General features: G+C 46.7%; 1 protein-coding gene across 1 annotated transcript; it reads right to left on the minus strand.

The window, feature by feature from the left end:
• Positions 1-6,062: 6,062 nt before the first annotated feature.
• LOC141985813 (antigen WC1.1-like) lies at positions 6,063-52,599 on the minus strand. The gene is made up of 17 exons (XM_074950041.1): positions 52,557-52,599; positions 51,469-51,783; positions 37,783-38,097; positions 31,201-31,515; positions 30,436-30,747; positions 25,682-25,999; positions 22,353-22,481; positions 21,575-21,889; positions 20,151-20,213; positions 19,750-20,064; positions 19,291-19,326; positions 18,817-18,954; positions 11,552-11,644; positions 10,477-10,560; positions 8,393-8,482; positions 7,513-7,665; positions 6,063-6,181 (listed from the first exon to the last, which is right to left on the minus strand). The coding sequence occupies exons 1-17, from the start codon at positions 52,597-52,599 to the stop codon at positions 6,063-6,065; spliced, it is 3,153 nt and encodes a 1,050-aa protein (XP_074806142.1).
• Between the last annotated feature and the right edge of the window lie 19,490 nt (positions 52,600-72,089).

Genomic DNA, 72,089 nt, shown 5'->3' on the forward strand with positions numbered 1-72,089 from the left:
ATCTGCTGGCAATGCCCCTACTTATACATCCCAAAATGCCATTGGCCTTCTTGGCAACAAGGGCACACTGTTGACTCATATCCAGCTTCTCGTCCACTGTAACCCCTAGGTCCTTTTCTGCAGAACTGCTGCCGAGCCATTCGGTCCCTAGTCTGTAGCGGTGCATGGGATTCTTCCGTCCTAAGTGCAGGACTCTGCACTTGTCCTTGTTGAACCTCATCAGATTTCTTTTGGCCCAATCCTCTAATTTGTCTAAGGCCCTTTGTATCCTATCCTTACCCTCCAGCGTATCTACCTCTCCTCCCAGTTTAGTGTCATCTGCAAACTTGCTGAGGGTGCAATCCACACCATCCTCCAGATCATTTATAAAGATATTGAACAAAACCGGCCCCAGGACCGACCCTTGGGGCACTCCACTTGATACCGGCTGCCAACTAGACATGGAGCCATTGATCAATACCCATTGAGCCCGACAATCTAGCCAGCTTTCTATCCACCTTATAGTCCATTCATCCAGCCCATACTTCTTTAACTTGCTGGCAAGAATACTGTGGGAGACAGTGTCAAAAGCTTTGCTAAAGTCAAGGATCAACACGTCCATTGCTTTCCCTTCATCGACAGAACCAGTTATCTCGTCATAGAAGGCAATTAGATTAGTCAGGCATGACTTGCCCTTGGTGAATCCATCTAAATCCATTTACATGTAAGGTAAACAAAGCTAGAAGTAAGGATCAGCATGACTTGAAGTCTGGCCGGTAGGGCTAGCAGGCAACCAACATCCCACGCTCCCACCCAGCAGCAACAGCTGTAATTGGGCTACTTCCTGTGATCCACAATCCGCAGAGGCTGAACACCACAGGAAATTCCACCTTAAGTGATCTGACTGACAGTGGTTTTAGCAATCCCTTATTAGGGCATTGATCCTATATAAACCCTTGGGATAGAGAATAAGACGGAGAATATCTTATTGCCCTATATAAATCCATGGTACGCCCACATCTTGAATACTGCGTATAGATGTGGTCTCCTCATCTAAAAAAAGATATACTGGCATTAGAAAAGGTTCAGAGATGGGCAACTAAAATGATTAGGGGTTTGGAACGGGTCCCATATGAGGAGAGATTAAAGAGGCGAGGACTTTTCAGCTTGGAAAAGAGGAGACTAAGGGGGGATATGATAGAGGTATATAAAATCATGATTGGTGTGGAGAAAGTGAATAAGGAAAAGTTATTTACTTGTTCCCATAATATAAGAACTAGGGGCCACCAAATGAAATTAATGGGCAGCAGGTTTAAAACAAATAAAAGGAAGTTCTTCTTCACACAGCACACAGTCAACCTGTGAAACTCCTTGCCTGAGGAGGTTGTGAAGGCTAGAACTTTAACAGGGTTTAAAAGAGAACTAGATAAATTCATAGAGGTTAAGTCCATTAATGGCTATTAGGGTATGTCTACACTACGGAATAAGGTCGAATTTATAGAAGTCGGTTTTTTAGAAATCGGTTTTATATATTCGAGTGTGTGTGTCCCCACAGAAGTGCATTAAGTGCATTAACTCGGCGGAGTGCTTCCACAGTACCGAGGCTAGAGTCGACTTCCGGAGCGTTGCACTGTGGGTAGCTATCCCACAGTTCCCGCAGTCTCTGCTGCCCATTGGAATTCTGGGTTGAGATCCCAATGCCTGATGGGGCTGAAACATTGTCGCGGGTGGTTCTGGGTACATATCGTCGGTCCCCCCCTTCCCTCCCTCCCTCTGTGAAAGCAAGGGCAGACAATTGTTTCGCGCCTTTTTTCCTGAGTTACCTGTGCGGACGCCATACCACCGCAAGCATGGAGCCCGCTCAGGTAACCGCCACCGTATGTCTCCTGGATGCTGGCAGACGCGGCACGGCATTGCTACACAGTAGCAGCAACCCATTGCCTTGTGGCAGCAGACGGTACAATACGACTGGTAGCCGTCCTCGTCATGTCCGAGGTGCTCCTGGTCGCCTGTGTGAGGTCGATCAGGAGCGCCTGGGCAGACATGGGCGCAGGGACTAAATTTTTAGTGACTTGACCAGGTCATTCTCTTTAGTCCGGCAGTCAGTCCTATTGAACCGTCTTATGGTGAGCAGGCAGGCAATATGTCCTTCTGCACCGTCTGCTGCCAGCCAAAGATGTAAAAGATAGATGGAGTGGATCAAAACAAGAAATAGACCAGATTTGTTTTGTACTCATTTGCCTCCTCCCCTGTCTAGGGGAATCATTCCTCTAGGTCACACTGCAGTCACTCACAGAGAAGGTGCAGCGAGGTAGATCTAGCCATGTATCAATCAGAGGCCAGGCTAACCTCCTTGTTCCAATAAGAACAATAACTTAGGTGCACCATTTCTTATTGGAACCCTCCGTGAAGTCAACCCTGTAAGCCGTGTCCTCAGTCGCCCCTCCCTGCGTCAGAGCAACGGCAAACAATTGTGCATCTGAGTTGAGAGTGCTGTCCAGAGCGGTCAAAATGGAGCACTCTGGGATAGCTCCCGGAGGCCAATACCGTCGAATTGTGTCCACAGTACCCCAAATTCGACCTGGCAAGGCCGATTTAAGCGCTAATCCACTTGTCAGGGGTGGAGTAAGGAAATCGATTTTAAGAGCCCTTTAAGTCGAAATAAAGGGCTTCATCGTGTGGACGGGTGCAGGTTTACATCGATTTAATGCTGCTAAATTCGACCTAAAGTCCTAGTGTAGACCAGGGCTTAGCCAGGATAGTTAAGGAATGGTGTCCCTAGCCTCTGTTTGTCAGAGGTCTGAGATGGATGGCAGGAGAGAGATCACTTGATCATTACCTGTAAGGTTCACTCCCTCTGAGGCACCTGGCATTGGCCACTGTCAGCAGACAGAATACTGGGCTGGATGGACCTTTGGTCTGACCCAGTATGGCCATTCTTACGTTCTTGTGTTCTTATGGCATACCAGGAAGTGTCCAGGCAGGAAGGTGGAGATTTAGCTAGTTGTCATAACTTGCTTCTCTGTTCCTCAACCCCTGGAACTGACCTTGACTCTGACTTGGATTCTGACTCCCAATTGACCCATGGGTTCCCAACATGGGCCCTGATACCTGGTATTGACCCTCAGCCTGATTCCTGACTCTGACTCCAGTTTGACTCTTGACCCCGATACTGGCTCTGACCCCTGGCTTCAGTTCTGAGATCCCAAGCTCCTGCCATTAGTCCTGCCTATCTTTGCCCAGGATCCTGAGACTATCAAGCTAACCAGTATATCATCTACAACCAGCAGGGGAAATGAACTCTATTTGGGGATATACTTCAGATGAATACATATCAAAGGCTTATTAGACTATAAAGAGAAGAGGAGAGAACCCCTAAGTTATTCCTCACCTGAAGAGTCAAAGAAACCAAGCACTTTCAGCTCTGTGTGTTGGGCCCTGGCCAAAGAATGAGTCAGTCATACTGGAGGAGTGTGGTGAGAAAAACTTCTTTGAACAAGACACTCAAGTTTCTTAAGATAAGTTTTAGTCTTAGAAGTGTCTTTCTACTTTCATTTGCTTGTAACTGTTTCTCTCCTTATTCCTTATACTTGGTATCACTTAAACCTATGTCGTTTTGTTATTTTACTCTGCCCATAAACCATCTCAGTGCTTTGATTGAAGTGGAGAGTTTGTCAAGCCCAGTTAACTTGATAAGCTCTTGTGTACTGTCTCTTTAAAGGAGCAGCAAACCTGACAAGGTTTTGTAGGTGCTCCAGTAAGAGGGGCTGAGCAGTACATATAGAAAGGTTTTGTGGGGAGAACTGGGGGCTGGGAGCATTGTTGAGGTCATCCTGCAAAGAGTAACTGGGTGGAGAAAGGCAGGGTGTGAACTTCAGGCTTGTCTGCTGGCTGTTGGTTCAGGGCTGTGAGCCAAATCAGCAAAGCATTTAAGGAACCCAGAGATGCAAGGCAGGTGTTGATTGAACCCTTACTGGCCTGGGTGAACCCTGAAGCATCACATATGGCTAAGTTACCCATTTCTCTGTGGCTCAGCTCCTCACATGTACACTGGGGATAGTGATATTTATGTGACTCACAGGGTTGTTGTGAGGGAAAACTGATGAATGCCTGGGAGATGCTCAGATATTACAGTGATGGTGGCCGTACGAGTACCTAGATTGTTCAGTTGCTTGATATTTTAAAATGTAGCCAGGATGCTTATTTACTTGTGTATATTTCTGTTGAGGGTGTGTGTACCTTGATGGGTTATCTCACAAGAGAGATTTATATTTGACTTTCAAGGCTTAGAAAGGACAGTTATGATCATCTAGTCTGACCTCCTGAATAGCACAGATTTCACCCAGTAATTCTGACATCAAGCCCATCATTTCTGGCCCAACTAAAGCGTATCTTTTAGAAAGAGAACCAGGAAAGCTAGTTGCATTTTTTTCCAGTGGAATGTTTTTTTTTCCCCTTCAGAAAACTGAAACACTTTGAAGGAAGTATTGATTTTGTGAACATTTCTGAGAGGAAATTATTAAAATGTTTCATTTTACATTTTTTACTTTTAAATTGCACCACACAACATATCATATCCGCAGTCACCCAACCCAATCCTTTACCACACATCATCCACATCACACCAAACACATACACAACATACAAACACCTCACCATCAGACACATGCACCATCACATGCAACACCCCACTATCACAGACCCCATACAAAACACATAACACACCACCACCACGCAGATACCATCACACACCACCACTATGTGCCACACCCACAATGCACCATGCAACATAAGAGTGAAAATGGTACAAAGATGCCTTCTTTAAACAAAGATGAGCAAATCTAACCTTATCTAAAACAAAGCATTTCAAACTTCTCTTAGAATATCATGTCTCAGTCCTTAACTTCAAGGCACTTAGGCCCAGGTCTGCAGAGGTATTTAAGTTCCATTGAAATCAATGGACGTTAGGGGGCCTAAATGCCTCTGAAGATCTGAGCCTTTAGGATTTGGGCCTGTGACAAAGAAAAGAAAGATTGTCCCTCAGGCATAGTGGAGCTGTCTCCTGCCAGAGGAAGCTCATTTGTTCAAGAGACAGTTTTCTTGCTGGTTGATTCAAGACTCTGGACCCAACTCCGACAGGATCACAAAATCACCTGAACCCTCTTTCTGTTCCACTTGAAAATGACCTTATAAAACCTGCCTTCACTAATGTAAGCTCATAGCAGGTCATAAAATAAAACCACAAATAACCCTCCATAAAAATCCATATGCACATTTTTCCCAGGGGGAGGGATGGAGAACAAACCACATGTGATGGAAGAAAATTATGCCACTTAATGCATCTCTTTAAGACACTCTGGTGCCACAGTGATGGGTATAGTATCAGAATTTGTAGGGCAGAGAAGAGGTTAGGAGCTCTTTTCACTAATCGTGCGTGTGTGCGTGTGTGTGTGTGCGCGTGCATTAAGGTACCTGTAAATAACCTCCCATTTATCCTCCTGGATTTCAGAGGAAAGTCTGGTGCCTGTATTGGGGGTTAGGGCCCTCTCTGGAGTTAGGAATATTTTGTTGCTGGGTTTCTCACTGTTACCACACCCCTGACAGAACATTCACTCTCAGTGCAGTGCTCCATCCTAGAGCCCGCGATACCTGAGAAGTGACATTTTAACATTATTACTTTTTGGTGATTCAGTCTCCATCTCTCTCCCTGCTGGTCCCCATGGAGCCACCCAACAGACCTCACGAGAGAAACATCAGCCCTGGAACAGATCTTCAAAAAGGGTTTAATAAGAAAAAGCAAAAATTCACAATGAAGAAATGTTAGGAACAAAAAAGCAGGGAAGTTCCAGACTGACTGATCAATGGGAAGTTACAGGGGAAATCACAGCCCCTGTCTCAGTCACACTTACATGTCTTGCATCTAAACCAACTGCAATAAAAAAAGCTGACTGAAGTAGTTCCCAGGCAGGGATTTTCTCTGATACCCCCCATGGGTGAATGAACATTTGGGACAGAAAGAGTCTAACCATACAGCATTTTACATCCTCACAGGATATTTGATCTGAACTCAGCCATTCTTATATTCATGTCCCAGAGGTGCCAATATCAACGTCATCATAACCTGGGTCATGAGGAGGTGGGGACAGGGCGTCCCTCTCAGCCCCAGAGGCCCCTTCACTTCTTAGCGAGTGCAGACTCCAGCCTGAAAATAGCAAAGAGGTCACATTATAGTCAATGTATCCATTCTCCACCCATGTGCACTCACATAATGGGTAGGCAACGTACAGTATGGGCTGTGAATCAGCCCTTGCCCCCAGTTCCTCTGAGTGGGCCTTTGACGAGTTTAATCCATTATCTCTCTCTCTGTTCTTCAAAGAAAACATGTGGGTACAGATTCTCTCTGTGCTGAGACCTCCCTGGTGCAGGAGAAGTGTGGGGATGGCAGTGAGCTGGTGACAACTCCCTGATAGACCAGTAGGGGCTGCTGTAACTGCTGACAGCTGATATAGTCCCTAAGGGACCACACGCCAGCAGAGACCTCATGGCTGGAGTAGGGTGGGGGCCCTATCCCAAAGGACATGCCTGGACCTCATAGATCTCACCTGCCCACACAATGCTTGTTTGCATGTTATTGCCATCAAGACCAAATAAATGCACATTTCATCCCTGGGCCCCAGGTCTGATCCTATCCTAAAAGGAACATTTACATATAGAAGAGAGTGATTTCAAACCTGAAGCTGGGCCAGTAACCAACCCCACAGCAGGGCCCTGCTCTTCCCATTTCTATTCAGGGCACTGATACCTGGTTTGGGGAAAGGAACTTTGGCCGTGATCCTGCCAGTGGTCACATGTAACTCTGCTGATTTGGACAGTCCCACTAAAGTCAGTGAGACTATTCATATGAGTAGAATAACAGATGGGATCTAGTATTTGTAGGATCAGGGACCTTATCTAGGAAATCTTCTCTCTTTCTTGGTTTAAGTCCATTTAACTCTGCTTAGTAAAGGTCAGGGTGGGGATACACCTGGGAGTTTACCAATAACTGTATTTCAGTGCAGTGACAGTGACCTCTAGTGGCTAGTAAAGGCTCTTCCAGGTGAGTAACCAACAACAGAGATCCCAATACACAGGCCCAACAATCCCATCTGGAATTTCTATCTCAAACGTGTCTGCTTACAGAGACAGGGAGAGGAGACTCCTCACAACCATCGCTTTGGCCAGGGTCGCTTCCTTGATGCATAACACACATTCCCACCTGGAGATTGTTCCTGTGGATCAATCACTGGGAAACATAGACCTTTCCAGCATTGCCAACCCCAAGTGTTCAGAAATGAGTGGTCAGGCCTCAAATATCTTGAGTTTGGCTTACAAATAATGAGATTTAAACAATTTTTTGGTTCGTTTCTCAGTTTTGTCTTGTGGGTTCTGAGTCTTTAGGTTAAACTCCAGAAACTGAAACTTTTAGAAAAACAAACATCATGGGGCTAATGAAAAAAATTGTGACAATTGGCAACATTGCATTTCCCCGCTCACCAGTCTGATCATCTCTGTTCCTGTCACTGTCCTCATGGGCCCCAGTGACTTCCTGGGCACTCGGTCCAGAAGCAGGGTCATCTTCAGTGTTAGAAACTTCTCTGGCTTCATCATAACCGTCCCATGGGGCACCTCCAGGCAGGGCAGGGACCTCTGAAATAAAGATGGTAATTAATCATAATGAAAAGGGGCTTTCCACTGAATAGAGAAATAAACTAGATGCCAGGTGTGGAGAACAAGGGATTTATGTATATTATTTCTTATGAATGTAATATACACCTCAGTTTACCTGTTTGATATTATCCTGCCAGACTGCTTAGAGTTAAAAGAGTGCAAGGGACTATTTCGTCAGGCCCTGGTGACTGGAAGACATCTAACTTGTCTAAGTAATTTTTTACTTGTTCTTTCCCTATTTTAGCCTCTCATCCTACCTCATTTTCACTGGCATTTACTATGTTAGATGTCCATTTGGAACTAAACTTTTTGGTGAAAACTGAAACAAAAAAGTCATTTAGCACTTCAGCCATTTCCACATTTTCTATTATTGTCCCCCTCCACCCACCGAGTAATGGGCCTACCCTGTCCTTGGTCTTCCTTTTGTTCCTAATATATTTGTATAACATTGTCTTGTTACCCTTTATGTCTCTAGTTAATTTAATCTCATTTTGTGCCTTGGGCTCTCTAATTTTGCCCCTACATACTTGTGTTATTTGAGGGGGGCTGTTAATTGTGGAATGCCCATCTCTGGCTCCAACCAGGCTAGTCTGGTTAATTCTTCCCAGCCCTGAGCTCAGGATCAAAGGGCAGACTAGAAAATGAAGGGGGGTGGAGCAGCAGTAGCCATGGAGTAATGTTTTCAGGAGATGGATTCACTGCTCACCTTGACCGTCTGGAGTCCGGGGAATGTTGCTTGATGCAGGTTCCTCCACATTATCGTAATCCAACTGAGAACCACCAGGGAAAGCTCCCTCTGGAACAGCAAACAGCACACTCAGCATCTCCTGAACACACCCATTTCCCCAGTAGGTTTTTAGTTCCCCATTAAAGACCTGTTGCCTTGGAGTTTGGGCTGTTTATCATGGAGTTTGTAGGAGAAGTCACAGGGTGAGCCAGGGTCAAAGTCATGGACAGTGTATGAAACAGGAATTTTGCCACCTTTAGTTCCTCATAAATGAGAAGGGCCCAGCCCTGTCCTACTGTATCCAATAGCAACTCTGTCATGCGCTTCAATGGGATCCAGATCTGTGCTGGTGAGGCACTAACCCTGGACATATTGGAAGATAGAAGCTGCCACACCAGACACAACAGTTGTGAATCAAACTGAACTCTATAAAGACATGCTTTAAAGTCTCTACTCCTGGGGGAATTCTGTGCTCCTGCGAGCGTGCAGAAAAACACCCCCATAGATTCTCTTTACTTTCTGCAGAAAATGGTTTCTGTGGGAAGCAATGAGAAACTGCACCAGTGTTCACTCACTTCTCCCCAGCAGAGCCCAGGCTTGTCTCTTCAGTCAGCTGTCGGAGAGGCAAATCACTTTGGGGGGGGGGGTGTCTGGGGATTCCACGGTGGACCAGGGATGTTAGTCCCAGCTGGGTGGCGGGGGGAGGAGGAGGACAGAGATGGAGTTCTACCTCCCTCTCCCCTACATGGAGCAGCTGGAGCTGGGTCAGATAAACCCCCAGAAACTTCCCCTGGCTGCAGAAAACTCTGCACCGTGGTTGGAGGTGGGGCTTGGAGGGGAGGGGTCTAGATGCAGGAGATGAAGCTGGGTGGGGTGGGGGGTCCAGGTGTGGGGGGGAATGAGGTTCAGTGTGTGTGTTGGGGTATTGGTTGCAGGGGGGATGGGCAGATGAGGGGGATGGGAGGATGGGGGAGCAACTCCCTGTATAGTGACCCCTCCCCCCTGCACCCAGAACCCCCCAACCAAGCCCCTGAAAGCAAATCCACACCCTCCCAAGCAAATCCACACCCCCTGCATCAAGAGCCCCCCCTCACACAGACCTCCCCTCACCCAGAATCCCCCATTGAGCCCCCTCTGCACCCAAATCCCCACCCCCTCTGAGCCTCATCCCCTACACTGGGAGCCCATTGCTTCTTGTCCTATCCACACCCGGACCCTCATCCCACTGAGCCCCAACCAGTTGCACCTGGACCCCCCACCCCACCAAGCCCCACTCCCCCATCACCCAGACCCCCGCTCCACTGAGCCCTAACCATCTTCATTGGGACTCCCCTGCAGAGTGCCATTTCCCCTACACCCAGAACCCCACACCGAGCCTCTGTGCATCTAGATCGCACTCAGACCCCCCACCAAGCTGCTTGCACCCAGATTGTGCAACACAGAACCCTGGTACTCTTGAGGGAACTATGCACCAAAAAAAAAATAAAAATTTTAAAATTGTGTAAAGTTCATATTTTATTTGTCAAAATAACACAGTAACACAATAACAATATAATCACACGCTTTTCAATTACTTTGGTAATTTATTTCGAAATATTTGTCAGCATATAATTTAAATGGTGTGATTATATTGTGTTACTTTGACAAATAAAATATGCAGAATTTTGCAGAATTTTAAAATATTGTGTGCATAATTTTTAATCTTTTGGCGCAGAATTCCCTCAGGAGTAAGTCTCTTACCTTATAAGGGGTAGAATGTGACATGGGCTACATGCTCATGCTGGAGAGGCAGAGGGCTAAGATCATGGGGCACAGATCAGGAACTGTTTAGTGATAGGTGCCAGCTGTTAAATTCAGATTCTTACATGCCAAGTGAATATCTCTCTGCCCTATTCTCTTCAGCTTCTACCCTGGGGGAGGGCACCATGAGCTATGCAGAGAAAGGGTCAGGATTTGATCATACATTTCCATTAAGAGTTTGGACACAAATCTTTGATGTGGAATTTAAATTTCCCACCTAGATGTGGGTGTCTGTCTTTGTATTCACCCCCCTCCCTTGTTACCTTCTTCTGATGCAAAATCGTTTTCCCCCTCACTATCCCCGGTGTAATACCGCAGCTTCGCCACTGAATCATCTGAAAAGGAGACTGGAGAGATGGTAAATGGGATGTTATCACGGTGACAGCAGAGAAATTGGCTGATGGGCAATGCTTCCAGGTCCTGGAGCAGGATTTATGGTCTTGGTATTTTGCTCCTTCTAGAGAAGATGCTGAATTCACAGCAACTGGCGCTGACTTTCCAAGAGAAATATCCATTTTTTGTGGTAAATGTGGCTTTGGGGTGGATAAAATCAGACTGGGAAGATGCTGGGAACAGCCATATTGACCTCATGAGGCGAGGGAGGGACTGAGTGAGCGCTTTAACATGGGATCCTCGACTGCTGTGGGTTTCATTTGAATCACTCTCATTAACTGGGGAGCCTGTTTTCATTCACACTCAGGCTGTAAGAATCTGTTTAGAGAGGAATGTTTTTTTCCTCCTCCTGAATGTTGCTACTTCATGGCCTGGTCCAGCAGAAAATCATGGCTGAGGCTGCTGGTCTTCGGAAGGTCCAGACCTCCACAGCCATGGATGTGACTCCCACTTTGTTAAGCAAGATATTTCCCCTCCCCTGCCTTGCTGCCAGAGTAGGCCATGTCCCTCCAAGGGTCAAAGCCTGTGGTCTACTCCCGCTCTTAATAAATAGAAGAATATGGATCTCAGAAGTAGCCTCAAGGAGACACACTGACCATGCTCAGAGAGCCTGACAATGTGCTAAACTGAGAGCAGAATCTTCCCAATTGATTGATATTGAGTCAAAATGGTGTAAACAGACAGGTTGCTGACCCATAACTAGTTACCCTTCAAAGCTACAGGATGTACAGATGGGACCGACTGTCCTCAGAATGGGGCTAGAAGAGTCTGCTTGGGAGGAAACTCATTCGAGTCCAGTAACTGGCAGATCTCTCCACAGACTCAGTGCCCGCAGCCATCCAGGACTCCCAGGGTGGAAGGCTGCAGATATTTATCTCTGAGTCAAGAGTATTAGGATGGAAAGTGCATTGGAGATTTGCTCCCTGTTAGGAATGACACACAGACCTGAGCGACCGAATATCTGCTTCTTTCTCATCAGGTTATAATCAATCTCCTCATACACAGCCTCAGAGAAAGGGTCCAGGGATCTTCTGGAGTCTGAAAACAAAGGGCAGGGTCTGCACAGAGTCAGAAACTAGGGATGGGAAACCCTATGAGATCATCCAGCCCCTCCTCCTGGGCCCAGCACAGGACTGGTCCCTACAGCACATTCCCACTGCTCTGTCCAATCTAGATTTGAACTTCCCAGATGACAGGGACTATGTCCCTTTGATGTTTGTTCCATTGGGTATTTCACTGTCATTAATTTTATCTTGATATTCAGCCTTTATGGTCCCTTGATAAATTTCTCCTGCAACTCCTAGTACCACCCAAAATCATACCTCTTCCATCCTGGTGCTTACACCTATGGGCAAAACAGTACTTACATATTTATGTACTGCCTAGAGACTATCTGGGGAATAATTAGCTACTATTGTGCAGTGCTTTAACAATGGAAAGTGCTATCTACATAAAGGTTCATCCACACTGCAATCTGGAGGTGTGATTGCAGCACTGCATGAGTAAACACACCTGAGCAAGCAGCTTTCACTGCTATTGTTATGCCACCTAGGTTTCAGCTACTAGCATGACTGGCTACAGAGCTTCCCTTCCAGAGAGATCTCGCTGCTTGTGTACATCATAAGATCTTTTAATACTCTGCCAGATATAGCTGATGATAGCTGAAACAACTTATGTTACACACAGTGCCACCTAGTGTCTGAACAGTATAATACAGTTAAGCATACCTTTAAGTATTCCACTTTAAGCCCTGGTCTACACTAGAGGGCAGGATCGATCTAAGTTACACAACTTCAGCTATGTGAATAATGTAGCTGAAGATGACATACTTAGATCGACTTACCATGGTGTTTTCCCCCATCGACTCTGCCTGTGCCTGTCGCGGCAGGGGAGTACAGGAGTTGATGGGAGAGCGCTTGGGAGTTGATTTATCACGTCTAGTCTAGACCCAATAAATTGATCCCTACTGGATCGATCGCTGCCCGCAGATCCAGTGGGTAGTGTAGACATACCCTAAGTTCTACATTCCTACCATTTACAAAATTTAAACTGTCATGCTATCATTGTAGGTCAGTATGAATCAGTCTATTAAGTGTCTCTTAATCGTACTTGTTTTCTAATTACCCGACTCAAGCACATAACAGCATGGTCATCTGGCTGTACATTAGTTGCAATAACTGGCTACAGTTGGCTTGGAATCCTTGAATCTTCTTCTTGTTATGCATCCACCATCTGTAGAGTTTGGTTTGTTGATTGTTTCTGAGGAATAAACTGTAGGTATTGATGGTTTCTGTTGAACTCTCCACTGTTGATCACAATCACATGTGATCTGGGTACTGAATTATTTTTCTTTGAGACAGCTGGAGTTGTCCATTCTTTTCCTCCACCCAATTTGGCATGAACACAGTCACCAGATTCTAGACTCCACAATTCTCTGAGTGACATCTGTTTTAAGAGTGTTCCTAAGCTCTTTTTGTCTTTTTATCCGATTTGGCTACTCTTTTCATGGCTGAACACTTTGGAGATAGATTCTTTTCTGAAGTTGGAACTGTAGCTCTGAGTTTTCTTCCCATCACGAGTTGTACTGGACCACATCCAACAGCTGCTATCCCCATATTGACTGGGTAAACGCCACCATAGGCTGGGATGCAGAGACAAAGTTTCTTAACACTTTAAATGACTGCTTCTTGGAGCAGCTAGTCCTGGAACCCACAAGGGGAGGGGCACTTTTTTATTTAGCCCTAAGTGGAGCACTGGTCCAAGAGGTGAATATAGCTGGACCGCTTGGTCCATAGTGACCATAATATAATTAAATTAAATATCCCTATGGTGGAGAAAACATCACAGCAGCCCAACATGGTAGCATTTATTTTCAGAAAGGGGGATTATACAAAAATGAGGAAGTTAGTTAAGCAGAAATTAAAAGGTACGGCACCAAAAGTGAAATCCCTGCAAGCTGCATGGCAACTTTTTAAAGACACCATAATAGAGGCTCAATTTAAATGCATACCCCAAATTAAGAAACATAGTAAGAGAACCAAAAAAATGCCACCGTGGCTAAACAACAAAGTAAAAGAAGCAGTGAGAGGCGAAAAGGCATCCTTGAGAAAGTAGAAGTTAAATTCTAGTGAGAAAAATAGAAAGGAGCATAAACTCTGCAAGTGAAATGTAAAAATACAAGTAGGCAGGCCAAAAAAGAATGTGAAGAACAGGTAGCCAAAGACTCAAAAAGTAACAGCAACATTTTTTTAAAGTATGTCAGAAGCAGGAAGCCTGCTGGACAACCAGTGGGGCCACTGAACAATCGAGATACTAAAGGAACACTCAAGGACGATAAGGCCATTGCGGAGAAACTAAATGAATTCTTTGCATCGGTCTTCATGGCTGAGGATGTGAGGGAGATTCCCAAACCTGAGCCATTCTTTTTAGGTGACAAATCTGAGGAACTGTCCCAGGTTGAGGTGTCATTAGAGGAGGTTTTGGAACAAATTGATAAACTAAACAGTAATAAATCACCAGGACCAGGTAGTATTCACCCAAGAGTTCTAAAGGAACTCAAATGTGAAATTGTGAACTGTTAACAGGGGTATGTAACCTACCATTTAAAATCAGCTTCTGCACCAGATGACTGAAGGATAGCTAATGTGAGACGAATTTTTTTGAAAGGCTCCAGAGGTGATCCTGGCAATTACAGGCCGGTAAGCCTAACTTCAGTACTGGGCAAACTGGTTGAAACGTTAGTAAAGAACAGAATTATCAGACACATAGATGATTTGTTGGGGAAGAGTCAAAATGGTTTTTCTAAAGGGCAATCATGCCTCACCAATCTACTAGAATTCTTTGAGAGCGTCAACAAGCATGTGGACAAGGTGGATTCAGTGAATATAGTGTACTTAGATTTTCAGAAAGCCTTTGACAAGGTCCCTCACCAAAGGCTCATAAGCAAAGTAAGCTGTCATGACATAAGAAGGAAGGTCCTCTCATGGATCGGTAACTGGTTAAAAGATACGAAACAAAAGGTAGGAATAAATGGTCAGTTTTCAGAATGGAGAGAGGTAAATAGTGCTGTCCCCAGGGGTCTGTACTGGGACTAGTACTATTCACCATATTCATAAATGATTTGGAAAAAGGGGTAAATGGTGAGGTGGCAAAATTTGAGGAGGATACAAAACTACTCAAGATAGTTAAGTCCAAAGCAGACTGTGAAGAGCTCACAAAACTGGGTGACTGGGCAACAAAATGGCAGATGAAATTCAATGTTGATAAATGACAAGTAAGGCACATTGGAGAACATACTCCCCACTATACGTATACAATGATGGGGTCTAAATTAGCTGATAGCACACAAGAAAGATCTTGGATTCATTGTGGATAGTTCTCTGAAAACATCCACTCAATGTGCAGTGGCAATCAAAAAAGCAAACAGAATTTTAGGAATTATTAAGAAAGGGGTAGATAATAAGACAGAAAATATCATATTGCCTCTATATAAACCCATGGTATCCCCACATCTTGACTACTGTGTGCAGATGCAGTCACCCCATCTCAAAAAAGATATATTGGAATTGGAAAAGGTACAGAAAAGGGCAACAAAAATTATTAGGGCTACGGAACAGCTGCCATATGAAGAGAGATTAATAAGACTGGGACTTTTCAGCTTGGAAAAGAGATAACTAAGTGGGAGATATGATTGAGATCTATAAAATCATGACTGGTGTGGAGAAAGTAAATAAGGAAGTGTTACTTAGTCCTTCTCATAACTCAAGAACTTGGGGTCATCAAATGAAGTTTATAGGCAGCAGGTTTAAAACAAACAAAGGGAAGTATTTCTTCACACAACTCACAGTCAACCTGTGGAACTCTTTGCCAGAGGATGTTGTGAAGGCCAAGTCTATAACAGGGTTCAAAAAAGAACTAGATAAATTCCATGGGCAGGGATGGTGTCCCTAGCCTCTGTTTGCCAGAGGCTGGGAGTGCGCATCAGGGGATTGATCACTTGGTTGCCTGTTCTGTTCATTCCCTCTGGGGCACCTGGCATTGGCCACTGTTGGAAGACAGGATACTGGACTAGATGGACCTTTGGTCGATCCATTATAGCCATTCTTATGTTCTTATGGCACAAAATTGTCACCAGTTTCTAGACACAGTAGTTCTCTTACTGAGTGACAACTGTTGTAAAAGTGTTCTTAAGCTCTTTTTTTACTTTTTTAATCCAATTGGCTACGCTGTTCACGTCTGGCCACTTTGGAGATAGATTCCTTTCTAAGGAGAAACAGTAGGTCTGAGTTGTCTTCCAATCAGGAGTTGTGCTGGACCACATCCAGTAGCTGCTATTTATGCTGATCTGTAACTCAGAAGAGCAAGGAATGGCTCTTCCTATTGCAGGATTTTTTGGCTGTCTGTACAGCTCTTTCAGCCTCTCTATTTGCTTGTGGGTAATGTGGACTGCTAGTAATATGATCATACTCATATTTTGTTTAGAATGACATTTTCCTGAAGTGAATTGTGGTCCATTGTTTATCACTAGTTGTTCTGGAATACCGAAATAAACAAAAGTGAATTGTAGTTTTTCGATAACACTGTGAAATGTTTTGTCTTTCAAGTACATTATTTCTACATACTGGGAAAAATAGTCCACTACAATCAAGGAATGAGGTCCTCTGAATTTGCATAAACCTGCAGCTAGCTTCTTCCAAGTTCTGTCTGGTATTTGTACACTGTATAGTTCAGCATTGTCTCCTGAGTTTATTTCTACTCGATCGTCTTTCAAAAATCCAGTATCAACAAATCCTTTGTGAAGCTCTTCCACCTTTCTCACTAGGTCCACCATGGCTGCCACACTGAGGCGGAGATGGTTGTTGACCTTTGATCCTTTGATCACATGCAATCTGAATGCAAAGCTTTCGTATTGGTAAGTTGTTTCTGTGGTAAACTGTCCCATGCAATCAGAATGCCTCCAAGGCTAGTCAGAGCTGTGTCAGGTTCCTTCAGCTCTGGGATGGGCTGAAGGTTATTTTAAGTTCCTTCTGAGATGACTGTGGCATTTCCTCTTGAGTCAATTTTAAAGTCAACAGCCTTTCTCTGAATATTCAGTTTCACTCTCCAGACAGGCTCCATATCTTCACACATGATTAGGGCCCTACCAAATTCAAGGTCTATTTTGATCAATTTCATGGCCACAGGGTTTTCAAATTGGTCAATTTCTCATTTTCAGCTGTTTACATCTGAAATTTTATGGTGTTGTAATCATGGGAGACCGAACCCAAAAGATACCTTGAAGTGGGTCTGATCTCCCTCGCTCCCCCCACCCCCAGAGCTGCCATGCAAGGGAAGGACAAGTCCTGTCTCTCCCCAATCCAGCAGAGACTCACAGCTAGGAGCTCATTGACAGGAGCACTTCCGGGAGCAGGGATATTGGACCCACCTCTACAAGTCTTCTCCAGCTGCAGGAACCTCAGTTTCTGGGCAGGGAGCTTCCTGCAGCAGAGGGAGGCACTCGGATGTGGGTCTGCTTTTCCCCCACCCTCCCCTGCCATGCAAGGGAAGGGAAGGCCAAGTCCTGTCCCTCCCCAGCCTAGCATGGACTTGCAGCTAGGAGTCCCCTGATTGGGGCACTCTCAGGAGCAGGGGGATATTGGACCCACCTCTACAAGTCTCCTCCAGCTGCAGGAACCTTCAGAACTGGAGCTTCCTGCAGTAGGAGGAGACACTCCGAGGTGGGTCTGATCTCCCCCTGAGAGAGAGAGAGCGGATGTGCAGGGGAAGGACAAGTCGTCTCCCTCCCAGCCCAGCCAGGGTGCTGGGGTGCTCTCAGCTGCAAGGGGGAGATCAGATTTCATGGGGAAGGGTTTATTTCACGGTCTGTGACACATTTTTCACAGCCGTGAAACTGGTAGGGCCCTACATATTATAGATCTCAGAAACAATGGCTCTTGATTGTCTGTAATACGAATCAACTCCCTGACTACTTTGATTCAGCAAACAGCAAAATGTCCATGTTTTGTGCATTTATTATACCCTGAGCCTTTGGGTGGATATTCCTCATCTCTTGGGATATGAATTTGTCCTTATCTTATGCATTTAGGCTGTAAGGCTTTTGTAATTGCTTAGATTTCAACCTTCTTAGCCTGGGAGTTCTGTCTCCTTACCTAAGCAGTCTTATGGTAATTACTTGCATTTATTAACAGCTTCTAAGCTAGTTTCTTGTTTTTCAAGTTTGGCAAGTTGCTCTGGGTTTTGCTGTCTAATCAGCTCAGACTGCTTTTCTTTTTGAATAGCAGTGTGTAGGGTGAAGTCTGTTTTTAATTGTAGCTGCTGTGAAAGATTTTTATCTGTTAACCCAATAACCACTACTAGCCTGTTTCTGATATTTTCATATTTTGCTGCTCCAAAATCCCAGTTTTCAGCCAATGCATGCAGAGCTCTAATAAACCATTCAACATTTTCCCCTAGTCCTTGAATTCTCTGGTGAAAACATGCACTTTCATAAACCACATTTCTCTGAGGTAAAAAGTATGCATTAAACTTATCCAAAACCCTTTCATGGTTGTCTTCATGGCTGTCTTGATTAAAATCATAGGATTTAAAGTTATGCTCTGCCTGCTTCCTCATAGCATAAATTAAAGAGCATACTTGTATACCTTCAGTTTCCTTACAGAATTTTGTAGCAATTTGAAATCTTGCAAAATGCTGCTTCTCATCTGTCCACTGTGAAGGTTTATCTAAGCTGAAGTTGTCTGGGGCAATGAAGAGAGGGATATTGATGAGATCCTGCAACCTCTGTTCTTTTTTTTTCTGTCTGCAACTTTTGTTGCTGTTCCTTCTGCATGTAACTTCTGTTGCTGTTTTCCTTCTGTTCTTGTTCTACTCTGGCACCGCTGAACTTTGGACACCATGTCATGTACACCCTTTACAAGTAGGTGGCAGGGCTGCTATTAGCTGGTCAGGCTTCTGTACCACTGATGGACTGGCTATAGAGCTTCCTTCCTAGATAGATTCACGCCAGATGTGTTCTCTATAAGATCCCTTTAATGCTCTTCATGGCATGGCTGAGGTTAGTTTGAATAAATTGCGACACACAGCACCATCTTGTAGCCAAACAGTATAATACAGTTTAGCCTTCCATTACACTGCCAATGCCCCTCTCCTCAGCTACAGCTCCTCCTGCTATTTCAGAGGCATTTCACACAGTGACACCAAGCAGGACCCACCTCTGCGCTCTGCCCTGGCACTTCGCACCTGCGCCCCCAGAATGATTAAGACCAGACAGAGCAGGGCTCCCAGGATAATGCAGATGACCATGGGCACCGTGACTCTCCCACTGTCAGTTGGAGGGCGGCGCGGGGGAGCTGGATGGAAATGAACATGCAACAGAGAGAGATCATCGTGTGAGAGTCAGGGGGGCCCCAGGGAGCTCCCCAGTCACTCATTGCATGGCCCATGAGACCAGGGTAACGGGCTGGGACACAGTCTGTGTGCCATGGGGGCAGCTCACAGACTGCTGTTTAAATCATGGGCTCTGCCCTGTCAGCTGGAGTCCTGCCCAGCACCCGGGTATCATTCACCCATAGATTTCACAGGCCGTGGAAAGGAACTCCTTTCCTCAGGTTGCAGCTTGCAGTTCCTCCTCTGTGACCCAGCACCAGGTAAATTTAACCCTTGATGGAAGGAGATAGATGTTTTACCTGTTCTAGTCAGTGAATCTGTCGTCTCTGTCACACCTGTAAAGGGAAAGGGAGGAGAGTTAGAGTCTGGAGTGAGGGGGAGGTGACGTGTTTGTTACCAGGAGAATAGGCCCTCTGAGAGTCCCTGGGGGTCTCCAGCTGTGACCTGTTCTGATTCCCAGAAACTCCTGCACAGGAGCATAGGGCCTGTATGATAGAGATTTTGGGCCCAACTTAAGTCCTCTGTGCTGAGAACATTAGTAACAAACCAGCACATTGGGACCTATGATGGATACAAGGTCTATGTGGGCTGATGCCTTAGCCAATTTTACCCAACAAAGATTCCACCTCACAGCATCCATGATGCTCCTGCACACAGGAGATGGGAAAGCCTGCCCTGTGACCAAGATGGGGAGGCAGTTGTATCCATCCCTTCTGTGAAAATTACAGCATGAAGCAGAACCATCTCCTGTCACTCACCTGAACAATTAACAGCAGCATCTTCCTTATGATCACAGTTACTCTCACCCCAGGGCTTGGCAGGACAGTCCCAGAGAGATGACTCTGTCCCTCTGCAATTCAACGTCTCCACCCAGATGGGACCATTCCCCTCACCGAATGCAGCCTCGCCCAGGGCAGATACAGCAGATCCACAGCCCAGTTGTTCACACACAACTTTAGCATCCGCCATGTCCCAGGAGTCATCACAAACTGTTCCCCAGGAGCCACGGTACCAAACCTCCACTCTCCCCGAGCATCTGTCCTCTCCTCCCACGACGTGTAACTTCTCCTGGTCTGGAAATGCAGAAACCTCACATGTTACTGGGACAGCTGGGAAAGTCCTTAGGGACCAAGAGCGAGACAGTGAGAAGCAGAGATACCTGTACAGCTTGTAGAGTTCGGGCATTCGCTAAACAGGGTCTGAGGTGGTTTTTCTTTTATTCCTATGGATAGAAAATTATGACATGAACAGACTGAGAAGTGTGTGGGATGTAGGAGAGAGTAGGGTTATCAGTATATTAAACCTCTAAGTTACAGCAATTTCATAAGCTTAAATCTAAATCCCTAGGAGGAGGTAGCGGGAAAGCTGGTCGACACAGAGAACAAAGAGATAGCAAGAATATTAGGCAAGTGCTTAGGGAAATGCAGCAAAGTATGGAATGGAACAGACCTTGACTGCTGACTATAGGGTCCCTCAGCCAGAATCCAGAGTAGAGCCGGGGCCCAGATTCCCCAATCAGCCACTGGGGAAGTGGCACCATAGGAAGACTGGCTAAGCCTGTTTGGGAGGAGAGACTCCCCTCGCCCAGAAGTGCAAACCACAATAGTGACCTAGCTGGAGGGCTGAGTCACAAAGAGACCACAGCGGCTCCTGGATCAAGAGAGCAGCTGCGGACAGAGAGACAAGATGGAGGGATGGTTTGCAACCATGGGGAGAGGTGCTGACCTGGCAAGCTAGTCCCCAGGACAACCAGGAGGAGGTGCCATATTGTCGTGAATAGAGCACCCCCATCATACCTACACACAGACACACTTTTGGGGAATTCTGATCCTGACCCAGATTTCACAGGCAGGTTTTCAGGAATCAGCACCTGAAGCAGAGCAGTCTCCAGGCAGCCTAACAAGTGCAGCTGGCCTGTAGTAGGTTGCCTGATTGGTGGGAAGGGTCTGCAGCGCAGCTCTTGAATCCAGCAGCCACAGTAGCCATTCAGCGACTGCTCAAAGCATTTCCCACAGCTGCAATACCTTGTGCTCCTGCCTTGTTCCCAGCCTTGCTCTTGCTTTCACCGCAGACTTATCCCGGCCTTGCCTTGCTCCAGGTAACCCAGTCCTGACTCTCGCCTCTGATTCCTGACTTCTGACTTTGGCTCTGACCCCTGGCTCCGAGTTCCGACTACCAGCTCCTGCTCTACCCATTGTACCTGACTCCTGCTCCAACCACTCACCACAACCACCTATGTCCTGGTCACTGACACTGGGCCCATCTCTGATTCTTTAGCCCCAAAGGATAACCACAGAGATTCCCAAATGATGCTAGCTAATAGGAGGCATTTGTGAGCTCTCACTAGGTGATTGCACTGTGTACCACACAGCTTGTATAAATAACTAATTCCCCAGTTTGTTTTCCATGGGCCTCATTCTCATTCCTAGAATGGACAATGAAAATATGTCTGTATCACTGCTGAGAATGTAAAACTGCCTATTCTGAAAAGTAAATACATGCAAAATTTCTATCACACACTTTCAATGAATTAAACATGTAGAGGGTGCATGTGTGCGTGCGTGCAGACAGTTTCAAAATTACCACTGCAAGAAATATGGGTCTCTTCTGCTCGGTTATCACAGGATTGCTGTTTCCACAGCCCTGACGGGCACTGCCAAAGGGACCTGTCTTGCTCACGGCATGAAACATGGTCCAGCCACGTGGGACCAGAACCTTCTCCATATGCAAAGTCTCTTGCAAGCTGCCCTCCATCTCCACAATGCAGTTGTTTGCATACAATTGCTGGGGTGACTCCAGACATCTGATTGGAGCAAACACTGCCCCACGTCCCATTGTAGAAAACCTCCAGCCGCCCAGCACAGTCACTCTCGCTCACCAGCCTCAGATCTGTGAACTCTAGAAGGAAATGCACAAAAAGGGAATTTAAATCATCTGATTCTGAAAAGAACTGGGGTGTAAAGAGTGAAATCCCAGAGATTCCTAACAATCCTGTGCATTATTTTGCAGATTCAAGTGCCAGAGACAATCACTAAGAATCAGAAACTCTTGTGGACACCACAAGCCCATTAGAAATAGAATGATCCCCTCTTGAAAGTCACCAGTTCCCAGCAGTTACACACACAGACACCTGCAATACAGCAGTGACTGCCCTCCCACCACTAGAGAAATGCTTTGATACCTCCAATACCCCTGGGTGGGAACCGATGGGAAATGGTGACTTTTTAATCATGATCCCTGTAGGTTGGGAGGAGAGACAGCAAGGGAGAGTCTCAATCATTCTCAGCTCTCTCCTCAAATATCTTCCCCCTCCATTAAATAGCCCGGTAACCAAGTTCACAAGAGCATTCCCAGACCAGACCTGAGCAGAGAATTCCCGCGTCCTCTTTGTGTCTGCAGTTGTGCTGGCCCCAGCCCCTGGAAGGACACGCCCAGAGATCGGATTCATTCCCAGAGCAATTCACATCATCCAGCCAGATCTGCCCGGATCCTTCCCCATAATGAGCAGAGACAGTTGCACTGATGGCATGTCCACATCCCAGTTGTTTGCAAATGACATCGGAGTCTGACAGATCCCAGGCATCATCACAGACCGTCCCCCAGCTGCCACTGTAATAAATCTCCACTCTCCCGGCACAGCGACCTGTCCCATTCACCAGTCTGATCCGCCTGCTTCCTGCAGGGATGAATCCCAGTTGTTAACATGCAATATAATAATAGCTGAACAGCTTCCAGGCAAATTAATGATGATAGTGTAATGGCTGAGATGCTGAAATACATTTAAAAATCGGTCTTTGCAAGAAACACAGAAAAGAAAAGAAGCCTGTAATGTAAGGAAATGAGGAAGATTTTTACAGAGCAGTTTTGATAAACACCAAGTGAGTGTAAGGGCCTAATTCTGAACTCTTTACTCATCTGAGTAACCCTTATAGGTATGGACTTACCAAATTCAGGGTCTATGTTGGTCAATTACATGGTCATAGGATTTTAAAAATCATAAATTTCATTATTTCAGCTATTTAAATCTGAAATTTCACAGTGCTGTAACTACAGGGGTCCTGACCCAAAAAGGAGTTGGGGGGGGGGGTTGCAGTACTGCTACCCTTACTTTTGCGCTGCTGCTGGCGGCAGTGCTGCCTTCAGAGCTGGGCAGCTGGAGAGCGGTGGCTGCTGGCCGGGAGCCCAGCTCTGAAGGCAGAGCCGCCGCCAGCAGCAGCGCAGAAGTAAGGGTGGCCTGGTGTGGTGTTGCCACCCTTATTTCTGTGCTGCTGCCTGCAGAGCTGAGCCCTCAGTCAGCAGCCGCCACTCTCCAGCCACCCAGCTCTGAAGGCAGCGGCGCAGAAGTAAGGGTGGCCTGGTGTGGTATTGCCAGCCTTACTTCTGCACTGCTGCTGGCGGGGCGCTGCCTTCAGAGCTGGGCACACGGCCAACAGCTGCTGCTCTGGGGCTGCCCAGCTCTGACGGCAGCACAGAAATAAGGGTAGCGATACCACCCTCCCCCACAAAATAACCTGGTGACCCTCCTGCAACTCCCTTTTGGTTCAGGACCCCCAATTTGAAAAACACTGGTCTCCCCCATGAAAGCTGTATAGTATTGGGTAAACACACACAAAAGACCAGATTTTACAGGAGGAGACCAGATTTCACAATCCGTGACATGTTTTTCATAGCCGTGAATTTGGTAGGGCCCATCTTATGGGACTCATCACATGGGTAAGAGGTACTAGTGAAACTAAGGGTATGCAGAATCACCCCTTACTGGAAAGGTTGCATATTTTCAAACTGCTCTTAAAGGATAAGCATCAAGTTGTTCAAGGAATTATTAGGCAATAAATTTAACAAAAAACAAATAGTCTTTTAAATTGTTATAGAATTGGGGAGACACCAGAGGATTAAAAAAAAGCAGACATTGTAACAATTTATTTCAGAAATACAGGGAAAGAAAGGCAATTGGATGCACGAGTCTACAATAAAGTCCCCGACACTTAGGGCCCAAATCTACCCTGCTGAAATCAACTGTGATGTCCCCACTGACACACTTGGAGCAGGAATGGACCTTTAATGTGCCATAGTTACCCTGCAGTTGGAATGGGCATGAAAAATGATTTCAGTGCAGTAACATACAGTACATGATATAGGGATATGTTACTTGAAGGATACCAAGGATACCAGTGGTATGGTCCTATGTTTAGTTTTATTGTGGAGTCTTAAAATAAATAATATACCATCAAAAATAATAATAGAATTATCTTGTACAATTGTCATCTACAACCAAGAACAATGAAAAAATCCCATCACAGATTCCTTTTTTTCCCTTTTAAATGAAGGAAAATTGCACAGTTATAAGATTAGGACTTAACAATGTCACATTATAACTGCAACTTTGATGTACTTCCTAAGTGACAGAGGCTTAGATCCACAAAGGTACATAGATACCTAACTGCCTCTTTATAAATACATAATGTATAAATTGTTACATATTTATTGAAGCAGAGAATTGGCTCTCCCCCATTCCAGGCAAGTGCCCTGGCCACCAGGCTAGAGTCACTCTCTTGCTTTTTCTCTGATTCAGTGACCAATTATTTGTACAAAGTGGAACATTTCCAACAGGAGAGACCCACCCCAGCATACCCTATAGTCTATCGTAACTAGAGCACTCACCTGTGTTCACGTCCCTGCTCCAAATCACGAAGAGCAGGGATTTGAACATGGATTTCCCACATCCCAGTTGAGTGCTTTAACCACTGGGTTATGGATAAAATTGGGAGACGAGAGAGCTGACCTGGCTTACATGAGTGAGTTCGTGGTTGAGAGTCCTGAGCAAAGATGGGTGCCTATATCTGACCTGTGTGTCAGGGGCCTAAGGCTTAGATCGATGGCAGTTAGGCATCTAAATAACTCTGTGTATCTAGGCCCTACTCCCTTCCTTGGCATCTCACTGCTGGCAAATTTAGGTGGTTCCCTGTTCAGCTTGCAGGCTTCTGAGGTGTCTAACTCTCCCCATGCATTGTACGGGGAGCTAGGCATGTGACTCAGGGCTGAGGATCTCATTGGGTAGCAAGACCCCTAGGAGTCAGGCCTTGCAATGCCCAAGTCCTTCGGGGATCTAGCCCAGAGCTACTATCCATGGCACTCCTGGTCAAAACAGGTTGCATGTGACTTCCTTTTCTTACTATTGTTTTCTGATTCAAGACAGCATGTTTTTTTAAGACTTTAACATAAAGAAGCCACTAGATATACTAGAACTGCTTGGGAAATTCATTCTTTTTTCCCACAAAATATTTAGATGACCATGAATATTTTTTTCTTTTCTGCAACTAAATTTAGATTTTTCAAACAAAAATCTGAACATTTTCAATGAAAACAGACATTCTGTGAAAATCAGTAATCTTATTGTGAAGATTTTTCATCAAAATTTTTTTTATTAGCTCCAATACATAAAAATATACAACTGAGAGACAGGACTGGGGGAGGTCGCTGCATTTTATTAAACCTATAATGTGTCTATGCTTTTTCTGTATATAATATGATATTTTTACTATAAATCGGCGAAAGTTTGAACCTCAGATCCACATCGTTTCAAGGACTGCTGAGATCACAGCACAAGGTGGGGTGGAGGCAGGCCCTGGGGTGGGTCATGTTCCCATTGAACAAGGACAGGATATTTATAAGATTTTCACACTAAGTCACCTGAGCAAACGACACCGACATCCTCAGCAATTCCTGCCTGGGCTGTCTCAGACGTGGAGTTGTCACAGAGAGTCAGACGAGTCTCATTTCCTGCACACTGGACCCTTCTCAGCCCCACGGGGCCCCTTCCTCGCTGAGACTTAGGGGGGTTATAAGCTTTCTCAGCGACTCTGCACTGGAGCTGTCTGCACACCACGCTGGCATCATCCATGTCCCACTGATCATCCAACACTCTGCCCCACACACCATGGAGGGAAATCTCAACTCTGCCATCACACCGGCTCTCTCCATTCAACAGCCTGAGCGACTCAGAATGACCTGGGCTCGGAGAGATAGGAAATACACTGAATAAAACTCCCCGCTGGTACTGCATTATAAATAATGCACAGGTGTGATGTGGCAAGTGGAGGGTAACTCTCACTGCTATGCAGTGATACAGGGAACAACCTATCTCAAGGGCTCCATTTATCTCTCTACTCAGAAATGCAGGGGGTGATGGTGGGAAAGGCTTCCTCAGCTCTGAGGCCATATCCTGTGAGGAGCTGGGCCTCTTCTGTACAATGCAGAGTGCTCTCACTTCTCTCTGGAGTTAATGTGAGTGGAAGGTGCTCAGGAACACCTGGCAAATCAGGTCCCTGGTTATCAAAGTGCCCAGTGCAAAAGGCCCCCATGCCCACACAATGCACTGATATCGGCAGCACTGTGAGATAGCTGTGATTTACAACAGGAGTCTGGGTATTGGCCTCTGTCACTGCTACAATTCCCAGATCCAGCACTGCCAGGACACGTGGTTCCTTTAAAGAAAGCCCTGCCCTGTTTTCACTGTTCAATGTACATTGGTGAACTGTGATCACCGCATCAGCTCCAAACTCATAAAGGAGCTGTCAAGGTTCCTTCCCCACTCTGAACTCTATTCTTACCAGCTTAGGTTAAAACGTCCCCAAGGTACAAACTTTGCCTTGTCCTTGAACCGTATGCCGCCACCACCAAGCGTATTAAAAAAAGAACAGGGAAAGAGCCCACTTGGAGACATCTTCCCCCAAAATATCCTCCCAAGCCCTACACCCCCTTTCCTGGGGAAGGCTTGATAAGAATCCTCACCAAATTGTACAGGTGAACACAGACCCAAGCCCTTGGATCTTAAGAACAATGAAAAATCAATCAGGTTCTTAAAAGAAGAATTTTAATTAAAGAAAAGGTAAAAGAATCACCTCTGTAAAATCAGAATGGTAAATACCTTACAGGATAATCAGATTAAAAACACAGAAAAACCCTCTAGGCAAAACCTTAAGTTACAAAAAGACACAAAAACAGGAATATACATTCCATCCAGCACAGCTTATTTTATCAGCCATTAAACAAAAGGAAATTGAATGCATTTCTAGCTAGATTACTTACTAACTTTACAGGAGTTGGAAGGCTGCATTCCTGATCTGTTCCCGGCAAAAGCATCACACAGACAGCCCAAACCCTTTGTTCCCCCACCTCCAGATTTGAAAAAATCTTGTCCCCTCATTGGCCATTTTGGGTCAGGTGCCAGCAGGGTTACCTTAGCTTCTTAACCCTTTACATATGAAAGGGTTTTGCCTCTGGCCAGGAGGGATTTTATAGCACTGTATACAGAAAGGTGGTTACCCTTCCCTTTATATTTATGACAGGAGCTAACACAATAAAGGCTTTTCTGCACCCGGCAGGCCAGGTCTGCAACTCTGAACTCTAGCTATTGGCTTGGCTGGAGATGATGCTTGGAGGGGTGAGTGACCTCTGGGCAATGGGGAAAAAATGTCCCATTTTTTTCTAAACATATATGTATACATATATATTTCATTTTAAAAGTTTGTTCACTGTGAGAACATAAAGTTGTTGAAGTTCCTTGTGGGAGAAGCCAAAACCCTTTCAGGTGTTTACTGCCATTGGAGATTTTTTTTATTCAGTGTATACGGCACCTTGCATTTCAAAGGAGCCAATGTATTCCCAAAACATGATTTGTAAGCCAGTTAAAACTTCCTAAATAAATATATATATACACAGGTCAGTAGTGATTCATAGCTCAGGATTGGCTTAAAGTTGCACATAAGACAGGGAGCCAACTACTCTTTTCTAGTAAAGTTACATAGAATCATAGAATATTAGGGTTGGAAGAGACCTCAGGAGGTCACCTACTGCAAACCCCTGCTCAAAGCAGGACCAACATCAACTAAATCATCCCAGCCAAGGCTTTGTCAAGCCAGGCCTTAAAAACCTCCACCACCTTCCAAGGTTACCCATTCCAGTGCTTCACCACCCTCCTAGTGAAATAGTGTTTCCTAATATCCAACCTAGACCTCCCCCACCGCAACTTGAGACCATTGCTTCTTGTTCTGTCATCTGCCTCCACTGAGAACAGCCGAGCTCCATCCTCTTTGGAACCCCCCTTCAGGTAGTTGAAGGCTGCTATCAAATCCCATCTCACTCTTCTCTTCTGCAGACTAAGTTACGTATGGTCTGATTCTCCCACTAAGGCTCCTTTATGCTGAGTAGCTGGGGTTAGTGAGAACTGGACCCAGTGTACTCTCCCCTCACTTACAGCACAGAATCTCTGGGTCAATGTGACCCACATGCTTTGCACTGCAGCATTTGACTTTTTTTCTCCAACAGGAAGCGAGAGACGCATTGGGGAGGGGACATGGATTGTAGCTGGATACTCTGCTCCTCTGTTACATTGTGGGCAACCAACCTGGCAGGTCACACCCTAGTCACCCTCTGAGGGCTGAGCCAATAGAGTGTAGGAGAAGAGTTATAAATAGTGGAATTAAAGGGCTTGTCCGCACTTGAACGGCTACAGCGGCACAGCTGCACTGCTGCAACTATACCTCTGTAGTCCTTCAGTGTAGACACTACCTAGGTCAAAAGCAGGGGTTCTCCCATCGCTGTAGTTAATCCACTTTCCCAAGACACAGTAGCTAGCTTTATGGAAGAATTCTTTTGTCAACCTAGTGCTCTCTATACCAAGGGTTAGGTCGGCTTACCTATGTAAGATTTTTCACACCCCTGAGAGATGTAGCTTGGTCAACCTTATTTTTTGGTATCAAATGCAGCCCTGTGGACTCAGCAGCTGATAGATGAAGAACTGAGAGATCTGTCTGCTGTGAGAGCTGTTTCCAATCCCTGTACCACATTGAATACAGGCTACAGATTTCTGTTTCACCAGCAACTGAGAGCCAGTGAGCTCTTAACCCAAGGGCTGGAACTCTGCTAGCTGCTGAGATCCCTAGACTGATTGGTTGCTGACCAAGTTCTGAAGTGTTTGAAACGACTGAGGTGCTGCCATTTGTCAAACTCAGGAGAATCCAGGTGACACACACAACATGTTATGACTGCACTGCGAAGCCTGAGAAATCATCTCTGAGAGAAGATCCGTGGGGAATGTGTTTGGATGTGTGGGCTGAAGTACAGAACATGATAAGTTGAAACCGTATATTTGAATGTTTGTAACAGAAACAAAAGGCTGTACAAGGAAAACCAGTAGATTTACTGTCTAATAGATTTTTTTAAGGTTACTCATAGTACTCCAAATACTATTTACAGTATTGTCGGTGTGCATTACTAAGGCCATGTCTGTGCTACAGGCGCTACAGTGACACAGCTACAGCATTCCGCCTCTGAGGCTGTATCGCCGCTCTGCAGGTGCTTCTTGGAGTGACAGAAGGGGTTTTACTATTGCTGTAGGTAATCCACCTCTCTGAGAGGTGCTAGCTTGGTCAATGGAAGAATTCTTCTATTGCTGTCTACACTGGGGGTTAGGTTGACACAGCTACAATGCTCAGGGATGTGACGCCTATGGATCCTATTGATTAAGGCTGGTCAGTGCCTAAATCCTTTTAGAAAATGAGAGTTAGGCTCCTAAATCAGTGCAGCAATGCCTAAATACCTTTAAAAATTTTGGCCTATGCCACTCTGGGTAGCCCTCAGATAACTTGCCATCTATCAGCCACTGTTGTTCTCCGATGTGGCATGAGGAAGTTTTTGAAGTTGGATGAGGGAAAATCTTTGGAGAAGCCTGCAGGAAAAAGGACCCCTGTAGTATTTGTGTTGCATTGTAGAGGAGGATCTTCATCAAAGCACCAGCTGCTCTCATGAAGAGCAGGATCTTTGTGAAAATTCCCAGCTGGTTCAGGAGCCAAGCTCTGGAGCCATCTGAACACTTTCCTGAAAACTGGGATCTTTGGCAAAGAAATGATTATTTCTATGAAGTGTTGTGAGGAATTAAAGATTTATCAATCTACACACCCACTGAGCAAGCTCTGTAGGTGAGGGCTGCAGCCCACCAGCACACAACCGGCGTGGGCAACGGGGGTCATTTTGGCCAGGAACACCAGGGCAAACACCTACTTTCCCAGAATGAAGTGGGATTGTAATGGCCCCACAGCATGGATGAGATCTCTGCATATAAGTTGCTTCTGCAACACCAACCTCAACCTGATGAAGGGCTGAGTCAGCCCTGCTGGGACTGAGGGAATCTGTGAATCACAAACCCCAGGTTTATAGAACAGAGCCATTCTCTTTGGTTCACTCTAGCGTAGAGCTAGGAACCACCTTGCCACCCCTCACTGCACCTGGAGGTTCTCTGATCTGGGGAATTTAAACAAAGAGAGCAACACTCCGATACCTCTACTTACTTTGAGTACTGTAGTCAATGGGACTACTCATGATGATCCTAAGCTGGGCAGTACACTGCACTGTAACTAACATATACACGTCTATATTAAACTTACCTGAACAAGTAACCCTGGCCGTGTCTCTGGGGGAGCAGGCTGGGTTGCCCAGGGCCATGTGAAAACAATCCCACAGACAGGATTCAGTCCCTTCACAATGAAAAGTGTCGCTCCATATGGGTCCGCTCCCTTCTCCAAAATGGGCTCCTCCCAGGATCGACTCAGCGTATCCACAATTCAGCTGATGGCAGAGGACGTTGGCATCTTGCAAATCCCAGTGGGAGGCACAGAGGCTTCCCCATGTGTCTCCATGTCGGATCTCCACTCTCCCGGAGCACTCGGTGCCGTTCACTAACCTGCCACCCGGGCACCCTTAGCACAAGGGAAAGTGAGTGTCAAGGTGGCTCAGTGATCAGTGTTAATGGCAATGGCAGGGAGGGGAGTGGGGAACAGGAAGGGATTGTTGCTCTTATTCAATGCTAGCAGTTACCCTGTGGGGGCTGTGGGACTATTCTGCACCTGCACATTCACAAACTGATACTCGATCCACGTCAGTTAGTGCGAAGGGAGGTCCAGGGACCAGAATTTGGTTTCCTTGGTACATTCCATACTCAAGGCACCATAAGCATTTCACAGAGGGATCGTTCCAGCAGACTTGGCTGGTGCATGGACAGGGTGCCAAATTATGGGCCAGGTCCCCACCTGGTGTAAATCAGCATAGCCTCACTGAGCCCAATGGAGCTTGGCAGATTGCCACACTGTGAAGATCTGGCTGAGGATGTTCCCCAATCCCCAATTCTTTTCTTTCCCACTGCAGCTGCTCACCTGAACACACCACATTGGCTTCGCTCCCAGGGGGACACTCAGCTGTGCCCAGCGCAGTAACAGGACAGTCCCTCAGGCGGGATTCGTTCCTTTCACAGCCAAACGTGCCGTTCCAGACAGGTCCGTCTCCTGTGCCAAAGAGCTGCCCTGATGGCATCGACAGGGCAAATCCACAGTCAAGCTGCTGGCAGAGGGCGTGGGCAGCATGTAAATCCCACTGGGAGTCACAGAGAGTTCCCCAGGCTCCTCCGTGGAGAAGCTCCACTCTCCCCGAACACCCTGTGCTGCCGTTTGTCAGCCTGTACCCACCGTACCCTGAGAAGAAGGAGAAGGGAGATCAAAGAAGAGAGTGTTTTCCTATGGAAATAACAGTAAGTGAGCACATAATTAAAAACTGTATCGTAATCTATACACGCATAGGGATTGCCCAGGCCACATTAACTCTGGCATTTCCTAATTTTCAAGTGCTCAACTTGTAACCTAAGTTAATTTCTTTTAACAGTGTGTTTTGGGGGAGAGGCTGTTTGTAAATAGAATATACAGGACACCAACAAGGGTTAAAAAAATAAATGTGGATCAAGAAGTCCAGTTAGCCACTGGGTCCCTGTGTGCACCCCTCCAGCTATGATTCTTCCGAAAAGCCTGAGCTTGAGGCTGACCACCATCTTCCTCCTCCCTCCCAGGGCAAGGCAACACATCCTGGCTGCACGGGGTTTGAAAGTGAACCTTCACTGCCCAGTCTAACTCTCTGTCTGGTGTCACTTAACTTTTGTTTTTTCTCCAGATCTGCACCATCTAACTTGCCTTCTCTCTCATTGGCTGCCCCTTCTCCTGTGTCACCTGACTGAGCTCACAGCCTGGTCTACCTACCCAGGCCCAGTAACTGAACTCACCCTCCTCACTTCAGCCCTTCTCTTGCTGTTCCAAAGCCCTGCAGAGCTGCTGCCATCTTCCCCTGACTCCTGCAGCTAAATCCTTCAACACCTTCTGTGACTGCGAAGATCATCCAGCTCCTGCTTTTGCTTAACAGCCACGTGAGCGTCTCAGGGCAACAGCTCTGACTGTGTACTGGCTGCTACTGTCCCACTCGCCTGACTGTTCACTACGTCTTCACCTTCAATCTAAATAAACAATTTCCACGTTCCCAAATTGAAATGTTTCCTTTCAGTTTGTCAAACTGACTTCAAGTGTTTTGTTTTGAGTCAGTTCAACATTAAACTTCATTTCTCTCTGATGCCTCTGTTTTGCCTTATGGGCCAGATTCCCTGACCAGACTAAATCTCCCACCATGCACCTACAGACATGTGGCTATCCTGAGGCAATTGTGCCACCAGTTAGAGGGAAGACTGCACTGTATAAGGGGAGATGTTGTCTGGCCAGGGAGCCCAGCCCTTAGGAGAGAACCGGAGCCGGAACTACAACTCCCATGAGGCAATGTGCCACAACAGGGAAATGAAGATTAATGTTGAACTGACTGGAAATGAAACATTTTGGGTCAGTTCTACAATCTGAAATATTCCCACCAGGGTTGAACCCAGCCCAAATGAAACATTTCATTTCTATTTTCCCCAACACAAAATTGAAAAAAAAATAGCAAAATTGAAAGTTTCCCAGGGAAAGTTTTGATTTTGAGGAAACAGCATTTTCAGTTAAACAAAAATTCTGATGAAAAATTCCTGACCATCTCTAGGAATAACTAACTCACTGCTAACTAACTCACCTCACATCTCATCTCATTGCTTATTGATTCACTACTACTGATTTAATTGGATTCCATTTATTATTTCACTGTTCACTTGTTTACTAACCATGTCCATCTGTCTCTTGCCCATGGCTCTTATCACACCTTTTTGTGCATCACAGATCTTCCCTCTTCCTCCCCCAAGCCTAAACTCCCCCCACTGGCTCCATTTCCCCATTCTATTACCTTCACCCCTCACAGGTCCCACCAGCTCTACCCACTTCTCTTCCATTCTGATCTCTATCCCCTTCCCAGCTAGATCCCACATCCTCCTCTGCCTCCTCCTCTTGGTTTCTGGTTACAACTTCTCCAAACCTGGACCCCCTTCATTCCCACAGTCTCCAACTTCCACGCCCATCCCCATCACCCCCTCTCATGCCATCATTCCTAACCTCATGTCCAGCCCCCCTCCTCCTTTTGCTGTCCCTAGAATGCACACTGCATCACTAAAAAGATCACAGACATCCACAATCTTTTCATCACTCACTCCCTCCAGCTCCTGTCTCTCACAGAGACCTGCATCCCTTCATCTGACATTGTCGCTGCAGCTGCTCTGTCTTACAGAGGCCTCTCCTCTTCTCACAATCCCGGCCCTGAATCATCCCCAAAGGAACAAGCTGAGTGTGTTGGACTTCACTGCTCTCACATTTTCTCCTCCTTTGAGAAGCACTCCAACCTATTCTTCTCTCCCCCTCTATGTTACTGTCAGCTACTGCCAAGCCAGCTCCTCCCTGTCAGTCTTCCTCTGTGATTTCAGCTCCTGGATCTCTCTCTTCCTCTTATCACAATCTTCCACACTCATCCCTGGAGACTTTATCACCCATGTTAATGGCCCATCTGACTAGAGCTTGAAGGGAAACAATTTTCCTGTTGTGCACGAATGTTTGAGATTTTGATAAATTTTCCCATACTGAACTGGAATGCATCGCTGATATTTCAAAAAATTTCACAAACTGAAAATCCATAATTTTTTGGATCAGTTTTCATAATGTCTAAATGTTTAGTTATGATTTACACATTTAAAATTTAAAAAGGCACTATAAATTCACTTTCAAAACAAAAAGTCATTTGACACAAAAACTTGAATTTTCCATTTCAAAAATATCAAAATGGGACATTTAAACGATTTTGAAACTTTTTTCAAAAAATTTGCCAAAACCAACCTTTCCGGCAGTTTGAGTTTTGACAAATTAGTATTTTCCAATGAAAGAAGGATATGTTAAAAAATTTGAAACAAGCTCAATTTCTAACCTCTTAGCTACCCGTCTCCTCGCCCTCCCCTCTGCATTGACCTACAGCCCTGGATCAGCTCTCCCACTCCCCTAATGTGACGTTCACTCGACCTGGTCTTCAACTAGCATAGCTCTCTTTTGCATATTGCTGTTGCTGAGTTCCCCCGCTCTGGCCATCACCTGGTCACTTCTAGCATTGCCCATCAGTCTCCTCCCTGTTGCCACGTTGTCTGGTCCTTCCTTGATTTCCAGTCCATCAATGTCAATGACCTGCTTAGCCTCTCCTCTCTTTTCTTTCCCACAGCGACATGGTGGCTGCTTTCTGCACCTTTGACTCTTTAGCCCCACTCTCCCACTGCAAGGTCCGGCTTGCCAACCCCCAGCCCAGCCTCACCCCAAACACTCCTACTCACCTGTAGCAGAGCGTCTCTGGTGGAAATCCTATAGCCAGTCTGACTTCCTCCACTACACATTCATGCTCTGCTCCTTCAAATCCGCCATTTTCTTAGCCAAGCAACTCTCCTTCTCCACTTTGATTGATTCCCCCACCTGCAATCCCAGCAACCTTTTTGCCATCTTTCACTCACTGCTCAAAGCCTTACAGTCCTGTCTGCACAGGAACTTGCTGATTTGCATTTGGTCAATAGTTTCAGCAAAAAAGAAAAGAAAAGAAAAGAAGTCCAAATGGTTCATTTCATCCATTTTGAAATGAAAAAAATTGACTTCTCATTTCAAAATGACATTTTGCTTAGAAATTTAGCTACATTTGTTTTAAAAACCCACAGAAGGGTGAAAAAATTGAAAAATGAAACTAAACCAAAAACTGAAATAAAATTATTTGGGGACGAACAAAATGTTTCATTTGACCAAAACCAATTTTTTTAAATTTGATTTTGTTTAGTTTTCAGGTGTTTATTTTTGGTCTTTGAACCGAACAAATCAATTATCTGCTTAACTCTACTTATCAAGCTGTTAACTCCCACCATTGCTCTGCCAGTGAAGGCAGCCTTCATTGCTTGCTTCTCCCTTAAACATCTCTGCATGTTCCTCCCTTGCGTAGGAAGAACTCCCAGTCAAAAGCCATAACAGCATCATCTAATCCTCCTTCAAGTCCCTCCTCAAAACTCACCTCTTCCATAATTCATAGAGCAACATGCAACCTGACAATGGTAAGGCAGCTGGTGAGTTGTCATTACTGTCCTATAACACGGGCTGCAGAATGCCATTAAAGTGTGTGTGCAGGAAACACAGATTTGCCCGCTTCCCCACCTGACCCTTCTCTTCCACTGTCTAATGCCCCTCCTCTACCAGCAGACGGGCCCATGAGCCCCTATACTCACAGCCTCCTAATGTGAGTGAATGGCATTGCAACCTGCCACACAGGGTCACAGCACCACTCAGGTTTGGCCTGGCCAAAAAGTGGTCAGACCATGGCCTGCGTGGTCCCCCTGGCTCCACAGCCTATGAATAATGGTAAAAAATTGTGCACACACTATTTTTATTACCATCTCCTCCCACTCCTACCTTGACCAGTTTGCTTGTCTCATCCCCTTGTTCTGTCTTGGAGTGTGAGCTCTTTGTGCCAGGGATTGTTATTTTCTCTATGTCTTTGTAGTGTGTAGCACAATGGGGCCCCGACCTGGTTGTGGCTTCTAGATATTACTGCAACATAACTAGGGCCCTACCAAACTCACGGTCCATTTTGGTCAATGTCACAGTCACAGGATTTTAAAAATCATAAATGTCATGACTTCAGCTATTTAAATCTGAAATTTCACAGTGTTGTAATTATAGGGATCCTGACCCAAAAAGGAATTGTGTGGGTGGGGTGGGGGGGTCGCAAGGTTATTGTAGAGGTACTGCTACCCTTATTTCTGCGCTGCTGCTGGCGGCGGCACTGCCTTCAGAGCTGGGCAGCTGGAGAGCGGTGGCTGCTGGCTGGGAGACCAGCTCTGAAGGCAGAGCCGCTGCCAGCAGCAGTGCAGAAGTAAGGATGGCATGGTGTGGTATTGTCACCCTTACTTCTGCGCTGCTTCCTGCAGAGCTGCGCCCTCAGTCAGCAGCCGCCACTCTCCAGCCACTCAGCTCTGAAGGCAGCAGTGCAGAAGTAAGGTTGGCTTGGTATAGTATTGCCACCCTTACTTCTGTGCTACTGCTGGCGGGGTGCTGACTTTAGAGCTGGGTGCCTGGCAAACAGCCACTGCTCTCTGGCCGCCCAGCTCTGAAGGCAGCACAGAAGTAAGGGTGGCTATACCATCACCCTCCTAAAATGACCTTGCTACCCCCGCTGCAACTCCCTTTTGGGTCAATATAGTATAGTATAGTATAGGTTAAAAGCACACAAAAGACCAGATTTCACAGGGGGAGACCAGATTTTATGGTCTGTGACATGTTTTTCATGGCTGTGAATTTGGTAGGGTCCTAAACATAACTGTTAAATAACAATAATAATATGGGAATGTTATAGGAGCCAGGTGAGTTTATAAAGCACAAAGGTGTGAGAGAAAGGAACAAGACGCACAATAGATACCATGGGAAAGATAGCATGGGAAATAATAGCATGTGATCATGTAATTAAAGATTATATGATAAAGCATAAGGGGCCAGAGTTGCGATTGCATGAGCAACCCTACTGTTAGCATTTCCTGCAATTTTGGATGCAAAAATCTTAATTTTTGGTAGACTTTTTGTACACAATTATTCCTAATATTTACATCAGTATCAATTGGTAGTACAGACAGTTACATAGAATCATAGAATATCAGGGTTGGAAGGGACCTCAGGAGGTCATCGAGTCCAACCCCCTGCTCAAAGCAGGACCAATCCCCAATTTTTGCCCCAGATTCCTAAATGGCCCCTTCAAGGATTGAACTCACAAGCCTGGGTTTAGCAGGCCAATGCTCAAACCACTGAGCTATAGCAAATAAAGGTGACTGCAACTAGCAACTCTATCATGCAAGTTTTAAAAATAATAATACTTTGTGCTTCTCTGGCACCTTATGTCCAAGGATTTCAAAGCTCTTTATAAACATTAATGGATTAAAACTTACAATGGGGTAGAGAGGGGGAAGTGTTATTATCCCCATTTTACATATGAGTAAACTGCAACAAAGATTGAGTGACAAAGAGTCAGTGTCGGAGTGGGAAATAAATCAGGTCTCCCAATTCTTGGTTTTCTGTTTTGACCTTTACACGATACCACTCCCTTTAGAAACATGGCAGAGTAGGACATGCTTAGCATCCAAGAAGCCCTGAATAACATGCAAATTGTGGCAGGGGTGAGGGGACAGGAAGAGAGAGAGTGTGAGTGAGAGTGCTACTGGAGAGCAGAACTGTTCCACTTCAACACAAGGACAAGGGATCGAGACAATAATGCTCTTCTTGATCCTCTCCTGGCAACTAGAGCACTGGGAGAAGAAGAGAGAGTGGAATCATCTCTCCTAGCAGTCAGGAACCTGTTGAAGTATCACTGTAACCAGTAGTGCAAAGGCTTGTGGGTTCACAGGGGAAAAATGGGGATGAATATGGTGATCTGTGTAGAGAGATGCTGAGCAACCCAGCTGTAAGACACATTATAGATATTTTAAAGTTATCACTTTGAATCCTTACCGGAGCATACAATGCTGGCATCACTTGAGTGTGAACATGTCTCATTAGGATGAAATGTTCTGGGACAGTACACAAGGTGTGATTCATTCCCCAAGCAATGGATCTTCTCAGACCAGATTGACCCATATCCTTCACTGAAGCGTGCTCCTCCTGGGGTGGATACAACTGTTCCACAGTCTAATTCATTACAGATAACACTGGCGGCTTGAAGGTCCAAGTGTGAATCACAGACTGTGGTCCATGTGTCTCCGTGTCTTATTTCAACACGTCCTGAGCAGGCAGTATTCCCTCCAACCAGCTGGGGCTCAAGTCGTCCTAGACCGTCAGTAAATCCATCACTGTTAGTTACATTGACATCCCATAATCTCCCTCGCACTTGACTAAAATTAAGTTGACTTTCTTGTACCAGCACTAAGATACTTTCAAACAGGCAGGAGACCTTTATCTGCTATGGCAGTTCCTGTTTTTCTGTGAAGGTACAGCTGTATAGGTGGGTAGAGTTCACTACTGGGGTAGCAGCCATTGGCATTCTTAACAGTGTGTATAACTCGTGCCTCTAGTTATACCCAATGCTGCCTAAGCATTTTGCATCCTAAAGCCCTTGTTCTGTTGCTTATAGTGTTGTTAAACTACCACCTTTTGGCCTGAAATTTTCCAGGTCTGTCCTCTGTCAAATGTGAATCTTTCAAAAAGATGGAGCTAGGTATTTCAACCACTTTTGAGAAAGACAGCAGTGAAATAAGTACACTTTTGAGCGTGTCGAACAGCTCTAGCATCTCAGTGGAATAGGACAAAAACTTGAAATTTGGAGAGAAGATACTTGCTATATAGGGTGATGATCCACTCTGATTTGGCTGAGTTATAAGGCTATGGAAATGTATTTTGCTCATGTGCACTAATATTTTAATAATGATAAAGATGTTTTTAATAATGATCTCCAATATTTTATCATCACTGTATCTCCATATGTAACAACATGGAACTGTACTGATCATTTTTTAAAAACTCCATCTAATTCAATGTATAGATGCATTTGGAATGGGGCAGGGCTCTGAAGGAATCCTTGCTCCATTGACTGAAATTTATTCAAGCAAACTATGTTAAAAGAACTCTTTCTTTTCAAGCATCCTCTGTGGTTGGACCATAAGGGACCAATGGACCTCCCTTCTCCACAGAGATCACATATGCTATCCCCCTGCAGCAGTTGTGGGTTAGCGCTGTCACTCTTGCTCTTCAACCAGGTCAAACCCATTGCCTCTGATGCTGCTACCCTAAAGCTCTTTGGGGAGGGGCAGGGGTTAGAATGGAGGGAGCCTCCAGCCTGCCATTACTCTTCCACTTACTGGAGCAGAGGGCCCGGTGTATGGCACCTCCCATGTCCCAGAGCAAAGGGCTGTGTCAAGTGACTGTGTGTGGTTCACACACACAGAGTCCTGTCCTGGATTGGTGGGGACCTGAGACCACCTTCGTCCTGGACCAGACCCCAACCTACCTGAAGAGAGGGAGCAGGGAATGAGGGAGGTTCTGGCCAGCCTGATGCGCTGGTGGCAATGGCAGGGGCCCACAGTCTCTTCAGAAAGCTCTTGCATACTTGACTCTTTCTACTACCACCGCACACAGAGAGTGGTACTGCTTCAGAGGCAGGTGAGCCTAGGCTCCTGTATTAGGTTAATCCAGCCCTAGCAAGGAGGGAACCCCTGAGGGGAACAGCAGGGCAGCAAAGGGCAATTGCTCAGTACTTCATCTCTGCCTGTGTGAGTGGCAGCTGAGCTCTTCCTTGATTACTTGCTCACACTGACAGAGGAATGCTGAGCTCTCCAGGATCCAGGCCTCCTATGGAGCCTGCAAATGGACTGTTTTACCTGTGTACACCCAATATGAGTCAAGTGGCTTAAACTTCAGTCAATCAAATGGAAATGTAGGACAAACAGCTTATCCAGATAAAGGAGAATGATTTGACTCCATTCTTCTTTTCCTGCATTTCTACTTTCCTCCTACTTTCTACTCTTTCATCGGTCTTCCACTCTCCCCCTCCCTTGGTACCCTTCTCTTTCATACTTCCTTCCTTCCTGATGTGTCCATTAATCTCACTCCTTGGGGCAGGGAGTAATCCCATATAATTTCTACAAGGAGTTCTCATCTCTATTGCTCTGTGCTCTGAAGAGAGATGAAGAACAGTGTGGGGTGGGGGAAGAGAAAACAAGACCTTCAGGGCAGGGAGAGCAGTCAGAGGGAGGGACTTGAAGAGACAGAGATATATATCCCATACACAGGAAGAGGAGAAGAGGGAGAACAGAATAGGGAGGCACAAATGAGGACACCTAGGGGAAAGAGTAGAGCTGCTCAAAATTTTTATGATGGAACAGATTTCCATCTGAAAAAGCTGGTTTTGACAAAATCAAAACGTTCTGCAGAAATAGACTAATTTTGTCAAACTTCAGATGAAAAGTTATCAAAAAGATTTGATAAAATCAAAATATTTCATTTCAGCCTTAGAACATTTAACTTAAACTTTTTATTTTATGTATAATACAGAATAGTTGAGCAGATAAAGTCCAAACAAATATGTTTCCATAAGGTTGAAATTAAATTTCAGCATTCTCATTACACTGAAATTCTGAAATTCTAAATTCTTGTTCCAAATCAGAATTATTTATTATTATTACTACTACTACTTTTGCAATTTCCTTTGCAACAGGAGTTCCAGGTTTTGACATGCTCAAGGAAGGAGAGCAGGGAGGGGAAGTATAGTACCAGGTGGGCATCTGTTGAAGAAGGTAAGGATGGGGATTCCAATGCGAGGGAGAATAAAAGGGGAAGGGAGAGAGGGGGTAGAGGGAACTCCTACTTTCTTATATTCTTCCTCCAGTTCCCATCAATGGAGCTTAATGGGAAATGGGGGAAATCTGATCCTGCAGCTATAAATGTGTGGGGGTAGGGAGAGGGCCATTAGCTGCCCCTTCACCCCAAGATCATGTGGTTGCCTTTCATCCTGTCCCTGCTCTCTGTTTCTAGGAATCAGTTACAGTGCCTTGTAGAGCAGGCAGCACTGGACCTGGCTAAGTGAACTGCACCACAAAGATGTTCAGCCCTGCAGAGCAGAGAAGTTGCCAGACAGATCAGGGTCTTCTCCTTGTGAGGACCCCCAGGTCCATGGTTCAGCCTCCTGCAGCTGGACTAAACACCCCTCTGCCAACATTAAAAGGAAAATGAAAGACATGGTACTGAAACTATGAAGACTGGGATAATGAAAACCCTTCAGAGATAGGAATTCTCATTTGATAGGAATCCCCCAAGGTTTTTATACTATCCAGTAAGATGGATAATAATTACAGAACTTACTCTAGTTTTTATTCATTTCTCATTAGGGTCACAGGCCGTTTACGCCTCTGGGTTCAAGCCTTTTTCTCTCAAAGGATTTGCTTGTAGGACTGAATTGGCCAATTCCTTACCTGAACAGGTCACTCCAGCGTCCTCTACATGCTTGCAGTCATGCTCACCCCAACTGTTGTGTTCACATTCCCAGACAGCAGACTCGGTACCACGACAGACAGTGTTATCCAGCCATATCTGTCCAGATCCTTCTCCAAAATGAGCATAATAATGGGCACTGAGAGCAACTCCACATCCCAACTGCTTACAGACGACCCCAGCAGCTGCCATGTCCCAATTATCATCACACACCGTCCCCCACTGATCCTGGTGTTTAACCTCCACTCTCCCGGCACAGGGGCTGCTTCCATTGACCAGCCTCAGCTCATCAGCACCTACGAGAGACAGAACAGAATTACAAAGAGCACTGAGCTCCACCCCCATTGCTATTACCAGCAGAGTCAGTGCCCAGCAGCAGAGGATCTGCATTGAGAGCAATGACTGGACAGTCTCAAAGTAGCCCAATCACACAACATTATCATGAGTCTCGCAAACCTATGTGCTTTTTTTTTTTTTAAAGCTGCTATGTTCCCAGGAAAATCTGGGGCCCTCTCATGGCTTTTGCTTTTATGAAAAAATGGCCACTATGTCCTATTTTCCTCTGCAGGACAGAAGCTACCAGCTGATCTCAGCCAAAATGCCTTTGCATGTAGACACAAGACTGTTCCCAGTGGGATGGAAGCCAGGCTGCCCACAGTGAGGATGGGAATCCCCTTATCCAGCAGATGTGATCCAGGCAGGAGACGGCTATGGCACGCTGTATGTGGCTAATAGGAAATGCAAGAGATGGTAAGAGGAGGGGGAGTGGCTTGGACAGACACAAAACCAAAGAATTTAGGGACTGTAATAAGGATTGGCTGCCTCCTGAGTGCCCCCTCATGGCTAGAGGTCAGTCTGCTGTACCTTGCCTCTGTTCCCCTCTTCAGATCCCTTTAATAACTCACTCAGTCCAAAGGTAATTAAAACATTTGCCTCCTAGGGTCCTTACATACTAGCCCTCTGGGCCTAAACCCCAGTTCAGTCTCTCTCACTACTTAGGCAGGGAGTTTCCAGCCCTTTTCCCCAAAGTTGGGAAAGTGTTTCAGCTCCCTCTATCCCCCCTCCCCAACTCAAGCAGAAGTTTGGCCTTGCAGGCCCCAAGCCTCATTCACCTTATGATCTGCTTAATGTAGTCTATTGGCAATCTCCCAAAAGAAGAAGGAATCCATCTATGACTTAGACTCTGCACACAGATCAGTTGCAGTCAGGTTGGAAGGCAAGAGTGGTAGAAAGATGGCAATGCCCAGTTTACCCAAATACCTTCACAAATCCTTTCCTCTTGACCGCACAGTTGTATTCTCAAACAAGCGGCAAGTCTAAGGCTTCAGGCCTTTCATTTAACCATTATATTAACAAAATAACAGCAGGAACTGGATTAAGAGATTCCTTGAAACAGGGTGGCTTGCCCTTTAAGGGCTGGAGGCCTGGGGCCAGCCAATCCTGATTAGTGAGGGAGCCACCCATGCTGCCTTAAAAGCCTTAATGGGGCCTGATGGAAGACAGATGATTCCCCAGTAAAGTGCAGCAGGAAGCTGGAGATAGTGGGGGGAAACTCAAGAAGCTGTGGCAGAGACTGAGGAAAGAATCCTGTAGGGAAGACCCTGATATCAGGGGAGTTACCTGGGTAGGAGGATTGGGAGTAGCCTGCTAAGGCAGGAGGAGAAGTCAGAACCAGGCTGAATTCCAACCAAGTCAAGCCTGGGAGTAACTGTTGAATTTGGACCTACTGCTTGGAAGGAAGTGCCTTTAGATGGTTATGCTATTCCATATAAAACATAGTATATGAACTGTGCAAATTCAGACAGAGAATGCAAATGGCTGTCAAATCCATCCACCCCTATGTAAATATATTGAGCGAATTAGCGAAGTCTTGTCATTTTTGACACATTTGAATCAGATGTAATTAGAGATTAACTCCCTGGGAAGTGTGCTCGCAAAACATTACAGGGAAAATTCTAGCAACAGTTGAGTTTAAACATAGAAAATAGTAGTGGCAATGGCAGGACTGTCTGAGTCAACGCCTGCAGAATCTAGAATTCTTTCTCTTGTGTCTGCAGATCAGAGCATTTACATAGTGCAGGCTCACAGCTAACAGTTGTTTTAATAAACAAAATAAATCTTCAGCATATGCACAAAATGCACTGTACACGATAATGGCATTTGTTAGTATCGTGGCCAGTCTATGCATTCACAAGATAAATGCGGGAAAAGGAGTGCTAAATGTACAGACAGTAAAAAAACATAGTGGGACACCGTGTTAAAGTTCGCAGAAAGGAATAAAATAAAGAAACTCTTAAGTAAAAGAGTCCCCAGATTGATGTGGGAAAGTGTGAGCTCTCTTATAGCATTGACTCAGAGGCAGAGGAGCTTATTTTATGAGCTCAGATGCAGGAGGGTGTGACAGAATGTACCCGTGTCCGCACTCTACACACTGTTGTAATAATCTCTGTACAAAGTATGTCTTGTATGGTATCATCTGAAAATTCATAATTTGTTGGTCAATATTTCCTGGTAAAATGGGTGTGTCAACATTGTAAGTGAAGTTATAAGATTCCACTGCATGGTGATCTTAATACATGTTCCAAACTGAGGTTGGCAAACATCTGTTTCAAACAAAGGAATATGTGCTTTGCTTAATTTGCATTTAAGCAGTAAACAGAGTCATCAAGCAGGAAGGGTGGACAAAGAAACCTCAAATAGGTGAGGAAAAATAGCAGGAAACATCCTTTCCAGGAGACTTTCTGTTTCCTGAATCTCAGCGGGAAATAGAAAAGGAGTACTTGTGGCACCTTAGAGACTAACAAATTTATTAGAGCATAAGCTTTCGGGAGCTACAGCTCACTTCATCGGATGCATTCAGTGGAAAATACAGTGGGGAGATTTATATACACAGAGAACATGAAACAATGGGTGTTACCATACACACTGTAATGAGAGTGATCAGGTAAGGTGAGCTATTACCAGCAGGAGAGCTGGGGGGAAAAAACCTTTTGTAGTGATAATCAAGGTGGGCCATTTCCAGCAGCTGACAAGAACGTCTGAGGAACAGTGGGGGGCGGGGGGTGGATAAACATGGGGAAATAGTTTTACTTTGTGTAATGACCCATCCACTCCCAGTCTTTATTCAAGCCTAAGTTAATTGTATCCAGTTTGCAAATTAATTCCAATTCAGCAGTCTCTCGTTGGAGTCTGTTTTTGAAGTTTTTTGTTGAAGAATTGCCACTTTTAGGTCTGTAATCGAGTGACCAAAGAGATTAAAGTGTTCTCCAACTGGTTTTTGAATGATATAATTCTTGACGTCTGATTTGTGTCCATTTATTCTTTTACGTAGAGACTGGAAATGTTTTCCAAGAGGGGGACTGATACTATAAAAATGAGGGACAAGCACTCCATGCCCCCCCTCCTCCTGTCTTACTCTCTCTGCCCACTGATTCACTGCACCAGAAGGAACAAAGGAAGCAGCCATTAAACAGAAGAAAGGGTCCTGGCCTAAGAAGTTTGGCCAGTAAGACTGTTAGAGCCTTTGATGAGAAAAACTTGGCTTTGAATTTAGCATAGTTTGTTAAGTTAGGCAGTAGTTGTGTTTTGTCTTTATTTGTCTTGTAAACATTTCTGACTGTTCTGCCTCATTACTTGTATTCACTTAAAATCTATCTCTTTGTAGTTAATTAACTTGTTTTATTATGTGAATGGAAGTTTGTTTTAGAAACAAGATTTGTGCATATCATTTCTATTAATAAAATTGACTTTATATCAGTTTGTATTGTTCAGGAGAGGGCTGAGCAGTACCGGACATACCTTCAGTCTGGGATCTTCCCCCAGAAATGTATGTTGGAGTCACCCGGCAATATACCCAATGCTGGTGAGAGCCAAGGTGTGTCTGACTGGCAGCAGCCCACACACAGACATATAGGGTTGCCAACTTTCTAATCACACAAACCTGAACACCCTTTCCCCACCCCCTGCCCTGCCTTTTCCCCGAGGCAACGCCCCTGCCCCGCTCCTTCTCTGAGGCCATACCACCACTCACTCCATCCCCCCTCCCTCTGTCTCTTGCTGTCCCGCATCCTCACTCACTGTCACTGGGCTGGGGTAGGGGGTTGGGGTGCGGGAGGGGCTGAGGCTCTGGTTGAGGATGCGGGCTCTGGGGTGAGGCTGGGGATGAGGGGTTTGTGGTGCAGAAGGCGGTGAGGGGTGAGGGCTCTGGCCAGGCGGTGCCTACCTCGAGCGGCTCCCGGAAGCAACCAACATGTCTGGCTCCTAGGCTCAGGGTTTGGCCAGGCAACTCTGTGCGCTGCCCTTGCCTGCAGGCAGCAACCCCGCAGCTCCCCATAGGAAGGGGACAGAATGGGCATCAGAAATGATAATGAAGAGATCAGACTTTGAGAAGACCAAATTTAAGAAAACTTAATAAACCTGTGGTTAGAGAGCGTCACTCTGTACTTACAAAAGATAAATATTCTCCATGCCATGAACCACTGAAAAGTTTTTGTTAAACTTGATGCTGGGAAGGCGTCTGGCAAGTTGTGTAATGACCTGACTCCAGGAATCCACCATTTTAATTCACTGTGTTTGTTACAGAGTCTTTAAAATTCATTTTGGACCTTACAGTGCTCCTGAGGCCTATAAAAAGGATTCAGTACTGTAGTAGGAAGAAGGCCTGAAACATAAGCCCTTGTATCAGAAGCCTGGTATGAGGCCTGAGGCCAGGGCTAAACTAGTGGTCAAAGCTTTGCTGATATAAAGCAAAGTTAAATTGTGAGCAAGAGGCAAGCCCTGCTCACAGAATCTGTGAAGAACAGGGCTGATATTGCAAAAACGCGTATTTCTAAGAGGATGATTGTATCTCGATTCAAAATGCCAGGCTTCTGCGACATGTTCCCTCAGGTCCTAGCTGACACTTCAGAAGTGAACCCCTAATTCCAAGGCAAAAGAAGAGAACACAGAGCTGAAAGGAAATTCATTCTGTCACTAGTTCTGAAGCTACGTCTCAAGTTCCAGATACAGAAGAATATACTCATTTTTGGGCTACTGCTAAAAGTGGAAGAGTTGTGAAAAGGTATGTTAGAGTTAATGACACTGTGTAAAAAGGAGGTGGGCCCCGCAGCTCACTTGTGTTGGAGCTGCTGAGGGAGACAGACGCTTGTCCCCCACTGCGCTGCCAGAGCAGGATGCCAAAGAGGACCTCTGCCACCCTGAAGACTTGCCTCAGTTTCCAGAGCTGTCAGTCACTCCAGAGACTGAGGAGCTGCTGGGACTACCACTGGCCATATATCCCGGTGAGATGAAGGACAGGATCCAGGGACAGCCCAAGGGGAGGGGAGGAAGAAGCCCAGGGACAACTGACTGTAGTCTGGCTGGGTTGCTGCCTGAAGCCAGGTCAGCATGTTGTGGCTGGATCCCTGCTGACCCAGTGGCGGATTGATCCACCACTGTTAGGGCCCTGGACTGGGACCCGGTGGAGTAGGGTGGATCCAGGTCTCCCTACCTCGCTTCTACCAACCCCACCCCTGGGGTGGCAGCCTCCCCACCTTAGGCTAGGAGGCCTGCATTTATCTGCCATCTGTCAGAGCCAGGATGTCAGAGCCCCTTTGATTATTTGGTGTCCCACCCTGCTTGAGGGCCTGGGTTCCTAGACCCTTTTCTGATCTGCCCCAACCAAAAGGCAGAGCCCCTAAGACTGTTGGGTGCTCTGCCCTACCTGAGGGCCTGGGCTCCTAGACCCTTTGCTGTCCTTCCCCGAACAAAGGCCAGAGCCCTATAGGCTTTTTGCAGCAAAGTTAAAGCTACAAAGTGTCAGTGTAGACGCTGCCCTTCGTTATGTCACCATAACTGGCCTATCCCAGTATCCCATAATGCCTGCCCTGACCACTCTTCTCACAGTTTTGAAGTCTGCTGTCCTGAATCTCGCTACACGGGCATGCACCCCTCCCCTTTCAAAGCTCTGGGAAGCTTTTACATTCCTCAGCCTGGAAAGCTCACAGAGCTGCTGAGGATGCTGCTCCTGGCAGTTGAGGAGGCTGTGGGAGAACTCAGAAGGAATCATTAATGTGGAATCCTGCTCTCCCTGGCACTAGGAACACAGCGGCAGCAGAGAAGACAGGCACAGTGGCCTGCTGTTGCGGGGAGGAAGAGGGAAAGACAGCTGTGCTTTGCAGAGCCCGGGGACTGATGTGTGGCAGGGTGTCCCTCTCCCTCTACCTCAGAATTGACAGGTTTCAGAGTAACAGCCGTGTTAGTCTGTATTCGCAAAAAAGAAAAGGAGTACTTGTGGCACCTTAGAGACTAACCAATTTATTTGAGCATGAGCTTTCGTGAACTACAGCTCACTTCATCGGATGCATCCACAGTATGCATCCGATGAAGTGAGCTGTAGCTCACGAAAGCTCATGCTCAAATAAATTGGTTAGTCTCTAAGGTGCCACAAGTACTCCTTTTCTTTTTACCTCAGAATTGGTTTCTCAAGCTGCTGCCTGAACTTAAAGAGACAGTATGCTGACACACTCTCCCCCAACACACACACTTCCCCAACACACACTCTGTCTCTCTCACATATACAATCCCCCTCACACAATCTCTCACAAACTTCCACACACACTCTGTCTCTGTGTCCTGTCAAACACTCTCCCCTATTCCCCTGACACACTTCAGTTGAAAAGTGATTGGAAGTCTAGTAGGATGCCCATGGAACAATGGGATTGAGAAACCTGCATCATGTGACGCTGTACCTGCCCCATGAGGCATTGCAAACCCTTCCCAAAGCACCCTGCAGCCAGCTGCACAGTGGGATAGCTACCCACAGTGCACTGCTCTATGTCTCTGCAAGAGCTGGTAGTGTGGATTCACTCTGCCAACACAAGGAGCATAGTGTAGATGTAACCCTTCTGCCAGGTGGAGCCAGCAGCAACAAGGGCTGAGTTCAGTATCTAGGGGTTCCTTTTCAACAATACAACACAAAACCGGCTCGTGTCCCGACCCAGTGACCTGGGTCAATTACACACCACCCCCTGGGCACCTCTAAGAGGCAATACTTCCCCTCTTGCCAGCACAGAGTCTGAGTGTAGCAAAAACACTTTAATGAAAGGAGGGAATTAACTCAGCATTAATTTGGGAAAACACTGCAACTAGGGTTCATAAACAAAAAACATAAGCAAAAGACCCACCCCCAAGGAAGTTGGGCAGTGTCCTTTTCCCCTCAAGATCTTAAGTCCAGCAACTCAAAAGTCCCTTTAACGTGCCCGTCCCTTCTGTGTACCCCACTCACAGTTGCTGTCCTTGGCCAGTGCAGCCCCAGGGTTCAGAGGTTCATCCTCAGAGTTCACCTCCCACCCTGTGTCAAAGGCAGGGGTGGGGGTAAGGAGGCACCTTACACGCTACACTGCTCGGGCACTCGCTCATTGCCTCAATAGCCAATTGCCATGCCCCTGTGGAGCTCTGCTCTGGCACTCTCCACCAGCCTCTCTGCCACCCGCCCTGCTAGCCGCTTGCCACACCTCTTGCCACACCAGCTTGCCATGATGTCTTCATCCCCCTCCCCCCGCAACCTTAACACAGCTCTCAGTGATTTCAGCCGTTAGTGGGGGAGCCTCACTGCTGGTGCATGCTGGGCAGTCTCTTGCAATAGAGACACTGTCCGAAAGTAGGTCTAATACTTAGACCTAGGTATTTAGAAATACTATGGTACAGTTTGATTCATTAAAGGTTTTCTTCTGTACGACTCTATACTGTCTTTTACATATAGTGCCACTCCCCCACCATCATGATTTACTCTGTCATTTGGGTATGTTTTGTACCCTGGGATTACCGTGTCCCATGATTATCCTTGTTCCACCAAGTTTCTGTGATGCCGGTTACATCAATATCCCCATTTAACATCAGGCTCTCAAGTTTACCCATCTCAGTATTCAGACTTCAAGCATTCATATACAAGCACTTATAAAATGTGTCACTTTTTTGCTGTCTGTCATTATGTGATGCAATTGACTGGGACTCTTTTTCATTTGACTGTTTCTCTTCTGTTCCTACCTGTACTTTATCACCTTCTATCTATGGTCATCGGTTTTCCCAGATTACTGAGTGTGGACTTGAGCAGGTTCTGTTCTGTATTGTTAAGAGGAACCCACAGGTGTTGCTGCTGACTTGACCTGGCAGAAGGGTTACATATGAATAACATTTTAAACTCAATCCTAATATATAAAATGGGCAATTCCGGTGAAAGTTTAATTTCTCTGCCTAAAGAAAAACTCTGGTGCAACCTTAACTATCATGCTACTGCCATTTTAAATTAATGGGCAGCAGATTTAAAACAAACAAAAGGAAGTATTTCTTCACTCAGTCCACAGTCAACCCGTGAAACTTGTTGAGAAGGCCAAAAGTATAACTGGGTTTAACAAAAAAAAAGAAATAGTTATATTCAAGGAGGACAGGTCCATCAAAGGCTATTAGCCAAAATGCTCAGAGATGCAATTCCATGCTCCGGGTTTCCTTAAACCTCCAACTGCCAGAAGCTGGGATTGAACAACAGGTGATGGATCACTGGAAATTGCCCTGTGCTGTTCATTCCCTCTGAAACATCTGGCTCTGTCCACTGTCAGAGACAGGATACTGGGCTACATAGACCGTTGATCTGACCCAGTATGGCTGTTCTTATGTTCTAATGGTGTTTATGTAAGAGATGGAGCTAACAGAGTTTACACTGGGGAGAGGAAAGAATGACATTGCCTGAGATAAAAAGAGTAGTGGGAGTATAATCCAGTCCTTCCTCACTCAGGCCCTGCTGAAGGGAGTTTGAGTCTCATATAGTTAAGCTAGGGGAGAGATGGTTGAAAATTTTCTAATGAAAAAAATATGACTCACAATTGCTGTTTTGAATGAAGTGAATTTGAAAGAAATTTCCTTTCTGTGACAAAAATTTCAGATACAAAAATGTTGCTGTCCTTTTTTAATTTTTAGTTACAAATATTGTTGGGTTTTATTTAATATTTCAATCTTTTTTGGTCTCCCTGTTCCTTCTGTTTGTTGACTGAATTTTGTCCCATGTTGCCAGGTAGCGTTCCATGATTGGTAAAAATTCCTGTACATACCAGGAAAGTGTGGGATCGGCTAAGCTGACCTGCATGTCACACCAGGGTGAACTGTTGCTCTGTCTGTGATGAAGATTGGGGCTAGACCAACACACAGTACATGCCTGGCCATCTGTTTTTGGGATTCCCAGCAAAGCAGAATCCCTCTCTTCCCACAATCTTTGGGCAGAAGGAAAAAAAATGGGCTGGTGATTGTCTCACTGACCATTGCAAGCTGCAGCTGCTTGCCTGGACTTTACATTACGTAGGGGTACTGGGCAGGCCTTATTCACTGGGGAGCAGAGCATCTGATAGCAAGGTTCCTTGCAGGGCTGATGGGCCAGACCCCAACATCCTCTCCTCATCTTCCTCTCTCCCTACTCCCCTTTCTTCTCTCCCACCCTTCCTCCTTCCTCCCACCCTTTCACAACCAAGGGGACTATGTTGGTAATATTTGTTTTGTAGGTTTTGTTGTTCTTATGTCTATAAACATATACACACACTGAGCAAGCTCTGCAACTGTGGGCTTCAGCCTACTAGCACACAACCCGTGGTGGGCAATGGGCTGGAAGGGGAAGGGGGAGAGGCATTTTGGCCAGGAACACCAGGGCAAACACCTACTTTTCCAGAGAGTGAAATGGGATTGTAATGGCCCCACAGCATGGATGAGATCTCTGCGTATAGGTTGCTTCTGCAACACCAACCTCAACCTGATGAAGGGGTGAGTCAGCCCTGCTGAGACTGAGGGAATCTGTGAATCACAAAGCCCAAGTTTATAGCACAGAGCCATTCTCTCCGGTTCACTCTAGCCTAGTGCTAGGATCCACCTCGCCACCCCCTCACTGCACCCGGAAGTGTCTCTGATCTGGGGAGCTTAAACAAAGAGAGCAACACTCCGATACCCCTACTTACCTTGCGTACTGTAGTCAATGGGAGTACTCATGAAGATCCTAATCTGGGCAGCGCACTGCACTGTAACTAACATATACACGTCTTTATTAAACTTACCTGAGCAAATAACCCTGGCCATTCCTCTTGCGAAGCAGGCTGGGTTGGGCCAGACCCGTACCTGGTGTAAATCAGCATAGCCTCACTGATCTGACAAGATGTTCCCCAATCCCCAATTCTTTTCTTTCCCACTGCAGCTGCTCACCTGAACACACCACGCTGGCTTCACTCCCAGGGGGACACTCAGTTGTACCCAGCGCAGTAACAGGACAGTCTCTCAGGCGGGATTCGTTCCTCTCACAGCCAAACGTGCCGTTCCAGACAGGCCCGTCTCCTGTGCCAAAGAGCTGCCCTGCTGGCATCGACAGGGCGAATCCACAGTCAAGCTGCTGGCAGAGGGCGTGGGCAGCCTGTAAATCCCACTGGGAGTCACAGAGGGTTCCCCAGGCACCACCGTGGAGAAGCTCCACTCTCCCCGAACACCCTGTGCTGCCGTTTGCCAGCCTGTACCCGCCGTACCCTGAGAAGAAGGAGAAGGGAGATCAGAGGGACATTTCTCTTACACAATTGTATCCAAGTTGTGATGAAGAAGCGCTAGTGACATCAGATAATTAATTAATAATTATTTCCTAGTTTACTGGGCACTTTGTTTAATCAGGATGTTCAGACGTGATGATCAGGCTCTTACAGTGCAGGTGCTATTGCTCATGTCTGCCTTGTGTGAGGGGTCACACAGCACCCACCAAACTCTGCACCAGCATGTGCCGCTCTCGGGTCAGTGTCATTCCTGGGATGGATTATCAGGGGGCAGGGGCAATCTCCTCTCTGGTGGTTCCAAAGGAGACTTCAGGGGCTGGCATTCAAGAAGCGGGTCTTTACATGTCATGGTTGTTGTGTCCTAGGTTATTAGGAGCTCACTGAATCAGAACAGTAGCATTGAGGGATCTGACTGGGAAAAAACTACAGAGTAGTGATATTAAAACCAAGACTTAACTTTAGCCAGAGCTGCCCGGAGCTCTGCACTAGTAAATATTTTCAAAACTGAAGGAAGTGTGCTGCAGGGTAGAAGCTCTGAGCCGCAGCGTGCTCCGTGGAACTGAAGCCCCAAGACCCCACCCCACCCTGGATCCTCAAATGGAGAGAAATTGGGGGGTCTGGGAAATACTATATGATAATTTAAGCCCTGATTATAGCATAATGACAGCTCTGAAATAGTTACATTTGAGACCAGTTTCTCTTTAAAGCTGAACTGTTCCATTGTTGATTGGATTGCCTTGAAAATTGGCATCTCACCTAGGAGCACAGGGTTGTAGTAGTGATCCAAACTTGGGGCCATTTGCCCAGGGGACTCCTGAGCTAGAGCTCCCAGAAAAAAAAACACATCCAGTTGCCTTAAAGTTGACAGATGCTGGCAATTTATTTTTGCTCACAGATAGAGATCAAACCAGTGCTCTGAGCATTGCACCAGGGTCTCAGACACTCAAGGGTTACCCCCAACAGAGAATATGGCACCCACCAGCCCTTTGGAGGAAATCAAATTAAAATGTTATTTCAAAAAGAGATTGCTTCTCCAGTTAGGTGCTTGTGAAGGCTTGTGCGCCTACATGCACACCTGATGGACTACAATGAGCATGTGCAGTGAGAGAAGCTAGCTATCTGGAAAAGTGCCACTCAGGTATGAGATGTGGGTGGTTTTGAGGGTAAATTGTGGTCCTTACAGCTAGGTACCCCCACCCCTGTCACTGTGAGTGCAACTCCAGCCCAGAAAAGAAAAGTGGTGTTAAAAAAGGAGGTTCATTGCTCCAATTTGCCTGTCTCCAAGGGGGATTTTGTTTTGGGGGAATTATAATCTGAGTGCAGCAGAAAACTCAGAAGGTGCTGAAACTGCTTTTGGAAAGAAAACAACTTCCAAATGTGAATGCTCAGGGGAGGGATGATCGGGGGTGCTAGAGTAGGTGGTAACAGGAGAAGACGGGTTTCGGTTTGCAGCCAGGGAAGTGTTTGTTATGGAGAGGAAGACAAATGGGAATCGCTGGTAGTGGAGAGAAGTGTCCGGCGGGCTCAGCCAAGGGGGAGAGAGTGAGGACTCAGAGAGGAGGAGGGGAGAAGACAGGAGGGGTTGGAGACTGAAAGGGGTAGCTGAGGAAATTGGAGGGTTGAGAGGGGGCACATAAACCATGAATTCTCCCCTTCCATGTGTGTGCTGCAATCTAGGGGAACGCTACCCCTTTGCAGGCCCTGGAATCAACTATACAACAGCCATTATCCCCATGGCATTGTAACAAAATGTATAGGATGGGGAGGAGCACTGAGGAATCACATAGCAACCTTGCGGCCTAGTGGAAAAACCACTGGACTGGGACTGTCCCCAGCTCTGCCACTGGCCTGCTGTCTGACCTTGGGCAAGTCTGAGGTTCTGAGCCCCATAAGGGGGTCAGAGGCAGACCAGCGGAAAGCCTCTGGGCAAAGATCAAAGTAGGAAGAACAGGGGTGATGTCATGGTAGGGGTCTACTATAGATCACCCAATCAGGGTGGCATTATTAGAACATATAATAGAAATATTCAAAACACAAGACCTGAGAGTAACAGGGGACTTTATCTACCCAGACATCTGTTGGAAAAGTAATACGGCAAAATATCCAATAATTTCTTGGAAGGTGTTGGGGATAACTTTTTGTTCCAGAAAGTGGAAGAAGTAACCAAGGGGACCATGAAAAAATAGCTTTTATGATTCTGAGGAGAGAAAGGAGTGAGAGCAGCAGAATAAAGACAATGGACTTCAAAAAAAAAAAAGCAGACTTTAACAAACACTGGAACTGGTTGGTAAGGTGCCAAGGGAAGAAAATCTTAGGGAAAAAAGGAGATCAGGAGACCTGGCAGTTCCTCGAGGAGACACTATTAAAGACACAACTGCAAACTATGCTGATGCGAAAGAAAGACAGACTCGTAAGAGACTAATATGTGTCCACCAGGAGCTCTTTAACGACCCAAAAATCAAAAAGGAATCCTACAGAAAGTGGAAATGTGAACCGCTTGCTAAGGATGAGTACAAAACCTCAACACCAGCATGTAGGGACTAAATCAGTGAGGCTAACGCACAAAATGAGTTACACTCAGAAAGGGACATAAAAGGGAATAAGAAGAAGTTTTATAAATACTTTAGGGAGCAAAAGAAAGACAAAGGAAAGTGCAGGTCCTCCGCTTAGTGCAAAGAAGAACTAATAAGGGATGATATCAAGAAGGCTGAGGTGTTTAATGCCTATTTTGCTTTAGTCTTCACTAAATAGGTTAATGGTGAGCAGATACGCAACACAATTAATAGTAACAACATGGGGGAAGGAACACAAGCCAAAACTAGGGAAGAACATGTTAAAGAATATTTAGATAAGTTAGATGTATTTGAGTCCCAGGTCCTGATAAAAAGAAAAGGAGTACTTGTGGTACCTTAGAGACTAACAAATATATTAGAGCATAAGCTTTCGTGAGCTACAGCTCACTCTGAAACCAGGTCCTGATGAAATTCATCTGAGTTGTGATGCTCTCTCGGAGCATCCAGTACCAGAAGCCTCTGTGTTACCCCTCTGCCTCAGCTAGAGTGAGCTTTGCTGGAGCTTAAACTGTGTGTCGGCTCCCTGCCCCACCAATCTGTCTGCCTCACCAGCAAACTCCTTGAAATTCTGCCTGTCTACACCATCTTGCCTTGAAGGTAATGTTCAATGAACCCAGAGGTCCCAAGTTCCCCTGAGATGTCTCCCTGTAGTTTCCAATGCCTCTCACTCATCACTCACAGAAATTATTAACTCCACTGTCTCCAAAGAGACAGTACACGCACACACACTAACCTGTTCGCCCAGCAGAGGACACACTCTTTACATTAACAAACAGCACTGAGCTGAGTAAGAATACATTTATTAATAAAGAACATAGATCATACTAAGCAGTGATAACAGAAGCAGAACATGCTTACAAACAAAACAAAATATTGCACACTTCCTAGTGTCTAAGGCTTAACTTTAGCAAGCTACAATCTTTGCTTCAACAGCTTTCTCTCTTACATCAAGCTACCAGCATTTCCATATCTTCTAGCAGGAGGAGCCAACATTCACAGAATCCTCTTTGCCCCTTAAATGTTAGATAACTAAGGCATTTTCTGTTCTTGTTTTTATAGTCCAGTAAATTTTTGAAACATGCTTGTCTAAAGTGCATCCCCAGATAAACTTCTTCTCCCCTGCTTTTTGACGCTACCTGTTGACTTCCCATCCCCCTGGTGAATGATATGTAACGTAACTTCAACTCTCTCTGGCATCATCATGCCCAGTTTACATTGGAGACACAGGCAAAATGACATGCTTTTCCCCAGGAAAAACTTGTTTATCAAGTCTGTTCCCAAAACATATTTTAGGAACATATTTCCATCACACATACATAACTCTTTACTCACAATCTGTATATTCCTTGCACAACGATTTCCATAACCAACATGTCACCAGTGTTTATATGATATCTTACTCCATACACTGTTATAGTACAATAATACTGTAGACAAACAGTTGTTTCCCTGAGCTCAAACACTGAGCCTACCCCATGAGACCACACCACACTTGCAAATTCAACAACCACTTCATATCCTTTTACAGCCCCGTAACTGATCCACACAAGATATCACCTAAACCTACTTTCCCCCACCCATCATTAAATCCACAAACAGCTCTCATGTCCCAACTCACTACTGACAATACCCATTGCAAGATGAATCCAGTGCCCTGCTCCTGACACAGCCTACACAAATGATGCTGACTGGAACCTGAAGGTCCATATGCACATCTTCCCTTTGATAACACGCATGGGGGCGTTCAGGCCCAGATCTCCTCGTATCACATTCACAGCTCTCTGATGCCCCTCAAACTAATCCCCAGATCTCCTCATATTACAACCACAGCTCTCCCAAGCTGCTCCAGCGTATTCTTCCACCATTCAGTACAGCTACACCCAATGCAGTGACTGTAGATGGAGAGCAGATAAGCCCCATGGTTATTGCCAGCTCCAGGGGGATCATTTCCCTTGGTGAAGAGCTGCTTGGGGCTTCCATTGATGTAAGTGAAACAGTAGCTCTAAGAGTTGTGAACTACCTCAGTCCATCCAACAGTGCTCAATATGCGACTTTCTGATGACAATTAAAAAGCAAACACTGGTGACTATTTCCCTGCCTCAAGCTGTAGCGCTGTTCTGAGATTGTGGGTAGAACTGGGGATTCAGAGCAGATTTTTAGTAGAATTAAATGGTAAAAACTTCATTAATGCAGAGTTAAGGTTGCCTGCGGATAGCCTGGGACATTCCAGAACATGGAGTTCAGCAAGGGACAGCCCCTCAAGTACAGGACACAATCCCACAAGGTGCTGAGAGGATCCTGTGAGGGGCTGAGTGCCCTCAGCTGCCACTGCTGGATCAGGACCAAAGTGAGTCAAACGCACCACTGAAGGGAAAAAGGAGAGAAGAGCAGATGAAGGTTTTGTTATCACTAGAAGCTCACTCCAAGAAATGTGTAGGAATGAGCACCATGGGGCTGAGGTCTCTTTCTCTCCCCGCCAACAGTCTTATACTACCTGACTTGTTTTTGAGGGGCCTGGCCAGTTTTTCTATGGCCTTGCCAGTTGCTGGTCCAAAGGTGTTATTGGCTGGGGGTGGGGGAGGGGTTGGTGTTGCACAAACACACCTGGGCATGAAGTGATCTCGGAACTCTAGTTGCACATGTCACGGCTGGGAGCATTCAACGGCCTCCCAGCTGGCACCCTCATCCTGCTCTGCATGTGTGCAGTGTGCCAGGGCAGACACCAGTGAAAGTGAGAGCAGTGCCCTACTCCCAGCCCCGAATCCCACCAAGCCTCCCATAAATTTTCAAGACCTGGGCCCCTCCCCATGGTTGCCCCCAGCCCTGGAACCTTCCCTCTCCCACCCCCAGCCCTGGGACCTGGCCAGCTCACAGGCCAGCCCCACTCCCCTGGGCCCTGGGCCTGCCCATGGACTGCTAGTTTTACTGTGCCTTGGAGGTGGCAACTGCGCCTTACACAGAAGTACGCCCCCTCTCTAATCCTGGCTTCCTCTCTCCAGGACTTCACCTTTCAGGACAAATATCCCCCTGTTTTCCATTTTTACCTGCACATCCCAGTACCATACCTGGCAGTAAGACCATGGCCAGACAGCAAGGGCTCCTCATGGATACAGTGACAGGCTATCCAGATGGCTGCCATGGACTGGGATTTCGGCCAGTGGTGTGTTTCACAGGCAGGCTAGTGGGCAGTGCAGATCCTTTCCAGACTCTGCTGTTAGCGGTGATGTTGGGAAAGGCACCTCGCTAGCTGGCCCCGCTCTTCTTTTAGCTCATCCATTTAGATTTGTGTCCTGACAAGACCCTGGCCCTGACAAGAAGGCGACCTTTGTTACCTATATAAGAAGATCCCAGGAATGTCACTCTGTCTGTTAGTCACTCTGACACCTAGGATGTGTGCTGAGTCAGCGTGAAATGCTGGGGCAAGCTACAAGCCTGGCTGAGAGCTCCTCTGGTTTAGAATATCACCAGGCTCAGTCATCACTAGAATTCACAGTCACTTGCCATCCAACTTTTAAGTTATAAGCCATTTTCAACTCTCCGAGTTTCCCTTATTCCCAAATGGCGCCATCTCCTGTCGCTGTCACTGGGGCTGAAGCCAGCGAGATGCCACCATCTCCCTACAGTCTGTCAGCATGTGGGACTGAGGCCACCCTGAGTAAAGTTGGCTGCCGCCTCCCACTGTTTTCAATGAAACTGAAGCCCACAGGGAACATGGCTGTTCCTGTATGGCTCAGGGGGCTGGAGAGGATGCAGGGAGTGTGAGTGGCCCCAGAGACCCTGTGAAAGGAGGGTGGGGAGAGTGAGGAGAGCAGGACACTGAGGGCAAGAGGCAGATCTAAGGGTTTCAGGGGAATGGGGTGTTGGAGGATGTGAGGGCAGAAGAGAGGCTGAGAGGGGCAGGAGGATGTGGCTGAAGGGGAATGTGGGGGCATAAAGGAGGCAGAGGGGGCTGCAGAGGACAGCAATAGGGGTGAGAGATGAAGGGGATCAGATGGCAGCTCTCAAGCCTGGGGTTGGTGGTGGGAAACGGGGTTCCCTCCAAGCAGCCAGGGGAAGGCAGTGTGGCAGTGTTTCCAGTTGTTGCAAGCTGATCACAAGTCACAGGATTTCAGTTCCTACAGGAGGAGCTGGTGTGAAGATGCAAGAAGCTCCTCTGATACTCCAGTTTTCAGGGCTGGGCCAACCTGTGTGTGAGACCTTTTGGACTGAGGACACAGACCTGCCCTGTCCCTTAGCCCTGCCTTCATGTATGTCCCTAGAGCAGAGAGAGGGTCCTGGGGCAGCAAGAGGCAGGGCAGGGTGAAGTTGTGAAAGTTGTGGTGTAGCAGAGTCCCAGACAGAGAAGTCCCAGGAATGCAGGAGGCAAGAGGTGGGTTGCTATAGTGAAGATAGTAAGAGGGAATGAAGGGCAGTTCCCCCATCTCAGGGGTGAGGAGAGGGCAAGTGCAGACTCCAGCTGAGCAGCCAGGGAGAGAGGTGCTTTTTGTGTCCATTACAAGGTTGACGTTTCAACCTAAAATTGGCAGGGGAATAGAGGGCGGTGAAAAACTCCATTGACAAACTTTGGTGAAACATGCTTTAGCAATAAATACAGTATTGGTACAATAGTATACTTAGATTGGTGAAATGCACCTTGGTAATAAGTAAGTTTCATGGTCAAGTAATTTACCAAACAGCTGGGAGGGAGGTGAGTATATGAGCTAGGTGATAGGAGCCAAAGCTGTCACACGTGCGGACATTTCAGATTGACAATGTACATGTTTTGCATTCATATTCTTTCTGTTTTTTGCTTAATATTTGCTTCCAGCAGTCACTGTTTCTTCACATGACTTTACGAATTACACCCATGTGAAACTTTACGAATTACACCCATGCAATAGCACAGGCTTTCAGCTAGTCTCTAATAATTAGATCCCTATTAATGGGTGGCACAAAGCCAACCCCCACTGCAGGGCAATAAGGTAAAAGTGGCCACAACCACTCCAATTCTTCCAGTTAAGTTTTAAAATAACAACACCTGGCCCTACATAGCACTATGCATTCAAGTGCCTGAAAGCACTTTACACTAATGAAGTTAAGCCACACAACCACTCACTGAGGTAGGTAATTAATTGTTGTCTCCATTTCACAGATGGGCAAACTCAAGCATGGAGCATTAATTAATACAGCAGCAGAGCTGGAAAGAAAACCCAGGTCTTGAGATTTCAGGTTCTGTGCTCTGACCACTAGACCCTGCCCTCTCCCTTTACAGATGTATCTGAGTAGGGAAGAGTCTTCTTAGCAGTGGAGAACATGCAGCCATTACCTCCAACACCACCTGAAATAAGATTTAATGGCTGCCAATTAAACAACATCAAGTCCTTCTGCTACCTAAGTAGTACACTTACCGACGACACCAGCATTGATAAAGAACTTTCAGCATGTTAAAATCAGCTGCCAAGTATCCACAAAATGCCAGGTTTACAGAGCTGTTGTGCTCCCTTGTTTTCTATACTCGTTAGAGACCTGCCCCTTTATCGTTGCCAAATCCAAAAACTTAACTGCCTGCAACAGCGCCACCTATACAGCATAATGGGATTCAAATGGTCTGACAAAATCTGCTGGACTCAATGACCTGGGAGGGTACGGCCCATGACAGGCAAGCTTGACACTCTGCTACAAGGGAACCAGAATGCGTAATAAAATATCGTTGCTCCACCTTGCTCAACAGTAGGAGGGAACGTAGACACCAACTTGCTGTGGCACGTTTCCTGAACCCTACTTGTGGAAACAGACTTCAAGTCACAGTCATACTCGAATATGAGTGACAGTCATTATTATTAGTGGAGGATAAGGGGGATCAGAGCTCTGCTAGGACCCTATCCTTGTAGCTGGAGAAAAAAATTAATAGAACTGTCCCCATTTATTGACGACACTAAAAATGGAGTTAGGAACGTGAGAGAGATAATGGGGTTTCCCTCCATTCTTGGATCCCTTCTTGGTTCCCTATGGGTAGAGGGAGAGTGGAGCCACCCTTTCTAACAGACAGGAATCCTTTGGAGCAACATGGAAACATGTAAAGTCTTCTGGGATGTGGGTTCACAGGTGGAATACATGGATGTGAGAGAAAAGAGACTGAGGGGCCCAGCTATAGGGCCTATGTTAGTGGTTCATCAATATGAGTTCTTACCTGAGCAGAATATGCCAATATCATTAGCGTGAGAGCATGTGTGGTTGGGACGGGACATCCTGGGACATTTCTCAAGGACAGACTCATTCCCCACACACTGGAACTCTTCCTTCCAGATCAGATCATGTCCTTCTCTGAAGTGAGCTGTTCCCAAGGTGGCTACAGCCTGTCCACACTGTAATTCATTGCAGATAATAGAGGCCGCGTTGAAATCCAAGTGTGAATCACAGACTGTCTCCCATGTATTTCCATGTTTTACTTCAACACGTCCTGAGCAGGCAGTGTCCCCTCCAACCAGCTGGACCTCAATGCGACCTAGAGAGTCAATACATCCATCAGAGAGTGTTGGTTACGCTGTTATCTCTCTGCTCAACAGCAACAACATTGTTAAATAAGCAGCAGCCCTTTACCCCGTATGCCAGTTCCTGTGTTCCAGTGATGAGAAAGAGTTTGAATAAAAGGGCAAAGTGTGACACTGCTGGGGCATGGGGGTAGCCAACAACATAATTCTCAGGTGTGAACAGGTTCACACAAAGCAGAGTGTGTGACTGTGTCTGCATGTGGGACTGGATGTAACTGATGAATGTTTGCATGGTCTTAGTACATCCTCCGCTGGAATATTGTATTTCTGTCCCTTCATTATAGGAAGGATATTGAAAAACTGGAGAAAGTTCAAAGAAAGAAAACTATTCAATGATGAGGCCTGGAGGCTTGGACATGAGACTGGGGAATAAAGGAGAATAAGGGGCAAGGGACAGCAAGGGCAGGTGCCTCCAGAGGGGTGAGATTCAGGAGGGGAGGCGCTTATTCATATCATCTGAAAATACTAAAATAATGGCTAAGAGTTTAGAAAGAAAAAGCAACAGGAAGAGAGAAGGAATAAAGAGAGAAGGAATAATTCCCCAGCAGTGGAAGGAGTAGAGAGTGGGATAGGCACAACGGGAAGTGACTGAGTCACTGTGATTAAAGTTAGTCTAGAACAAACCAGACACAATACTAGTTGTCACCTCTGATGACATTTGCCCCAACCCTGGCCCTCCCTTTATCCCCACTGTGATGTTCTGGGGGTACAATCCAAACCAGTGAGAGGTTGTCTCACCACTTTCCCTGCAACCCTGGGTGCCTTAAAATGCTTTACTGCTGTAGCTCCCAACCTGGGAGTCTCATAGCCAGACCACAACCTGACACCCCGAGTTTTTGTGCACTTGACAGCCCTGGTTCAGCAGTTCTGACCCTAGAAGCCTGTGTACAACCCCACCGCCCCACTCTGGCTTCCACCAGAATTGGTTACAACCAACAAAGTGACTCCAACATGTTCTCAGGCCCAAATTTCCACAAAGCTGTCTGCCCTGAAATGTCCAACCCTCCCCTGGAACATTCAGAGATATATAAAGGTTCACTGCTCCTGTAAGGAGACAACAGCTTAACACTTAAACTGTTAGTCACTTCAAGTGAAACACAGCACTGAGGCTGTCTATAGTAAAAATAAAACAAATTTATTAACACTACAACATAACTTAAGTGATGCCAGGTAAAAGGAATAAAGTTAGAAAGGGTTGCAAACAAATAAAAGTGAAAACACACATCTAAAAGTCTAAAACTTAATCTAGCAAGGTACAGGCTTTGTTCAAGATGGTTTCTCGAACTCATGGTCAGTTCCCAGAGACATGGTGGCCAGGTTTGTATAATTTTTGGTGGTGCTGAATGTCCATAGGACAGACTGGGGCAACTGCCCTGGGCCCCGCACTATGGGGGGCCCTGCGCTTCAGGGGGACGCGGAGTCCAGGGTGGCCAAGGGGGTTATCCAGGGGCCTGGTGCTGGCAGCAGCGAGCGACCCGGCACCAGCCCACCCTGCCCCACTGGCTCCTGGCGTCGCTCAGGGGATGGGGCAGAAGCCAGAAAGAGGTGGGGCGGGGGTTTGGGGGAAGGGGTTGAATGGGACCGGGACGGGAGTGGAGCGGGGCGGGCTGGGGCTGGTTGACTTGCTGCTGCTGGTGTCAGGCCCCGCTTACCCCTCAGGCTGCCCTGGACCCCACATCCCCATGAAGTGTGGTGCTCCCCAAAGTGTGGGGCCTGGGGCAGTTGCCCCGATCCATCCTATGGACAGGACTGCTTTGGGTCCAGGGCGGCCTAGAGGATTAGCAGGGGGCCTGGCACTAGCAACAGCGAGCGACCTGGACCCAGCCTGCCCCTGCTCCTCCCCCTCTCTGTCCCCATTCCATTCCATCCCTTCCCGCAGGCTCCCGCCCCACCTTTTTCCGGCATCTGCCCCCTTCCCATAGTGACACCGGGAGCTGGCGGGGTGGAGCAGAGCAGGGTGGTCTGGGGCCGGGTTGCTCAGTGCTGCCGGCGCCAGGCTCCCCACTAACCCCTCAGGCCGCCCTGCACCCTGCGTCCCCCTGAAGCACAGGGCCCCCCAAAGCGCGGTAAACCCAAACATTGGTGGGGCCAGGCCCACATTCCTAAATATTGATGGAGCATGGGCACCATGGGCCCATATAACTCGCCACCTAAGCCCAGAGACTTCAACCCCACCGCCTTGGTTGAAGGACCCGTCTTTCTCAGCTTGCAAGAGCTCTGGCCTCTTGTGTCTCTCTAGTGATGGGTGACAAAGATGGCTTCTGCCCTTGTTTATATCTTTCAAGGTTCAATGACCTTGTTTCCAGAGGCAGGATGACCTCATACTGTTCTTCCCTTCCTGTGGATTTTCAATCCTCCTGCTGATTTCCATGTAAATGGGGCTTCCATTGTTTTGATCACACCTTGCTTCATTTAATTGGGGACAGGTAGATTGCTGCCTTCCCTCCTGTCTGGAAGAGAGCTGTTTCTCCGTTTGTTTGGACAAACACTTTAAACCATAATATCAATGAGGATCCATAATTGCTTAAATAGTGTTAATACAGACATTAAATGATTATAATAATGATAATAATAATATAGGTTTTAATAAAAGATCTCACTCAATACACTTTCATAATACAGTAATATTGTATAAAATCAGTTGATTTAATTGCTTATCTCTTGAGGTTCAGCTCCCCTGTCTTTATAGCCCAGTAAACCATTGCAATGTATTCTTTGAAAAGTAAAACCCAGACCAAGCTTCTCTCTCCTGCTGGGTGTATACACCATGCTGTCTCCTCTCCCATTTGTTGTCTTGATAGCTTGGTTTATCTATCATGTAACTAGACCGTCCTTATTTCTGCCTGAGGACTGGCTGGTCAGAGAAGCAAACACATTCCTTTGTCTAGGGCAGACCTGTTTACCAACTCCCTGCAACATGCCTAGTTTAAATACATGTTAGTCACGACTCCAGCCTATGCCCATATCTCCTTATAACCACTTAGTGTATGCACAGTGCAAGAATATTAATAATCAGTGAGTTATTAGTTTTCCAATATTTTACATACCACCTATCAGATTAGGACATCAGTGAATTGGGGTTCATTGAACTGGCCAGGCCAGCTGAAACTCATGATCTGATACCAGTGAGCCCCTTGCCCTCTGGCATTGGGATGCTGTGAATGTCACACCCACCCACCCTGTCCACCTCCACACCCAATCTCACCACTGCCTCCATCCTTCTCATGTCACCATTCCTAGCTACAGCTAGGCCAGGAATCAATGTTTTATTTCAGAGAACAAACCAAAACATCAGAAAAAATATTTGGTTCAGCCCTGAAACTGTTTGGAACTCATCAGCAAATCCGAGAAGTCCACTTAGGGTCATACAGAAATGGCGTGTGCTCCCCCTTATAACCTTTAGCCCCGTGATTAGGGCACTTGCCTGGGATATGGGAGACCCTGAGTTAAATTCCCACTCAGAAGCAGGGACCTGAACTCTGATAATTCATCCCTGCCCTACAGGTGAGTGCAGGAACCCAGGCAATTAACTATTCTGGGCTGGAATGCTCTCACTGTCTCCTGGTGAAGCTTCTCCACTTTGAGTGTTTCACCTCTGAAATCCAGGAAATGATTGGTGAAGTACGTGTCACTATTGTGTGGGTCTGAGGGAGGCAGTTTGGAGGGAGGTGAACTGGGGCATGGCTGAAGCAGGGGCAGGAGTCCCAGCTGGGGGTGGGTTGTGGGAGTGGGGGGCACAGCTCAGTGTGCGGGTCAGGCTCCATAACCAAGGTAGCATGCAGCCCTGCAGAGATTTGCTACTGTGAAATATGTATACAACTGCACAAGGTAGGAGACAGCAAGGAGCAACCTCTTACATGTTAGTGGCCCACCTGCCATTCACTACTGTTTCCCTCCCTCCTCTGCCTGGTCACTGGTCCTCCCCCACCCCCCGCTACAATCTTTAAATGTTTCTCATAAGGAATTTGAGAAAATGTTTTTCTCCCATCTGCATTTACCTGCTGGTTAAAAAGTGTAACTGCAGATTTATCTGTGATGAGTATTTTATGCTCAGTTTTTATACAGCATATTCCCTCTCCAGTAACAGGGGCTGTAACTCCTTCTTAGGGGTCGGGGACATCAGAACCCTCAGAGCAGAGAGCTCCTGGTAGCTGCAATTACAGCTATATATTGATGGGGAGGGGGAGCACTGTTCTATATTATGTCATGGTGAAAACAAATCCCCTCCCCAAGGGACAGTGACTATTATGGGAAGTCCAGGAGCTCTGGCTCCACCTCCATGTCTCTCTTCTTGAGGGGATTCATTCTCTGGCACTGAGTCAGAATAAGAACCTTAGTGTCTCTTCTGACACTTCACCTCTCTGTGGGAACCCATGTGTTGGGCTTGAGATAAAAGAGTTTACTTTAGTTTTATTTTAATTTATTTAAAGCCTTTTTCTGTCTGATGAATTGTATCCCCACATTCTCTCTCCACCCCTCCCCCTTCAATCACACAGGTAGGTATTGTCCCATTTCACAGAAAGGGAACCTGAGGCACTGAGAAATTATGTGAGATGCCCCAAGGTCAGACAGTAAATCTGTGTCAGAGTCAAGAATGGACTCTCATTACCGGATTCCCAGTGCAGGGCTTTCAGCATACAGCCATCTGTAAGTACACAGGGGGCACAGGCTGTGTGGTCATGTATTCCATGGTGTCCTCACAACAGCACTGACTGGGCACTGATTATTATGATTTGTTCTTTGTGCCATTCCCAGTAGGGCATATCTGCTGCAGCATGTTTGCTCTCTGGTTTCAGCAGCCACCATCATATTACACCTGCCCCTTGCTCTTTATGGCCCTGAACCAGCAAAGGCACTTAGTCATGGGGGACTAACTCACATGCTTAATATTAAGCCCGTGCTTAAGTGCTTGTTGAAAGGGAGCCCACATTAGCTCCTATAGAGTAATGTGTTGATTTAAAGCTGGCCCTGTTGTTTATAAATCCTTTTGTGCTGTAGTCCCTGGCTGTATTTGAGTCCCGTCCCTCCTTTAACCTCATTTTTATATAAGTCTAGATTGTGTAACACTGGTGGGACTCTTACTCCCAGGATTTGTCTCGCAGACTGCACTGGATTCACTGGGACTGTTCCTGTCACAGAGGGCTCAGCAATGTCAGGAAGAAAGATGGGCAACAATTTCACAAAACCATTTCTGTTCTGCTGCATTTTTTTTCTAAATTTTTGACAAAGAGGAAAACATGTGCCTGCTGAGAGTGTCGGTTTCAGCACTGTGAAACTTTTCGGTGGAACCAGAATCCAGCCCGTACATATGTGTCCATTTCCAGATTTGTAAAGTGCCCCATTATTGAGGGAGGGTGGTAGAGAACTCAGCAGCCATTCTAAGATGCATTTAAATCAAGCTGATAAACTTGCTCAGAGTCTGGTGGGTTATGAAATTTTAACTGGACACAAGTGTGAGGGGAACATTCCTGTTCCACATGCACTCAAATTTAAAGACAAGAAAAGGAAGGTTGTAACCAGCTTCTATTATTAATCTGACCAGACTGTTGACCAGTGGAGTATATGGCTGCCTTCTCTCCCTGCAGTGTGCGAGTTCCACCCATTGTAGGTAATGGGAGTCACTCCACCCTGCTGGGAGAATAGGGCCCCCTGGTTTCACATGACCCAGGCCATAGCAATTTGGTTACCCAGGAATACTAGTGGAATTCTCTGTGGTTTCCCTGTGCTAAAGTTCAGTTTTATCATCAGATCAAACCCCAGCTTCTTCTGTGGGAATTGTTTGGGAAGTTCAGGTAAACCCCCCCACTTCAGAAAATGTCCTTGCTCTGGAATCCTCAGCACCTACCCTCCAAGGCACAGAGACGTTGCAGAGCTATCTGTGATCTCTACATACCAGCTGTGGTACCGCAGTTTGTCTCTAGCTAAATATTTGAGGTTTCTAAAATCTGACTTTCATCTTCAGCTTCACCTGTTCACACTGCAGCTACAGAACAGCAGCGTCTCAGACTGCAGCAACTCACAGAAACAGGCTGCTACTGAACAGTTCAGTGTCCTGAGAAGTGCATCATTCAAACCCTGCTGAAGTTGGCCTGGCACATTTGACAAACACAGGACAATTATTCACAGGTTCCATACACAGGCACAGAGCTGGACGGGTGATGAGGCTGGAAGTTATAATACAGAAGCCCATTTTGCTTTTCTTGTGATTAGTTGACAGAAATTTCTAAGCACTGAAGCCATTAGTTCACTAAAAGCAACTCTGGGCTCACAGTGCTACAAGACTGAGGTATTTTATAAAGCACACAGACTGTGACAGGGTCAAATCTATGATTATTGCAAATATATAAACCTCCTTTCTCAGAATAACCAATGGGAGATAATCAGAAACACAAATTTATTTAACCCCAACTGCCTGCTTTCCATTTGCTTCCTTGACTTCTGGAATAAAACACTATTTCTAGTGGATTGAAACTTTCTTCCTACTTCTCCTCTGTGCAGCTCATCCAGTGAAATAAAGCAGGCACTTACCCGTGGTGTCCTGAAGAAAGAGGAGAAGCCAAAGCAGCTGAGTGGAGAGATGTCCCTTCATTGCCAGACGGACCTGCCGTCCCCTCCTGACACTGCACAGGCAGCACGGAAACACCCTGCCAGGGCTCCTCTGGGTCTAACAAGTGACAGCAAAGCAGTGGCAGGGAAATATGTAGATTCAGATGCTGGCATCAGCTGCCAGAAGGAACCAATAGAAACAATATTCACCTTTTTAGACATTATCAGAGAGTTTATCTAAAACTTCATGCAGCTAAAACATCCAATACAATTCTAAAATTCTGGTTGTTACCATATATGAGTGACAGTCCGCTTCTGATGTCATGTTTGCTTCAGTCTCAGATCATCATGTAACCACCCTCCTTGGCGTAGGGCAGAACTCTGTGAAAAATGATTCTGTCTGATTAGTCAAATAACTGTAGAGCCTAGAATGCTGCTCATTTGACAAACTAATTAAGAAAACAAATGTAGGGAAAAAATAAACCTCTAAAACTGAACCGCACAGAGCTGTCTGTGTCCAGTTGTAGCCAGTCCACTAAAACCACAGAGCTGGGATATTACCACTGTGGTTAGCTGTATCCAAAGGAGAAGGGACCAACCCCTGCTCCCTTTCTGGAACCCAGACTGCTCAGGGCTTCCTGAACGGAGTGGGAATGACAGTGGTACATTAGTGATAGGAGTGTGTCATGGAGCTTCCTTCTTCAGAGGTGACCATCAGTGGCAGCAGAGTCTCAGAGGGCTTCCTGTTCACCGTGTTAGAGCTTGTTCTTAACACTGACTGACTAGGTTCTGAGTGACCATCTCGCATACCGTAGTGTAGGTAGCAACCCACTCCAGGACTCTCTGCCCAGGCCAGTGCTAGGACTGCCCTGTATGGTAACTCTAGGCAGCACAGGCTGCGTTAGTCAGTCTGGGAGCTAAAGAGAATTGCAGAGTCCTGGCCATTTCCGTCCATCTGAATAGAGAATCTCCTTTATACTCAGTGTTGCTGAATCCCATCTCTTCTGTACAGTGAAGAGCAGCACATTGGCCATAAGACACGAGCTTCCCAGGAGACAGCAGCAAGTTAACCAGGAAAACAACATAGATGAAGTCCAGTGGAAAGTGGGTGGGAGAGGTCAATCAAAGGTAAAAACCAGCCTGAAGGAGCCGTGTGTAGGTGTGTGTTAGAACAGGCCTAACAGAGGCATTTAGAATGGAATTTGAAATCAGCCCATCGCAGCAATTGTGGTACCAAACAGAAAGGTGGCCTTGTAGGAAACAGCTCTAACACAGGCATCTCTGGCACTTTGCCACCCCTACCTCATGAAAGCCAAAATGCCACAGTGTGAGCTCCTTGGCAACGAACAACAGGGTGTTTCCCCAGACAGACGCCATCTTGGTGAGTGGCGAGAACTCAGAATCAGCACAGGAAGTTCTCTCTCATCTGTCCAGAGAGCGGCAAAGGCTAGGAACCATGCGGCAGCTACACCAGCTCTGCCTTAACTACAATCCTTGTCAGCAGCTCACCGTGCAAGGGCCAGTACAGCACAGTGCAGCCACTGACCCTGAATAAAGAGAACACAGGTCAGAGAATTGAAGAACTGACTGATAACGGAAGAAGGTGCTGGCAACGTTACTGGGAGGGGGGGTGAGCTCTCCTTGCAACAGCTCTGATTGGTTTTTCTGCCCCAGGAGGTGGACAAGTGAGGCAGGTAGCCAATCAAAGGCTCAAAGTCATTAGGTGGTTGGAGCTTCTCTTGTTATCTGGAGACTGGGCCCCACCGCACCAAAATCCCATCACCAGGAGCAGTTTGCCAGAGCTGGCAGTGCTGTGACAGCTGCTCCAAGGCCGTCCCCTTCAGAACAGGTGTCCTGGGTGGGTCCTGCAGCTCCCTGGGGGTGACCATGTCACGTGGCTGATCCCACGAGCAAGACAGAAACAGCCAGGCAGGGATTGTTGCCCAGTGAGTGGTGGGGAAGGGGCTGGGAAAGTCCTGGGGCAGATCTCTGCTCAGAGCCTGGTGTCTGGAGTGGGGCCAGCAGAGCTCCCTACCCGAGGGAAGCTGGAGCAGAAGCCCGAGGAGTGGGGCAGGCGAGCCTGTGGCTGGGAGGTGAGAGGACGGGATCAGAAGTCTGGACATGAGGAGTAGCTGTGCAGACCTCAGAAAGGGCCATGTGGGGTGGTGAGGTCCTGCCCCTGTGTAGCTGGGAGGGGCTTGATGAAGCAGGTGGGAGATCTCTGCTGTGAAGGTGAAGAGGGGGATACATTTCAGTGGTGTAATTGCCCCAAGGCAGGGGACCTTAACTGCCCCCTCTGGGGTGTGAGAACTTATGGAACTGACAGAGGGGAAACAGAGGCAGGATGGCCACATTTCCACACCACGGGGGCCTGTGCCAGACTGCACCCTGTGACACTACTGATCTGGGGTTAGAAGTCTGGGGAGAAGTCCTGAGACCTCCTAAATCCCACTGCCAGAAAGCACAGAATATCCATAGGGTCCTGCTACTGGGCTTTCATGACTTACATTGAGTTTAGGGTATGACTTAAACCAGGAAGTGTATTGGCTTTGCCCCACATGGAGAATGCATGTGTGTATGTTGGGGGTGGAGGGAATAATAAAAATTTTGCTTCTGTCCCTGTGACTAGGTGCTGTAACCATTTCCTGTTGTTTCAATTTCCTATTTACTCCTATACTGTGATATATTTTACTACTTGCCTTGATTTGCTCCCCCCCAGATAGAGAAGAAGCTTTCCCAAAGGCCCTGTTAGTCTCGGTTTATTTCACAGTATGGAAAACACCAAGGGGATCAGTATGGAGTCCCCATGAGAGACAGGCACAGTGTGGGGTCCGTGCTTTGCTCCCAGCCTGCTCAATCTGTGAGGAAGGCAGGGAAACTCCTCCCATTTGAAGGTGCAGACCACAGAAAGGAGAACTGGACCATCTCCCCAACGCTCACAGCGCAGGAGGGCCAGGGTGCAGGAGGCTGAGGGAATGCAGCAGCACCACCTTCATTGTGACCCCTGAGACGTTCCTATGCTTGACTCTTCATTTTTGGTCTCTGCTGCTCATGGGGGAGTAACTGAGGCTGGAGGGGGCAGATCCTCTCCCTGTGTCACCATCACCCCGTAATCCTTCAGTGATTTCACTGCATAAGAAACTCCCACCAGGTGCAGGGCTCAGTACAAGAGCCGAGCTGGAACTTCTGAGTCCATCTCTTATTTGGTAGTTCCAAACTCCTGGCCAGGAATCTGGAGGGCCATGGTCTCCAGGACATTGCAGCAGTCTGGCGGGAGTCAGTCCCAGTTCTCTCTCAATCATGGTGTAGTGCGGGGAGGGGACACATGGTGCCAGTAGCTCTCAGTTTGGATCAGGCCTGGCTGTGTTGTGCTCCCCAGCCCAGCTGGGAGGCTGAAGCAGCAGGATCTTTCCTGATGGAATGGAACTGTCAACCTCAGTACAGTACAGGGGAACATGGTCATGCCCTCCCCCTCCGGGAACAGGGGCCATGACGAGAGGGCAATGTAGGAAAGCAGCCTCAGTGGCTTCCTGGGGCACACACTCCCGTTGGTGCACTGCCTCTGCTCCTAAAGCCCAGAACAGCCTGACCCAGCTCTGAGTTGAGCATTCAGTATCAATGTGAGGCAAACCCACAGCCAGACCAAGGCTGCTCACTCAGCTGCACTGACTCACCGCAGGCCATTTGGTGCAGAGCAGGTCCACTGCTCTATCTGGAATTTATCTTTCCCACACTGATCCCTCCATACTTGAGAACAGGGTTGCTCTCAAAACCAGGGGGGCTGACAGTTTGCGGAGGTGTGGGGAGTCTCTCCGGTGTATTTCCCTACAGGAGGGGTCACTGGTGCTCAACCAGCTGATCCTGTCCATGCTCTGGAACAGGCTCAACATCCTGACCCCGTCCTGGGCACCCTGGCTGGTCTGCAGAAAAAAATCTTGGAGTTCTTCTCGCCAGGGTTGCGCTGGGTCTCTCCAGGTGTCTTGAGCCTCTCCCCAGAGAAGGGAAGACCGGGTCTGCTCTTTCTCCACAGTCAGGTCCATTTCTTCCACCTCAGGCCCTGCACAGACTCCCTTCTGGTGCAGGTAGTCCGGCATAGAGCATGCTAGTGCATGCCTTTGTCTGACCCCTCTGAGATCTCCCATACAATTGACAGCTCTTCTATCTCCACCTAAGGGTTCTCCCGCGAGACCTCTCTGAGCTGTTTGTCTTTTACCAGGACCTCCTCAGGACCTAGAAGGTATTCTTTGCGACCAGGTCCATGGCCACCGCTGCTACAAAGTCACTACCTAGGTGTGCAGGTGGCAGAGTGCCCCTCGGGACACTAGAGGCGGGTCCCAGCTGGTGCAACCAGGATCCCCTGGACTATGACCGGATGGACTGGGTGGACCCCTACGGTGCTCCACCGCGCATGGGGTTCTCCACCCCACACATTTCTCATTGCGTGCTCCATGAGGTGCGGGCAGCCCTACCACCCACCTCTTGTGTTTTCCTTGAGTGGGTCCTGTGGAAGGTTTCTCCATTTCTGCCCCTCACCCATGGCCCTTAGGACCTTACCACTGGCCCCCTGGCCCGTGAGCATCCCAGGCCACCCCCTATGTACCTTGTGAGATGGCTGTGAGATATGCAACTAATCTGTCTCC

This window comes from Natator depressus, chromosome 1 (genome assembly GCF_965152275.1).
Source record: "Natator depressus isolate rNatDep1 chromosome 1, rNatDep2.hap1, whole genome shotgun sequence".
Lineage (NCBI taxonomy): Eukaryota > Metazoa > Chordata > Testudines > Cheloniidae > Natator > Natator depressus.

Excerpts from the sequence above, each read along its gene's own strand:
- LOC141985813 (XM_074950041.1), bottom strand. The coding sequence starts at position 52,599 with ATGGCCCCAAGTTTGGATCACTACTACAACCCTGTGCTCCTAG. Across the intron at positions 21,890-22,352 it reads CGCGGGAATTCTCTGCTCAG|AGTTCACAGATCTGAGGCTG; the intron begins GTCTGGTCTGGG and ends ATTTCCTTCTAG. Across the intron at positions 6,182-7,512 it reads GAACAGAGATGATCAGACTG|GCTGGAGTCTGCACTCGCTA; the intron begins GTGAGCGGGGAA and ends TGCTATTTTCAG.